The 72,089-nt window shown below is 36.0% G+C and overlaps 2 long non-coding RNA genes across 2 annotated transcripts; both read right to left on the bottom strand.

Annotated features, from left to right (window-relative positions):
* Positions 1-44,891: 44,891 nt before the first annotated feature.
* LOC134477999 (uncharacterized) lies at positions 44,892-45,581 on the bottom strand. The gene is made up of 2 exons (XR_010050337.1): positions 45,485-45,581; positions 44,892-45,090 (listed from the first exon to the last, which is right to left on the bottom strand). It is a non-coding gene; the product is annotated as an uncharacterized LOC134477999 (long non-coding RNA).
* A 3,005-nt stretch (positions 45,582-48,586) lies between these two features.
* Positions 48,587-69,126, bottom strand: LOC134478099 (uncharacterized). The gene is made up of 4 exons (XR_010050492.1): positions 68,803-69,126; positions 55,750-55,833; positions 51,951-52,034; positions 48,587-48,843 (listed from the first exon to the last, which is right to left on the bottom strand). It is a non-coding gene; the product is annotated as an uncharacterized LOC134478099 (long non-coding RNA).
* Between the last annotated feature and the right edge of the window lie 2,963 nt (positions 69,127-72,089).

The following is a 72,089-nucleotide window of genomic DNA, read 5'->3' as shown; positions in this document are numbered from 1 at the left end:
ATATATCTAAAGAAAACACAGATAAAAAATTGGAGGAACTAAACAAAAAGATAGAATCCCTAGACGAGCAATATAAGAAACAAACAGAATACATAATACAGATGCACAGAGATATACAGGAAATAAAAAACTCCACTGAAAGTTGTAAAAACCGCCTTAATGAAAGTGAAGATAGAATTTCAGACCTTGAAGACAGGATTGCAGCTAGTGAACAGGAAAGGAAAGATCTTTTGAAAATAACAAGGAACCAGGAAACAACAATTCAACAACTGCAAGACGATGCAAAGAAGAATAACATAAGAATGATAGGGATTAATGAAAGAGAGGGAGACAACATGAAGGATGTCAGGAGGATATTTAGAGAAGTAATAGCTGAAAATTTCCCAAGCATGAGATCAGAAACTGACATCAGGATCAGTGAAGCATATAGAACTCCAAACAGTCATAACCAAAATAAAACTACACCCAGACATATAATAATCACCATCCCAGAAATCCAACACAAGAATAGATTATTAAAAGCTGTCAGAGAGAAAAGACAAATCACTTATAAAGGAAAACCTATCAGAATCACAGCAGACTTCTCAGCACAAACGATAAAGTCAAGAAGAGCATGGAGTGAAGTATTCCAGATCCTAAAGCAAAATGATTTCCAACCAAGACTGATATATCCTGCAAAACTATCATTCAAAATAGATGGTGCAATACGATACTTCCATGACAAAGAACAGCTGAAGAACTTCATGAACACCAAACCAAACCTGCAAAAAATATTGAAAGACAGTTTAGATACACAAAGGAAAAAACCACTAAGCAAAGCAAATAATTAAACAGAACAGAAAGATAAAGATGCAACAGCAGAGAGATAACATTCCTACAATTAACCAGCATTTAACAGTAATAACCATTAATGTAAATGGTCTCAATGCACCAATCAAAAGAAACAGACTAGCAGAATGGATCAAGAAACAAAATCCAACCATATGCTGTTTACAGGAAACCCATCTAACCCAGAAAGATACTCACAGACTGAAAGTCAAAGGATGGAAAACAATTCTTCATGCAGCAGGAATCCAAAAAAAGGCAGGAGTAGCCATTCTGTTTGCAGACAACGTGAACTTTAAACCAACAATGACCATAAAGGACAAAGAAGGTCACTACATACTCGTAAGGGGAAAACTCCAAGAGGAAGAGATAACTACCTTAAATATATACGCACCAAACTCCAGAGCACCCAGTTATATAAAACAATTATTAACAGAAATGAAAACTCAAATTATCAGTAACACAATTGTAACAGGAGACCTTAATACACCACTGACACCAAGGGACAGATCAACCAGACAGAAAATGAGCAAAGAAATAACAGAACTGAATCACACCTGTGAACAAATGGGTTTGATAGACATATACAGAATGTTCCACCCAACAACATCAGAATACACATTCTTCTCAGCAGTACATGGATCATTTTCTAAAATAGACCATATATTAGCTCACAGAACATATTTAAGCAAATGCAAAAGAGTTGAAATCATCCCTTGCATATTATCGGATCATAGCGCTCTGAAATTAGAAATTAATGACAAAGGATACTGCAAAAATTCCGCAAACACATGGAAACTAAATAACACACTCTTGAGTAATCAGTGGGTCACAGAAGAAATTAAAGAAGAAATTAAACAATACCTAAAAGAAAATGAAAATGCAGATACAACTTACCGGAATCTGTGGGATGCAATGAAAACCGTTCTGAGAGGAAAATTTATTGCACTGAGTTCCCACATCAGGAAAACAGAACGATTACAAATAAATAACTTGATGCTACACCTCAAACAGCTAGAAAAAGAAGAGCAAGTCAAGCCCAAAGCCAAAAGAAGAGAGGAAATTATAAAAATCAGAGCAGAAATCAATGCAATAGAGACTAAGAAAACAATCCAAAGAATCAACGAATCAAAGAGTTGGTTCTTTGAAAGAATAAATAAAATCGATAAGCCCCTAGCCAACCTTATTAAAAAAAGGAAAGAAAAAGCTCAAATTCATGCAATAAGAAATGAAAAAGGAGAAATCACTACAGACCCAATAGAAATACAGAGGATCATCAACACCTATTTGGGAAACCTCTACTCTCAAAAGTTTGATAACACAGAAGAAATAGACAGATTCTTAGAAGCATATGAAGTACCAAAGCTAGATCAAGAGGATATAAAACTGTTGAATAACCCAATCTCTGCTAATGAAATTGAGAATGTAATTGGGTCCTTGCCCACCAAGAAGAGCCCAGGCCCAGATGGATTCACTGCAGAATTCTACAAGAAATATAAAGAAGACCTAATGCCGACACTCTTCAAACTATTCAATGAAATTGAAAGGGAAGCAATCCTTCCTAAGTCATTCCTGGAAGCAAATATTACTCTAGTACCAAAACCTGAGAGAGACCCAACTATAAAAGAGAACTATAGACCGATCTCCCTAATGAACACAGATGCAAAAATCCTCAATAAAATATTGGCAAATAGGATCCAGCAAATCATCAAGAAGATTATACACCATGACCAAGTGGGATTCATCCCAGGAATGCAAGGATGGTTCAACATACGCAAATCAATAAATGTAATCCACCATATCAATAAAGCCAAAAATAAGAATCACATGATCATCTCTATAGATGCAGAAAAAGCCTTCGATAAGGTCCAACACTTATTCATGATAAGAACTTTACAGAAAATTGGAATAAATGGTCTTTACCTCAATATAATAAAGGCCATTTATGACAAACCAGCAGCCAGCATCATACTAAATGGCCAAAAATTGAAAGCCTTTACTTTAAAATCGGGTACAAGACAAGGATGTCCTTTATCACCACTCCTATTTAATATAGTACTGGAAGTACTAGCCAGAGCAATTAGGCAAGAAACAGAAATAAAAGGGGTAAAGATAGGAAAAGAAGAAGTTAAATTATCATTGTTTGCAGATGACATGATACTCTACATAGAAGACCCCCTAAACTCCATTGAAATACTCTTAGATACAATAAATAAATTCAGTAATGTGGCTGGATACAAAATCAATACTCAGAAATCAATAGCATTCCTATACACGAACAACAAAATTACAGAGAGGGAAATAAGAGAAACTGGACTATTCACATTAGCAAGCAAAAAAATGAAATATTTAGGAATTACTCTTACGAAAGAAGTGAAAGACTTATACAGTGAAAATTATAATACACTGAAAAAGGAAATTGAAGATGATCTCAGAAAATGGAAAGACATCCCTTGCTCATGGATAGGAAGAACAAACATTGTGAAAATGGCCATTCTCCCAAAACTGTTATACAGATTCAATGCAATCCCAATAGAAATACCATCAACATACCTTATAGATCTAGAGAAATCACTCCTAAATTTCATCTGGAACCAGAAGAGACCTAGAATCGCAAAGGCAATTCTAAGCAGCAAAGACAAAGCAGGAGGCATCACAATCCCTGACTTGAAGTTATACTACAAAGCAACAGTAGTAAAATCAACATGGTATTGGAATCAAAACAGAGCTGAAGATCAGTGGAATAGATTAGAAGATACAACCACAACTACGAACACACTCAACCACCTTATTTTTGATAAAGGAGCCAAGCAGGTTCACTGGAAGAACGACAGTCTCTTTAATAAATGGTGCTGGAAAAACTGGCTCTCCATTTGCCGAAAACTAAAGCTAGACCCATGTCTATCACCATGTACTAAATTAAAATCTAAATGGGTCAAAGATCTGAATATTAAAACAGAAACACTAAATCTATTGGAAGACAAAATAGGTAGAAACCTTGGAGACATAGGAGTAGGTAAAGAATTCATGAACAGGACTCAAACCGCACGGGAAATACTTCCCAGAATCAATAACTGGGACCACTTCTTATTAAAAAGTTTCTGCATGTCAAAAGAAATCTCCAGCATAGTGAAAAGAAAACCCACAAACTGGGAAAAGATTTTAGTGAACTCTCTCTCAGACAAGGGCCTCTTGTCTAAAACATATAAAGAATTAAAGAAACTCAGACCTCCGAAATTCAAAGATCCAATCCAAAAATGGGCATCTGAGATGAATATGCAATTCTCAGATGAAAAAATGCAAATGGCAAATAAATACATGAAAAAATGCTCATCATCATTGGTCATTAGAGAAATGCAAATTAAAACCACACTGAGATACCATCTCACTCCTGAAAGAATGGCCAGGATCAAGAAAACCGACAACAAATGCTGGAGAGGCTGTGGGGAAAAAGGAACTCTCCTGCACTGCTGGTGGGAGTGTAGACTGGTACAGCCTTTGTGGTGATCTGTCTGGAGATTTCTCAAAAAGTTGGGACTGGAAATCCCATTTATTCCAGCTATTCCACTTCTAGGCATATTCCCAGAAGAACTGAAAGCATCTTACCACAGTGATATATGTGCACCTATGTTTATAGCAGCACAATTTGTAATCGCCAGATCTTGGAAACAACCCAAGTGCCCATCAACTGAGGAATGGATAAAAAAGTTGTGGTATTTCTATACAATGGAGTATTATTCAGCTATAAAGAAGGATCACATTGAGATATTTATCAATAAATGGGCGCAGCTTGAGACCATACTCACTAGTGAAATAAATCAATCTCGCATGTGTGAATTCCGAATAGTTTCCCTAATGTAAATAATGATTCAAATATATAAAAATATGTGGTAATCATGATTCCCCATTATGTGGCCTTGAAGCCTTATAAAGTTTTCACTCATTAATTAGAAAGGCTTTATTCTGGGCTTCTTGATATGAAAATATTTGAAGCTAGAGTATATGAAGTTTTACCCAAATATTTCAAGGAAAAAGACACTATGGTAACTACTATTAAGTCAGGTTATAAGGTGGTGAAGTACTAGGTTGTTGAAACAGTCATGCTGTGACCTCTATTGTTATATTGTTATGTCCTGTTTTATCTCAATCTCCCCCTTATTGTTTCAAAAAAAAATTATTTAGTCATTTCTTATGTTTGTCTTAATTAAAGAAAAAATTCAAAAAATTAGGATATATAAATAGTAACTCTTTTTGATTTCCTATTAACTTGTTTTGAAGTCCTGTAGTACTTCCACGATCTTGTTTTGACTGATTAGACTCTGTTCCATTCTATAGGATAGTATCAAGTTTGAAGACATAGGCAACTACTTTGAAGACAACAAGATTCACTAAGATACCCATTCTGGTTTGACTATTGTCTTCTTTGGAAGTCCTGTAATGTTTACAATGCCTAAGTTTTATTGGTCTTGTTCTCTACTGTTTTGTCCAACTTTATAATATCTAATAAGATAGACAATTCTTTTTAAGGAAACAAGGGACAACGTTGATAACCATTGTTGATAAACTTGTACTCTGTTCTACACCATGTGCTATGTCTATCCTTGGTATTGACTGACAGCTTTGTTTTGCCATATTTGACTGTATTCTTCCCCCCCAAAGAAAGTAATAAGCACTAAGGAGTAATAAAATCCAAGATGTGTAAATTTTGTTGTAAAAAAGAGAGGGAAAAAAAAAAAAGAAAAAGAGCTCTAACGGATATAACAGCAAGTGTGTTTGGGGGTGTTAAATATCTGACTTTATCAATGTTTTTGGAACATTGAACACAGCTGTTTGCAGTCTCCCTGTTTGAATGTCCACCTTGTGTTCTTTGATACTGTGATTTGAGGAACTATTTTCAAGAAAATAGTGTGTAATCTACTAGCAGGTAATTTCTTACTGTTATGTTTTTTTGTTTTGTTTTGTTTTGTTTTGTTTTGTCTTGTTTTGTTTTGTTTTGTAGTTCTGTATTGCGTGTACCCTTACGCCGCTTTGGTTTGTTTTGTGTTTTTCTCTTTTTCCTCTTAAATAAAAAAAAAAAAAAAAAAAAAGAATAAGACTGACAAAAATAAGACGAGACAACTAAGTGCAGATAAATTCACCAGTTATGCTGTCAATGAGGCACATTTCATAAAACTTTTGCTTTGTCATGGATCCAGGTTCATTTTTTTGTCTTGTTTTGCTACTGAATGTTGAACTCAGGACCTTAAGCAGGCTAAGCATGAGCTGTTATATTGAGCTAAGTCCCCAGTACTCAATAAGAGTTTTTGAGCACTGCTTGTAATCCCTTCCAGGTTCTCATATACATTTTTTTTTAATCTGATGTTCCTGTGCCTAGAATAATAAAACCATGAATGTTATAAAGTACTCAAAAAATGACCAAAGTAAAGTTGAAATGGACTGAAATAGTCTCAAGTATCATGAATGCCTTTCTAAATGTTTGATTTCCAAAACAATTCAAAGCATTTAGTCGGAAGTTTTCTATTTCTTACTTAAAGTCAGGTGGTCTTTAAAGAAAACAGAACTCAACCATTGCTTATCCTTTTACATTTGAGAAAGACAAATATGACTTGGAAAGAGCTGCATGGTATACAAAAAAATCCTTTTGCTTTTAAATGTACTTGTGCTTTATGTTTTTTCTTAAAAGAGGAAGTAAGAAATCTAATGCAAACAAACTCAGAATTCTTTACGTGTAATGCCAAACTTAAGCCACAAATATTAATCCTAGTGTGTTTCTTTATTTTGAGTAGCATGCCTTTCTGTCTTACAAATTTAAAGAGATAATTTATATCTGTAATGTAATTCTTATTCTCAGTATCCATTTTCATAACCACAGTGGAGCTCAGTTAAGCCAGTGCATAGTAAATTTTCAGTAAATATTGTTAGAAAATTCATGTAAGCATAGTTTTTACCCCAAGCCCAAAGCAGAATCAAAGTAACAGTTATAGAGCACCTAGGTTGGATTAGACAATACCCATTCATTGAAGGAAGGTCAGTAAAACAGATGGACTTAAAGGTGCAAAAGACAAAATGTCAAGAAATCTAGAAATATCAGACACAGAGAAATGACATAAAAAATGCAAATTTAAACCCAGTACAGTAGTTCGTGCCTGTAGGCTAAGTACTCATTCATAAGGCTGAGGTAAAGTTTCACTTGAGACCATTTCAAGATCAGCCTGGATAGCATAGTGAGTCTTCAGAAAAGAAAGGAAGGATAGAAGGAAAAAGAGAGGAAAGGAGGGAGGGAGTAAAAATAGGAAGGGAGGTCATGGGAGTGTAACAACTGTGCAAGGTTCTTGGGTGCTTTTCTCTGCCTCTTTGATGGAAGAAGTCTTCTGAATACCAAGTGCAAAGCACAGGCTTGAATGTAAGAGGAATCTGAGTGCCTGAGCCCATGACACAGATGCTCACTTTTAATGACTGGTAAGCATCACAGTAAAAACTAACATATATTTTTAGAAGAAAATGATGAATTTGAACACAGTGGACTCTGAAAACCTGTGTTTGACTACTACCCCTTATAAATTTTCTAGCTGAATAAGCAGAATAATTCATGGAAATGGTAAAAAACTTAATTTCTCCTTTGATTACAGTGAATAACTAATGTCTACTTTGCAAGGTAGCCTAAAACTGTATCATTCCAGAGATTGACATCACTCCAAATTTTTTAAAAAATCTGCACAATGGAACATCAAATGGAAAATCCAGTGTAAGATCTGACAGAAATACTCTTTCTCTTAGCCCTTTCATTAGCATTAACAAGAATGACCAAAAACTGCCTTTAAATTATAAAATGGCAAACAATTTTAAAAAGAAGATCATTGCAATATTGAAAGAGATCTGAATACTGAATGGGAAAATACAGTGAACACTCCTGGAAGGAAGGGACAAAGCAGAAAACATCCAAGTGAATCTGATCACTTTCCTGACTAGGTGCAAAGCACTAAGGAAAACTTTCTGTCTACCCACGTGGACAAAGGTCAGCTATGAGACTACCCAGACAGGCTTGTTCCTGAGTGGTTACAAACCCACATCTGTTGTCTTAGTTACTTTTTACTCATGGCTGAGACAAAATACCTGATGCACCAAGTTGGGAAAGGAAAGGTTTATTTCTTAAAGTTTTTGGAGGTTTCATATTCAGTTGGCTCCAAGGCAGAGTGGCATGGCAGGCCGCAGCTCAAGGCAACTGCAAACAGCAAGGCGGAAACTGGCAAGAGAGAGACACACATGCCTTCTTCCTGCCATTACATCAATCCTGGCTCCACCCCTAGGCCGGTGTAGCATTCACACCCCCAATCCAAGTGCTAGACAATAACCCAATCACAAATGCATAATGCAAAGGCATGAGGTTTGGGGGCCACCGGCATATACCATGACATCTGTCTAAACCTATCTCATCCAGATAGTCATCAGACATGTATACCTGCTTTGCTGCTGTGGCTATATGAAACATCTGAACTTTTGGATGTTTCTCAAATTAGGAATTACCCAAGAACCGCTAAGTTGCACCAAATTGTCGTATAGCTTGCCCCTGCCAAGACTTCTCTGTACCAAATTAACTCACGAACTTCTTGAAAAATAAGCCAGTCATTCAGAGTGCGAAGAGCCAGTATTCTTGTAGATAATAGGTGGACCATGTAGATAATCTGAAGTTTAATGAAGAGAGTATTTTCAAATGTATAGATATATTGTAGGGTATTGAAAGTATAGGAGAAGGAAGGCAAAAAAAACCTATTTACTTTAGCCATGCATGTTTGAAGGACAGTCTCCAGAGACAAAGAAATCTGTATAGATAGGGTCTTTTCACAGGACACAACCAGCCTGGTCTACAGCCTTCTCAGGGGGGAAAATCCTGGGAGAAAAAATGTTCCATATTCCACACAGCCCCCCTCCCTCTTTCTTCAGGAGGTCTCCTTCCATTCCTCAGTCTACCTGAAAGTCCAAGGATGTTGAAGTTAACGGTGTCTCAGGGCTTAGAGCAACATAAAGGATGCACTCAGAAGTCAAAGAGTGCAGAGATCCACTAGCTGTTTACTAATATGTGTTGAATTGTGTTCCTTCAGAAAAGAAGTGTTGAGATCCTAAGCCTCAGTACCTCAGAATGTGACCTTATTTGACATAAGGTTCCCTACAGAGGTAGTCAGCTACAAGGAAGTCATAAAGGAAGTTGCTGTCTAGTACCACTAACGTCCTTATTTTCAAAGTGGCACTTTAGTTGTAAAGACACATAAAGAAGGAAAATCATGTGAAGACACAATGAAAAATACTGTACTATGGCTTAAATGATGTATCCAGAAGCCAAAGGTCACCCTGATGTTGCTGGAAAGCAATGAATGCAGAAGAGGTCAACAAGGGTTTGCTCCTAGAGCAGACGGACCTTAGCTTTGCTGACACTGCACCTTGCTTTCAGACTTCTCTCCTCCTGAACTGTGAGAAAATCAATTTTTGTTGTTTTAAGTCACTCCATCTTTTTTGTATTTTGCTAAAACACTCTTAAAAGATACATATAAAATAGTGTTGGACTTGATTAAGCAGCCTTAGTTTCTTAGAGTTAAGTTTGAAAAGAGACACTACCGAAGATTATCTCCAACCCTTTCATTTTATAAACTGGAGACAGATGTTAGAGAGACTTGATCCCAGACATACAACTGGTAACCAAGTTTAAACAGTAGAGTACCAGGAAAGCTCTTGGACCACATGGACAAAAGTCAGGGGTATAATTTTCAAACCACTTGACCCAAAACACTGTGCAACACTTGGCCATTCCCCCTAAGCTAGTGTTCATATTATAGGACTGTTCAGAAGGAATAACAGGTCCCATTCATTCCTGACCTCCCAAATCTGCAGGACTAACAGATTTTAAAGAAGCGTAAAACTAAAGAAATGGTTTTTTCCTCTATTTTTCATTGTAAGGAAATAATATCCAAGAACCATGAAGAAAACCACCACAAACTCTAGGACAAAGTGTTTTACTTCAGTGTGATTTAGCTATCAAAAAAAAAAAAAAAAATGTTCCTCAAATGAAGCGTGTTGTTTGAAAATTGACTGCTCTAATATCCTAAAGAAATGATAAGAAACTACATTGTCAGCAGTGCAGATGTTAAAAAAGAGAGGAGTGTGTGAGCAGACAAGCCCCACCCAGAGGCAAATAGATTTCCTATAGTGCCACGATCTTTCTTATCTAGAGGAAAGCTTTATTTTCTTGTCAATCAACCATCTTAGGAGTGGCCACACCTTGAGCTTGGGACTGCTCAGGAAGGAATGTGGGAAGGAAGAGGGGAGAGGCCATTTCCTGATGGACTAGTTGCTGGCAAGTGTGTGGACCCTGGGAAAGCTGTGGTGTAAGAATTCCTGTCTTTGGAGAGCAACCAGAGCAGCAGGAACAATGCTGCGAGTGGCTAATGGTGACTCCCAGGTCATGCCTAGTGCGCCAGCCAGCAGGATATGTCACGACACATCCCAGCTCCCAGCAGTACATTGTTCACTCTCCTCTTCACGTTCTGCTGCCAATATTATTAGCGTCGTTGTCAAGTCATGTTTTCTCACAGGGAGACAATTAGTTTCATGCAGGACTAAAGCACTGGGATGACTGAAGATGTAAACCACAGCGGCAAAGGCTGGTTATCGCTGAGGCTCTTGATTAATAGTTGTTGCACTTTAACTACAAAAATGATGCCTTTAGGTGGAATTGTTCTGATTTGTCTGAAGAGATCTACGTACTTGGGATGGAAGCCTCCCACATAAAGAAACTCAGAAATTATGTAACTACATAACACATAATTATGCAATAAATATTTATATAATATAATATAATATAATATAATATAATATAATATAATATAATATAATATATAAAGGACTACGTTCCCCTGTTCCAGCCTCAATACGCCCTTGACTTCTGAGGACACTGTGTACCAGAAAGTGATAGAGACCTTTTGCCCCAGCTAGAGCATCCTTGCAAATAGCATTCCTTTAGTGGAGTCCAAGACAGCCTGTTTCTAGATCCGTTTTTCTGCTAGATAGAAAGTTTCTCCTCAAATTTCTACAATTAAACTTTTGGTGAAGCATTTAACCATTATGAGTTGCCTTCAGCTAAGTCAGTGCAGAGGAAAGCCAAGATAAATCAAGAAAATCAATTTCAAATTTTTTTTTGTAAAACAAGATTTCATCCTTCTCAAGAGACTAGCAGGAAAGCAGCCTTTAGGGTAATTTACTTGTCATCTTTTCTCTTTTACTCCATTGTACACTGGATTCTTGGCTCTAGCTGAGCCTTTTGCAAGGCTCTAGGCTTTCAACTCTGGTGCATTGGTGACCTCTAGAGGACAGAATATCAGTCAGGACTCAGTGTTAAACATCAAACAATTCCTTGCTCAGGGAAAGATGTGAATGTACTATCAATTTACAGCTGCAAAATAGCTTTTGGCTTTTAAAAGCATAAGCGATTTCAAGAAATCATTTTCCTCCAGGTAAATCTCCATGTTGCCAAATGAACTATTTTCCTTTCAATAAGAGGGCTTTGTTGTTAATGGGAATCTAAGAAAAGTTTAATTTTTTTTCTTTCAAGACACAGTCCATTTTCCGACAGATTTAAAGCTTGCATAACACATTAGAGGTCTGTTTAAGTGGATGTCCTTGTTTCCTTTGCCAATTTCCCATCCTTCAGTGTCTCACACAGTTCTCAACACAGATATTTGTGGATTCCAGGAAAAAATTTTAGAGTCGTTATTCTTAAGCCCCTTTAAACTGGCACAGCCTCACAGTTCCTGAATGTGAAGCAGCCCCTCATATCCCTCCACATTTCCCTCTGCCAGCAGAGCTTTCCAGCAAAGAGAGGGGCAAGGCATGTTCCAGGGTGGTGGAGGCTGGGCTGAGACCAGACTGCAGTGGAGCTCCTCTAAGAGGTCCTTGGATGGAGCTGCCCTTCTATTCACCACAGGGTCAGGATGTGGGAATCATCTCTGCACTTAGCCAGCAACATAGACTTCTTACCATTTAGTCATGCAGATAAAAGTCAGTCTAAAACCTCAACTTTCAAAATAAGGGCATTTAGCAGGTCATGACATCACTGAATAAAAATTAATTTTTAAATTCAAAGCCACCTATATTATGGACATTTTTCAAGGTACATACTACAAACCATTTCCCCAACTGTCTTTCTAGATAAGTGCTATTCACTTCAATTTATGGATAAGAAGCGAAGAAATCTGACATTAACAAGGTCATATGTCATTTAACAAGAAACTGTGTTCCAAAATGTGTGTCATTTCCAGTGTAATATAAAACCTCCAATATCAAATATTAGAGTACAAAAAGAGTGTTGTGCTCAATTTGCTGATTTTTAAAATGGAGTGGAGAAAGAGAACTGCTAGGCATTAGACACGCTTTAGCAGTGGAGCTGCAGCTAACGGAAGATCTTTGCGTTCTTGGGCAAATGCATGCATCATAATCCAAAGTCTATTATAATCCCTCCATGGCTCCCACCTCCAATCCCAAAGACTTCTACTGTTTCCTCTTTGGTATCATCTTATTTTCTATATCTATATGGCAAAGAAATTGGACCCTCCAGGTCACAAACAAAAACCTATCAAATTACTGGGAAGGATAGTTGGGCATTAAGAATCAGGGAGAAAAATTTCGAGAAATTTAAAAACCAGACAACTTTTGCAGAACTGTAAATTTTATTCTTCTCTTAGAACCTATCCAAATGACATTTGGAAAGCCCCAATATTTTTTCAGTGAGTCAGTTTCTTCTTCTAGTATCATGTTTAACTTCAGTAAGAAGAAATTCTTATCTGACACAGATTGTTCTGATAATGAGGGAATGGAATGGTTAAGAACACCAAACTATAAAACCCATTTGTCATAAAAGAACAGCTATTCAATACATTTTTGTTCCGTATCATCTTTCTGCTGCCCAGTGCTTGGCCCGACCCAGAAGTTAACACAAGTCAGGAAGGCTCCTAGCCCTCCTAGGTAAAATGTTGCTAGTAACACTAGTGAAGATTTCTTAAATCAAGAGGCTAAATTTTAAAAATAGTGATTTGGACATTATCTGGAAATTTCAATGATCTCCATTAGCACTGTCCCTAAATCAGCCTTGACAACTTGATGACAACTTTTAGTGACTAAACCTTCAGTCAAAGGAAGGGATTTCTGGGAACTACTCAGGTCTTCACGGCCAGTTGATAGAAAGTAAAAATCTTACCTTATTATTCACATCCAGGACTTCCTATTTGACCTTAAGAATCATACTAGTCCGACCCTCAGGAATCACTGTGGAGAACCACTTAGGAAAATTTCCATGTTGGCTGGACTTTGAGCTGGAGTTTTAGTAATCCTTATACAAGAAATCAAAGACAACTGTGCAGGGAATGGTGGCCCAGCTGTAGGACTATGAAGGTATAGGGAAGAGAATTAAATCATCCTGATGTTTTGACGCTTTTCTCTGAGTGTCAATGTCTGAGCTGATTTATTTACATTTTAACACCAGCCAGCCAAGTGACACCACAGCCAGCACTCATTACAACTCCTGATCAACCTCTTCTCTACTCCTTGGCCATAGCGGAATAGTTAATAGCCATAGGAGCAATGCTCCCAGCCAGTGGTAAATTGAGGACATTTTAAATAAGGAACCTGTGTTTTTCACCTTTTTTTTCTAGTTCTTACCTTTGCGAGATATATTGTGAGATGTTTTTCAAATATCAGCTATTATTTCTGAAGCAGTCATTTTCTGATGTATGTGTGGGTCTGAAAAAATATCTAATTCCTCAGCTGTCTCCAAGTTCTGCAGAAAAGAGGCTTTGGCACACAGAAAGCTCCCATGTTGTAGAGCAAACACATCTTTCTCAGTAAGCAGATGCCTAATAACAGTTAAAAACACAAAGAAGCATGGCTTTCAGGCTGTAAAACAAAGGAGCAGAGCTGCAGGCTATAAAACTGGGAACATACAAAAGTGCTTACAAGTTCTTAATGAAATTATTTGGATAGATATGGAAAGCAGTGTTTAACATCTATCTAACTCACTGTTGGATGAGAAGACAAAACAGTTCTTAGGGCAATAAGAGAAAAGATAAATAATGCTGGAGAAAATAAGGGTTTTCTTTTTCCTGTCTAAGAATATGCAATTGGAGATTTTCAACTGTGGTTCAGGTTTCTAGAGGCCTAGCGAACACAGGAGAAAAGGACAGAGAAATTCTGACATCAAACAGCTGGGTGATGTCGAGAGAGACACAGATGTTCTGTTGGGATAGGTGGATTTATTGACTAATTTTGCAGTGCTCTTTTAAATTTTTTAGCAGGAACAGCAGGATGAGTTGGCTTATTTTATAGCCCAGGAGGCAGAGCACAGGCACTCAAATAACAGTGACTCTATAAACAGCGACCACAGCTGTTCTCAGAGCTCAGTGTAAAGTATTTCTCAGGAACCTAGACAATCTTGTTAGTGATACCTAATCATCTTTGAAAATCAAAGCTGATTTCCTAAGCACCTTAACAGTTGTCAGAAGTTTAAAAAGGTGTCAGTTTTACTCTCTGTATCCCCAGGCAAGCCCAAAAACTTCAGCACCATGTAGAGGAACCAGGAGGCTGTGCCCTGGGAAACACTTCTCTCAGGGCCTCACTGGTCTTATGCCCACAGATCTTGTCTTTGAGACAGCCCGCTCTACTCCCCTCCTTGGTGCATTCTGGAGGCTGATTGAGTGTCAGGCACCAGATAAATACTTTATAACTAATATTGCATTTAATTTTCACAACATCTTTTGTGAGATAAGTAATTACTTTAATCAGTGCTACATTTTTCTGATAAAGAAAGAAACTATATGAGCTTAAGTTACATAAAGTCAAATAATAAGTAAATGATAGAGATGTGAATGCAAAAGATCTTGACTTTAAGGTTGGTGCTCTGCACTCTTAATGACCTTCAGAGCTGAAAGGCTGCCAGAGCCTGTGGCAAACACCAATTGTTCTGGCCACGTAACTGGGTCTTCAGTTAGTCAGAATGGCTTGACAGTATTGTATACCATGTCAGTTCTTATGAGACTGTGGACACTTTGAAGGTAGAGATCGTGCCAACACAATGATTGACCCACCAGACACATTTGAAAGCTTGTTATGAATTCTGCCTTGTCGAGACAAAACACGATGATTTAGAAACTGCTTAAACTTCAGGGTGTGACTGATGGTGGTAAAATGGCATATCAATTTGGACAATCTGCTAAATGTCTCTCTTAGTGTTCTTAGCTGTAAGATGGGTATTATCTTAGCACATCTCTTGCCCCAGACACTATCTTAAAAATGAAGTCAATTGGAAAAGCCAGGCGTGGTGGAGCACTCCTGTAATCCAAGCACTTGGGAGGCTGCGGCAGGAGAACTGTTTGCAAGTTCGAGACCAGCATGGGCTAAAAAGTAAGCCGAAGGCCAGCCTGAACTGTATGACAAGAGCCTGTCTCAAAAAAAAAAAAAAAAAAAAAAAAAAAAAAAAAAAATTGAAGTCAGTTAGAAAGGAAACCTACTCAATATATGATTCATTTCAGAGACTTAGTATGTATGTCTTTCCTTCTTGAATGAAATGGTACACAGGTACAATTACATTTAAACCTTTAATGAAGAGAAGACAATATCAAATAAATATGTAAAAATATAGACCAAAACTGTCTACACAGCTCCTGGTATAAGAAATGCTATACGAAGATAGAGAATCACCTTCAATGACATACTCAAAAATACTTTACCAGCTAACTTGGCATGTCTTAGCCAAGCTAACTATCACAGAGCTGAGTATCAGAACTCTAAATTTTGTCAAGTACATAGAATATAAGGTTAAGAAAAGAAGCTATTAAAAACTGTGCACCTGGAGGTGTGGGTAAGATTTTATAATGAGTTAATAAATAATGTATTTAAGCCATTCCATATATTTAAGGAAAAGCTTTCACATTCAGACAACTAGAAGACCATGCTAAATAGAAACTTGAAAATAGTATATTAGGACGCACAGTACATTTACATGCTCATTTTGCGAAACAAGAGCTGGCTTGTGTATAGTAAGAATTTGTTCAGCAACAAAATTTCCTACTAGAAATGATTCAACCACGTCATGAATTGTATCATTTAGCTACTTTTGGGGGTAGGGGTGGGGACTGGGAATTGAACTCAAGACCTCAAGCTTGTCAGGTAGGCCTGCACCACTGAGCTGTATCCCCAGCCTATGAATTCTAACATGTATCACATTGTGTCAAAATTCATGTAACATCAGCTATAAAAGTAATCATTAATGTGTGTTCCCAAAGGAAAAGAATGCTATCAAGTACCTATGAAAAGTGTTTCCCCAATGCTTTGAACAATATTACAGATAGATGTATTAAGCATAAATGTGTGTCGTATCATGCTGGCATACACTTTGTAATTGGACTCAATTGGTTGCCTTCAAATACACTGTTCAACTCTTTGAATCAGCTCTAACTCAAAATTGCCACTGAGCTTTTCTATTTAACATTGGGCTCCATGCTAACAAATGATAAATGATGCAGCATTTCTTAAAAATGTCTTTAAATTATTGAAGGATGGTTGTGGGAATGTTTTGAAGGCAACTGACTAACTGCTGGAAACCGAGGAGAGAGTGAGAGAAAAGGGATTGGAAATGGAGGGAGAAAGAGAGAGAAAAATTTCTAAAAATTTGACTACTTTTCTTTAAGAAAATGTCTAGTTTTAGCTAAGAAAAGCAGCAAACTAGTGGCTAATAGAGACTGAGACAATTATTAAAATAGACTTAGTGTTCCTGAACTCGTGCACAGTAATATACTACCATGTACTACTATTATAAACTTCAAACTTTAAATCACAAATATATTATTCTTCTGTGTTTTATCTACCTTTCCTATCGAATGTTGCCTATGTTCAATAAAATCTATCTACAATACATCAATAAGAATAAGCATAATTTTGTTTAATGGTTTACAAATTAAGACTAATTAGTTGATATGACAAAGGACAATATATTTAAAAGTTCTGCCTACTAAAGGATTACTTCAGTTTCTGATACGGATAATGTTATGTAGAGGCAAAAATAGGCTATTTACCAAGGAAAATTAACTCTCTAAGGCCCTGAACTTTTGTTATCTACCCAATACATGAGTACCTTTTATTGGCATATTACACCTTTATTTTCTAAATGCTCAGTAATGGAGAATTAACTCCTGTCATAGATTATTTTGTGAGGTTTATGCCAAAATTCAGTAACGTTCAATCCCTAATGAGCAGCTTATCTTGGCAGATGATGTTTCTTTGCTTGAGAGATATATTGAAGCAAGAGCATTGAACCCCATTATACTTTTAGTTAACTGTTCTTTAAGGAGTAAATCCTTACCAGGGTGGAAAAGGGATCTTTAAGGGATACTAAACATAAATCCTTTTGCCTTTCAACCTGAGCTGTCCACAATGTATGATGACTTTATGTAAAACTAATGTGAGAAAGCCATAAGCCACTGAGTGAGTTACAAGCACAGAAGGCAGGATGAGCTCTACGTCCATAAGACCAGGCTGATACTTGTGGCACCCCTACTGCTAGCTGGGTGACTGAAGCCACTTGTTTATTCTGAGTCTCTGTGAGTTTTGTATGAGTCAGCGTAGTTCCTACATTGGGTACACTCAACAAGTGGCTGACATTAATTAATACCCAGGCTCCTTCTGAACAAAGTCAAACTTAGAAGATGGGATAGATATGAGTTGAAGATTTTCCAACAAGCTCCCAACCCCAAGACACATTCCCCTGCTACAAAGCAATGTTTAGAAATCAGTGATTCATGCATTTGGTTGAGATTTATTTAGTTTTGTCATTAGAAGGGAAGATTTATTATTACCTTTATACATTAAAAATTAAATACAGAGAAAATTACATTAATTTTGTTTTCTCTTCATTTATATCTGCTATAAAGAGGGAAAAAACACTTACTACTCCTTTCTCAAAAGGGAAAGGGTTGATAAAGGTGAAAACATGTCCCAAATGGAATAAAGAATGAAATATGGCTGGTGACAGATGTGCCCAACAGAACATCAAAACAGAAACACCATTATTATTTTAGGGGTGGCTACTTTGTAGTTTTTAAAATATACAACAGTAAAAATGTAGTCATCGTTGGAAAAATCAGAACTTACTCTTTAACTTGATATATATTTTTAAGTTAATGTAATAGAAATATGTATCTTGAACCCTTTCTAGTGCATTAGAATCACCAGAGATTTTAATTTAGCCTGGGGAAGCAGTGATAAACACTGACAAATACTAGTTTACCCACATGACCAAGATTAACATCAATATCCACACTGTTAAATCATATTGAGTTTGTACCCTCAGTATAATACATGAATACCAATTTATTTCCATGATTTTTCTTCAAAAAACATGGTATATTACCCTAACATAATCATGAGAAAACTGAACAAATCACACTGGAGAACATTTTACACAATATCCTGGTCCTGGTCCTGAAACCCTCGAAGTTATCAAAACCAAGATATCTGAGAAATTGTCATGACTGGAAAGAGACAAGATTATTGAGTGAAATATGGTATTCTGAGATAGTGGGCCAAAAAGCTTGGGAAATTTGAACAAAATATGGACTGCAGTGAATAATAATGTATCAATATATGTAATGATTGTATCACACTAATGCAAGGTGTTAATAACAGGGGAGAGTGAATGGGGGTTATACAAGGTATATTATCATCTTCTCTATAATGCTCTAAACCTAAAAGTGTTCTAAAATAACTGTTTATGGCTAGATGTGGTCTTGTGCATCTGTAATTCCAGCACAGGAGAGGCTGAGGCAGAAAAATCACCATGAGTTAGAAGATAGCTTGGGCTACATAGTGAGTTCAAGGTCAGCCTGAACTACATAGCAAGACCCTATCTCAAGAAAACATCACCATTATCATCATTTATTTTTAAAAATGTTTTCCAATCCCAAGGTTGTCCTGCTAATACATTTTTGTCTTTCAAAATCTCTTTCTTCTGCCGATACAATTTCTTAGTCTTTAAAATTCTGAGCACTGAAAAGATAAGGAAGATTTATGAGCCTGCTCACCCAGTTCAATTACAAGTTTCTTTTCTCTCCTCTTGTCTCCTAGGTGCAGTTTGTATAAATGGCATCAAACTCACACCCCGGGTTACTTCTATTCTGAAATTTTCCTGTTAGTCAAAAAACTCCACACTTCCACTTTCTGTGAGAGACAAGGAATGCATCAAAGGGAACTAAAGAAAGTACAGTGCCATCACTGTCATGTGTGAGTTACAACTACTTCCTGCTTCTGTATTCACAGCCATTTGGGGGGCTCTTGGAAAACTCACAGGGGCTCGCATTCTTATGGTCTGTGCAGCATCCCCACTATAACAAAAATCTGATGAACTGGGGAATCCGTTAACAGCAATTTTTAATTCTTACCAAGGTACAAAATTTAAGGAGAACTAGAACACTAGGCTGGAAATTGGAAATTCAGGTTTCTAGTTAGAAGTTGGGCACGAAATTCAGGAAATGACCTTGGAAACCTACTTTACTGGCTCACTGCTTTAAGAGCTTTATATACTTTCATTTATAAGGTGGGAATAACTGGAAGCTATGAACGCTCAGTAACTTTCATGAACTTTTATGAAACTCCGTAGAAATTTATTTAAAATCTTTAGTTGACTGATCCTTGGTAAAAAAAAAAAACTTTAGCAATGATCAAAAAGAAGCCGCAGCAATGGTACATTTAGTAGTCACTGCTGAAAAGTTCTGTTCAGTCAACAGAAAAGTAAATGCAAAATTGCAAGTCATTTAGAGAGAAAAAGATTTCCTTTCATTCAACTGAGAAAATTGAGAATTTATACTACAGTGTCATTAGCTCTTGGTCTACCTTGATCTCAATCTTGACTGCTCTCTTCAAATCCTTATCTTTCCCTATCCTAGTCTATATTCTAAGACACTAGTCTTTAAACTAAAATACATGGAGTACTTAAAATTTTCTAAAGGATACAGAGAAAGAAGTGTTTTTAGAAAAACAAATATTTTAAAATGATTGAGAACTATTTTAGTCTGGTAAATTTTGATCAATGGTGGTAATTCTCATATTTAATTTTTTCTTAAAGTGCTCTCCCTAAGAATGAGACTATAATTTGGAGGCTTACTCTCTTTTCATGTGTCTATTACAATAGCCCTTCTCCCACAAAAGAAAAACAGAGGAAATCTATGGTGTCGTTTTAATAGAATGTTAATATTGGTGGGAAATTTGCTTTACTACACACTATACACTAGTTTGTTTTGTGTTGTACATTTGCCTATAATAAGAAATAAAACAGAGGGACACCTCCTCAGTTCACAAAATTAATTTCTTCCATGATTTGGGGGGAGATCCTGTGGTACTGCTGGTTGCCCAATGTAGAGTTCCCAAACAGAAGCAAAATTTTGCTGAACTTTTCTGTTTGGGAACTGAATTGTGGGGGAAGAAAAGTGTTGGCAAATTGAGGCGCCACTGTATTGTACCTCTTAGAAGCACTAAATCCAAACTAGTAATCAACTTTAAAGATCTGATTGACTTCCATTAGTGATTAATGAGTCAAACAACACCCAGCTATTAGAAATGTGCTTTAATAAGCTAAAAAGAAAAAGTGGAATTTCTAGGTAGACAAGTATTGAAGGAACCAAAAATAGGAACTGGAAATTGGGTTGAAAGTTTCAAAATTACTTTTCCTCTAGGGCTAAAGCAGAGGGAATTTCATTTTTCCTGCCACCTAAGGTAGAATAGGCTCCTTCTGACTAGGTAAAGTGACTCTCCTGTTTTTTTTAGCTAAAGTTCATTTTGATTACATGATGCCTAATATCAGTGACTCCATTCTGGTGTGTTTTGGTCTACTGGGGCTGAGCGCAGGAGTTCAGTTTGAAGCAGTGACCTCACACAAGTATAGTTTGACAGAAGCAAGAAACCTGTACTGTACAAGAAAGCTTCTTCATGACTTAAAATAGGTCTGGATTTTCATCAGTGTGAAAAGCAACAAATGCAGAAGGATAAAAAGGATAAAGTGAGCTATATTAAAAATTAAAAGCATATCATTTTATATTCAGTAAAATCACAAATAAAAAGAACAATAGACAGCAATAGCAATTTTATTCATTACTTATAGGTCTATAAATTGGCACAACTATTTGAGAACACTGCTTGTCAACATATAATAAAGCTGTTTTTATTGCATATTTTGTGACCCAGAAGTTGCACTTCTATAACCTCACAAATATTGATTCATAATTTCATAAAAACACATATACTAGAATGGCCACAATAGTACAATCCTCATAGCCCCCAACTATGCAACTAGCCAAATGCCCACCAACAGCAGATTGGATAATTTATGCCATGTAGTAATTAGAGTGAACAATCCACAACCATCTGCAATAATACAGCATGAATCTCATAGTCTCTCTCTCTATGATGTTAATATCTCAGTAATGTTGATGAAAAGAAAAGACAATGCATGAATTCATTCAAGTCAGTTACAAAAATAGGCAAGAATGGGGGAGTGCAGTTAGTGGAGATTAGAGGGGAATGAGGAGGGAGATTCTGGAGCACTGATGAGGTCCCTTTTGCAGTTGATTTCAGAAGTACATTCCATAATAAAAATTCATCTAGCTGCCTATTATGAAACGTGAATTTTTTGTATTCATACTTCCTGTAAAGTTAAATTCTTATGTCTCACCCCTCTGAAATTGCTCTTGGAATAAAAACTTCCAGGAAATATTTAAAAAGTTAGTGTACATGTTGACAAAGTTATGTTAAAGACTAGGTAAAAACTTTTGTAAATTAAACAGGACAATAACAAATGAAGTGAAGAGCGAACAAATTAATGTATTTTCATAATGGAATTGCATTTGCACCTATTTAATTATCAGAAGTTCATCAAAACCTGTAACTATGGGAAAAAGAATAGATTCTGAAACCTGTCTTGTTATTTCAATAAGTAATATTCATTCTCATATTCATGAACTAATTGAAAAAGACTTATTAAAAGATAAAAGTGTATTTTATGTTTAATAATTATTCATCCAATTTTATAAGTTGTATTTTTAAACAATTGTGTCTTACTAATTTTGTCTAAGTCCAAAAGGTCCATTTCTACAGAATGCTTTGAATCTTCCTTTTTGCAAAAAAGATATTAAAAAACAAGTATCACTCGTATAATATCTTAGTTACTTTATTCATTGCTGAGACAAAATACGCAGCACTCAGAGTTAAAAGAAAAAAGGTTTATTTAGCTAATAGTTTGTAGAGGTTTCAGTCCATGATCAACTGGCTCCAAGACCAGATGGTATATGGCAGACAGACATCACAGAAGAGAAGCAGTTCATGGTAGGCAGAAGGCAGCAAATCAACAAAGGGCAACCACATCTCTTTTCATTCCTTATATTTTACTCAAACCTTAATCTTAGTGCCCTTGATTCTAACATTACACCATGAAACAATTTCAGCATTACACACCTAAGATCTAGCTATCTCTGAAAAAGCCCCATCTACCACTGCATGAGACTTTGGGGGGACATCTAGACGCAAGCCATGACGTAATTATCAATATAATATTTTCAAACGCAAAATATATTACATAACACTAAATTTTGTAGAGAGATTAAATTTAATTAAAAACGCAAAGGTAAAAAGAAATGATGTAAAATTCTGCTAAAGCTTTCAAATTTTAAATATTAACAATAGTGGGAATCAGCTCTTGATGACATTTACAATCTACTGAATGCATTTAAAAGAGTAATGCATATTTTACAAGATTTCTATATTTATAATTGATGAAAATATGACCTTTGAAAATTATTTATTCAAATTTAAAGAGGCTTTTTTTCAATTTTAAAATTTATAAATGGCTATATGGTTTTATTAAATTGTATTAAAGGTGATACTAGAAAAATAGACTTAAAGACCACTATGCAAGCCATTCCTATAAAAGGGGATTCAGCCTAAAAAGCTGTTCCTTCACACTAACAAAGAGGAGAATACTGGGAACATATGGCTCACTTACACACAGAAACAGTCCATCTGATACCACAGAGGCTGGTAAACACTTTCAGGTAAAAACACCACTCTATGTCCTCTCTATGTAAGACTACCTGGGAGTTCACTTAACTTCCTCCTTTTATTCCTTCATTCTGCTAGCCCTACAGCAGTGCTGGAATTCCATTCCCTACTTCTATATAGGACATTAAAATTTCAGCATATCAGTGAAGGCTCAGAGCCACAGCAGTGATGGATAAATCCACATTCTATGGAGAAGTATTGGATACTACTACAGATTGATCAAAAGCTTCTTCTAGCCTTAGTTCATCATCTATTTTCAATAAAAATGAAAGGTTTAAGAATGCTATCATCCAAATATCTGTCTTCTCAAAATTTATGTGTGGCAGCCTAGTCCCCACAATTGTTGTATTAAAAGGTAAGAACTGGAAAGCAAATAGTGTCTTACTCTTTCCACCATGTGAGGAAAAATTGAAAAAACAGCATCCATAAACTAAACAGGAAAGCTTTCCAAACTACTGAATCTGCTAGCACCTTAATAGTGAGTTTTCTGGCCTCCAGAATAGTAAGCAAATATCTCCGTTGTGTATAAGCCTCCACTCTATGATAGTCCTGTCATAGGAACCCAAGTAGATAAAGACAAATAGATCTTTTAAATGAATGAAGATTCCTTAAGAAAATGCTACTAGAGTGCTGTACTTGCTATTTTTCCTCCTCATCTCAAACCAGATGAAAGTGATATTATAGGAATCATTCATATCCATTGAGCGTATCTATGAAAGGGGAAATTAACACCTATCACAAGCACATGTGGGCAGATGTGCGCGTGCACACACACACACACACCCCTCTTACTCTTGAACCAAAGGTCTTCTGGAATGACTCTAAGAACAGAGACAAAGAGAAAGAGGGGTTTCCTGCTGGGTGGTGGGAAGGTGAGAGAGATCACATAGCCATATTAAGATAAATGCATCAAACCATAGCTAGTTGGGCCCAATCCAAGTAGAAAAACCCCATCTCAGAGTACTGTCCTGTGGGGCATAAAGAAGCTATGTGGATGGAAGCCCCACAGTGAGTGTGAATGTAGGGCACGTCCTGCTCACAACTGCTGATAATGAGGAAAACTGAATGACTGCCTCATAGACATTCACATTCTAACCTTCAAAACCTCTCAATTCCCCTAGAGACTCCCAAAGAGATGCCTACTTGCCAGTGCCTTGACTTCAGCCCAGTGAGACCCATTTTGGACTTTTGAGCTTTAGAACTGCAAGATAATAAACTTATAATTAGTTTTGTGGCAAATTGTTAGAGCAATAGTAGGAAACCAAAATAAATAAAGCCATGTCAGTTTCACTTGAGTATTACCACATCACTAACTGGGAAGAGGGAGGTATCCATGAGGGACTGGAACAAGGAAAGTAGGAAATAATGCTTTTAGCAAAATCCTACTGATAAACTGTGATTCTGTAAATGGGTGCTGTGCTTCACCCTCCATCTCAACCCGAAGAAACTGAGAAAGAGCCACAAAATTCATTGGAAGTTTATTTCAAAGAACTCATAGTACTACTTAGATACTGAGGCAGAAGGACCATGTGATCCCAGAAGTTTGAGATCAGCATGGGAATCATAGCAAGATGCCATTTCCAGAGAGAGAGAGAGAGAGAGAGAGAGAGAGAGAGAGAGAGAGAGAGAGAGAGAGACAGAGAGAGAGAGAGACAGAGAGAGAGAGAGACAGAGAGAGAGAGAGACAGAGAGAGAAAGTTGGGAGGGGGAGGTATGACCTGGGGGAGGAGAAAGAAAAGATGGGAAGGGAGGAAAAAGGAAGGCAGAGAGGAAAGAGAAAAGGAAAAAGAGAAAAAGAAAGGAAAAGGAAGAACAGAAGGGAAAAAAAGGAAGAAACTTAGTGATAATTTAATTAGAAACTTCTCTAACCTCAAATTAAAATTCAGTTTGGATATTTTGCAAAACAATAAAACAAAAGAAAAACTATTCAGCAGTTTTTCATAGTTTCCATTTCTTAATGTAAATGCCATCGATTCCTCTAAGACTAAAATCTACAACTTCAAATAAGACAATGAAAGGAAGAAGAGGGAAGAACAGAAGGAAAAAAAGGAAGAAACTCAGTGAAAAGGAAATGCTCAGTTAAATGACCAAAATGTTATTTCTATGTGCTACAATTTTCTTTTTACTATTAAAAGCTTTATTTAAAATATGATCAATCTAGGCACTGAATTTCACATAGCAAATTATTGACTTCACAACTTCTTAAACTGTATCATAGCAAATTTCAAGTTTCTAAACTGTCAAAATATAGTTTACATTAATATTATTAGGAGCATTTACTATGAGATTAGAAAACCTGGGTTTTAGCCTTTAATGTATCATTTAACAAACTGTGAGGTTATTAACGTGTTCCATAAAACCTAGGTGCTGTGCACTCAGTCTGTGAAAAGAGGAAGCTTTGTGGGGGTGTTTGTTTTAGTAGAAGGCAATGTGGGTAGTTGTCAACAGTGAACATAAAAGATCAGGAATATCTTTCCTCCAGTATCTGATATGTAGAATTGGTAAAATAGTCTCAGTGGATTAATAAAGATTAAATGAGTTAATGCAAAGGAAGTGTTTAACACAGAACTTGGCATTCACTGTCCTTGCCAACCCGAGACCTGCCACTCAATGTCACATCATCTTACTTCAGACTACACAAACGTCTATAGTCTTTGCAACCAGTTCCTCTAGCTCACCAGCTCCAACAGTACTTTGCTTCTTTAAATTTACGTTCTCTGCCAAGTTTTTAAACTGTAGTCTCATCATTTCCTTAGGTACTATTTCAACTTTATTACCCTTGTCTTGCTTCAGTCTCACTTGACAAAACCTCAATGCTGGAAACCAGCTCTCTCCACTTTATTCCACATCTCACCAGGAAATTCAAGTTCTTGACCTTGAAATGAGACCTTTCTGCCATCCAGAAATCCTTGGTGTTGTTGCCTTACTATCCTAGGAGATGTTCCATAATTTCTATCATGTGGGAGATCTCCAGCACCCTTTCCCCTGATTTCCTCCGGGGTAACATCATGCTTCTCACTGAGAAAATAGAAGCCATCAGAAGAGAATTTCTGCAAGCTCTCACCACCATATCCATCCACTTGCCTGAATCCTACCCTAAAAATTTCACTTCTTCCTGTTAATAAGATGGTTTGCTCATGCTTCTTTTTAAGCCAACCCATTTTTGCATTACCACTTACCCCCTTCCCTCTATTCAAAGACACGAATCCCTAGTTTTTCTCACCATCAGTTTATAATTTTCTATTGGGTTAGCAGCCAACATGCAAGTAAAATGCTATTTTCCTCCACGCAAGAAAATGAACTGGCTTTTGATCCTACACACCCCTCCAAATACCACTGCATTTCCTGTTGCCCTTTGCAGCAAAATTTGAGGGCATTATCTCTACTCATTTTCTCTTTTCTGATTTTCTCTTGTGATCATGCGGGTAAGGTTTATGCTCAGGCTCCTCCATTAAAATCATTCTTATTGAGGACATTAATGACTTCCACATGTTTCAACTCAAAGGTCATTCTTAAATTCTCAAATTACTTGATCAACACACTATTTTCTTAAAATGCATAACTCAGCTAAAATAACTCAATTCTTTATTTTCTTCTCACTTTATAAATTACTTCTTTTAATTCTCCTGTAAGACTCTGGTTTTAAGTTGAACTACATGAAATTGTTTATATTTACCTTTATTGCCTGAGTTTCAGAAAACTTTAATTGAATCAACTTCTATAGTTGGACTGATTTTTGTTTTTGCTACCACGTTAGAATAAAAATTTTCTTAATTTTGTATTTGGAAATCTCTTCTTCCTAATATCCACACTGCCTTCAGACACCTTCTCTTCATTATATACAATCTTTCAGTAACCATGACATGAAATAAGAAGTGTAATTAAAATATACGGTGAATATATAAATTTTTAAAATATTGTAGTACTAAAAGATGCACTACCATTGATTCTCCCTCAAAATACTGCACCGTGCTTTGAACACACTTATTGCATCTTTGTCATTTTCTGAAGCAGTAATGCAAGTCTTCTTGAATGAATGTGATAAAAAAAAATACAGTGAATGCTCCTGCCACCTGCCATCCAACAGAAAGGCAAGCTAATCAAAACATCATCCACTTTATCCAGCAGACCTGAAAATATGTGACTTCTGGCTCTTCCTCAAAGTCAAAATGACCATGAAAGGTAAAACTTTAAAATAATTTCCGCATGTTGAGGTCGCCAAGATATAGCAACTAAAGAGACTTGAGAAAAAGACTTCCAAAACTGCTTCAAAAGTTAGCAAGAATAATGGGGTAAGTGTGCTCAGTGAGGGGGAAGATTTTAGAAAGGGTTAATGGCAAGGTGTCTTTCGGTGTTTTACAGTTTTGAAATGTCAACACTCCTGGTATTTTTTATCAAAGGTCCTCTCCTCTAACTTCAGGTCCATATAGTCAACTGCTTACTCATCCCCTATAGCTGGATACTGAATATGCATCTCCAAATTAACACACTCAAACTCAAATTCCTGATTCTTCCCCTTCACACTTGCCTCTTTGCACTTTTTACCCAACTCAGTGAACAAACCAGTCTTTCAGTTTCCTATGTAAAACATGCAGTTGCTGGGCACGGTGGCAGACATGCCTTCTAATCCCAGTTATGTAGGAGGCAGAAGCAGGAGACTTGAGACTTCAAGGCCAGTCTGCTCAATTTAGTAAGACCCTTTATGAAAATAAAAATAAAAGTGGGTGCGACTATGAGTCAGTGGTAAGACGCTTGCATGAGTACCACTACCCTAGTACCACTACCAAAAAGAAAAGAAGAAAAAATCTAGGAAATGATTCTAGAATCTTTCCTTTCACATACCGCAAAAGCAATCTGACAGGAATTTGCATGCTTCTGCCTACAGGGTATAAACTCAAAATTGCATTAGCTTTTACAGATTTCCGTGATCTAGGCCATCATAATACACCACCTGGATTTCTACAAAGCCTCCAGCAAATTGACCTCCTGCCACTATCCTTCTGCCTAATCTTTTCTCAGCAGAGTAGTTGAGGATTACTATGACATTTAAATCAGACCATACTTGTCATTCTTCCCACTGGAGAAAACCAACAAGCCCAAGTCTCCAGAGACGTACTGGCCTGCAGGTTCTGAGAAGCTCCCTCGTGCACCTTGACCCTGCCTGTGCATATCCCGTCTGCTCTCTTCGCCTTCATGGCATGCTCCAGTCACACCGATCTTGCCATTCCTGGGGAATGTTCTAGCTGAGGAAATTTTGCTTTGGTTTTGGATGTTTTTCATCAACTTTCAAGGCTCTTTTCCAGACTTTTCCACAATCCTTAGCCTGTTCAAATGTCACTTATCAATGAGTCATTGTAGACCACCTAGGAGAAATTGTAAACCCTTGCTTTAATTTTAATTTTTCATTTTTCTTCATAACATGACTTTCAGACATGACATGTACTTTTCTTCATTATTTATTGTTTTTTCTCACTAGGACATAGACTTCAAGTGGAAAATGTTTTCAAAACTGTTTTGTTCACTGCTAAACTCCTGTATGTGTGAGAATATCTGGCACCAAATAGGGTCTTAATAAATATATATTTGTTAGTTGAAGTACAATGTAAGTACTAATTATAATATAAGCTGAAGTAACACAGAAGTGTTTCTTGAAGTATTAAAGACTAAGTAAATATTAGATATTAAATTTATATTAGAAGACTGTTATGCTTTATATTAAAATAGCAGATATTTCCTCAGTTTCTTTTAGAAATAAAAAGCAAGATATTTCAATTATAGCTATTAGTTAAATTCATATTTTCCTTATTCACTATAATATGTTGAGCCATAATGAAATTAGGACAACAGTATTCAAATATAGACAATTTAAATCCATTCGAATTAATAAGAATAATGCAATTGTTATTCCCATGTTTAAGCTCAGAGTTCTCCATCTGATTTGTTCTTCACAACATAGTAAGAGCCATCTTCTGCAAGCATAAACCTTGCCATGTCAACCCTGCTGTAGCACCCTAGTAACTAGCATAAGGTCCCAATTTTTTAACATGACCTATAAGCTACCAAGGAAGTTGGAGACCCAGCATACAGATCACATTCCTTCCTTCTTCATCTGGCTTCCAAAGATACCAGCCTTCTGTCAATTCTAATAGTATATCATACCTATTCCTCACGAATGTAAATCCTTTTCCTAAAGCACTTTGAAGCCATCCCCTGCTATCTCTGTGCCAATGTGCTGTACCTTCAGCTTTCAGTGAACCACATCTTGCTTCTCGTATATACCTTAGATCAACTATCAATTCCACAAATGAGCCAAATTACTATTTCTGTTGATTTTTCTTTGTGATAAGCTTCCTAATTGTTTTACTTCTGTGTTTATTTGGTTAATGTCTATTCTCTCCATGGGATTCTAAGTTGTATAAAGGCTGGATAACACCATGTAAGTCTTTTTTTCTGCCATAAGCTTTGGCAGAGCTCCAAAAATACTTGTTCTAAAATGGTTAAAAATTAATGAATGAATGAATGGATGCATTATAACTCAATGACCTAATGTATTTTATGTTTCACTCTGCTTGGGATGCTATTTGGTATCCCTTTCATAGTAAATGTCATTGACCAAGAAGCCATGGGCTTGCTTGAAGCCCAGGAGTTCAGGCTTGTAACATCCTCACTATACTGAAATGTTTGAAAAACAATTATTCCTTTTCTTCCACTTTACCAGCCCCAGAGGAAACTTCCTCTTATTCACCAACCTCATGCTTTGACCATTTCCTTCCTTAAAGTTTAATCAAGATATTTAACACCATAGCAACTGTTGTTAATGCTCTAATCTATACTAAAATCTGTGTCAGAACTTCTACAAGAAATCACGTTTAAGCAAGGATACATACTGAGAACCAACATGCATGAAGCAGATGTTTTTGGCCATTTACCTTCTTGATAGAAGCCTATTTTTGTTCAGATATACACCTTCCTTCAGGTTTAATCAGTGGGGTTTGGTATACTCACAAAGTTATGCAAACATCATTGTTTAATTCCATTACATTTTCATCACCCCTAAAGAAACCCCACACTCATTAGCAGTTGCTTCCTATTTACTTCTTCTTGTCCCTGGCAACCAATTACTATCTCAGTATATTTGCCTACTCCAGGAATTTCATATAAATAGAATATAGCAAGTGACCTTTTCTGACAAGTTTCTTTAATTAGCGTATGTTTTCAGCTATCTATTTACATTATATGTTATATATATTTTGTGATATGTATCAATGTTTGAGTCCCTTGCATTGCTAAGTAATATTCCATTACATAGTTATACTATATTTTATTTTCCATTGCTCAGTTAGTAGACATTTAGGTTGTTTCTACTTTTTGGATTTGATTTTTTGATAATACTGAAAATTTCTCACTCAAGTTTTGTGTGGATATATGGTTTTATTTCTTTTAGGTGGATACCTAAGAAAATTTTGGTTTTCATTCTGACTAGAAAGCTTTGAGATGAGTAATGATTTACATTTTAAAAATAATTAAACTGGGTTCAACCTTGAAAATCGATAACTAGAAAAGAATAGAAAAAGAGAGAACAGTTTGAGGCAATCAAAGTGAATTGGTTGGGAATGGCTGAGACATGATAAATTCTGCAAATACACTTAAGATATAGCTTAACTAGATGCCTAGATTTGATGCAGGATATGAGAGAATTTGATATGGAATTTAAGAGAAAATGAGAAGCTAAGAAATACTAATTCTGTCCATGAACAGCTAAAATGTCAAGGAACCATTTACTGAAAAGGAAAGCACTAGGACAGAAGCAAGACTGAAAAAGAAGACCAAGAACTTGGAGCTGGTTCTTCAGTAGCAAATCAAAGAGAGGTTTATGGTATATAGTCAGCTCTGGAGTTTAAAGAAGGCTATACACTGAAGATATGTATTTTGAAGGTCTGTTTAAGTGGTAATGTAAAATAGAATCTCAGATTCTTTTAAATGGAACATTTCCATCTTCAATCCTCCAACTTTCTATGGATCCAGTTGATTGTTTCTTTGGTAAATTCCTCATCTATGTAAAGAAATACTCTCAAAATACTATCCAACGTGTTTTAGAGTATTCATGACCACTTGGGAAGCACAGAAGCTGTGGCCTCAAAGCTTCTGTTTTATCCAATGCTGAAGTATTGTACCTTTTTCATAAGGATTTTTTTTTGCTTTTTTGTTTTGTTTTGATTTTTCTAAGAGCCAGTCTTGGTCACCCCTAAATGTCACTAGCTATAACTTTACCTCACTGGTCTCATCATCTCATTGACTCGATAAGGATAAGAACTATCTTACAAACTTTGCACTAGTTTTCTATTGCCATTTTAACAAATTTTCACAAACCCGCTTGGAACAATAAAACCTCAACTTTATAGACCTAAAGGTCAGAAGCACACAGTCAATCTCACTGTGCTAAAATTCATTGTTAGCAAGACCACATCACCTTCTAGAGCCCCCCAGGGAGAATTCATGTCCTTGCCTTCCCCCAGCTTCTAGACACCGCCTGTGTTCTTTGGTTCATGGCATCACCTCCCCATTCTTAAGGCTAACAATGCTGGACTGAGTTCTTCTCACATTGCAATCTTTTTGTTTCTTCTTCTGCCTTTCTTTTTGTATAAAATGTACCCTTGTGGTTAAATCAAGGCTTCCTAAGTAATTTGCAGTAATGTCACCAATTCAGGATTGATTGGCAATCTTACTTTCATCTATAATTTAATTTTCCTTTGCTAGACAATCTAACACAGTGGTGGCAAACCTATGGTGTATGCATCTCAGCAGTCACACAGAACCGTCTCCATTGGCACATGAGCCAAGTCACCTCAGTAACCAGTTATCAGATAACAGTGCACATAGGGGCCATGCTCATGCTTGGAAAGGAGAAGCAGCACCTGGCAATGATGTCATGAACCATACACGACTCATTAACCATGACTTTTCCCAGTTTTCACATGTGGGACTGGTTATGAGTTTTAATATATTACCTTTTTATTAACACAATATTTTAAGTTTGATTTTTCTTATGAAACAACGAAATTTAATTTCAAAGATTTAACAAGGTGATGTTCTAGTTAAGAGACTGAGATTCATCTAATGTTGTGCTGTCTCCTTGGCATATTTAAGTCTGTAGCATCATATTTAGTTATTCATGAAGACTTTGTGGAAAAAAGATATATATTTGCTTGGACTGGCTATAACTGTAAGCAGTCACCCCATGGAGGTAGGAAACACACTCAGATGTCTTTTTCAGAGCAAACCAAAAACCAGTGGCCAGCAAGAACACTGCCTCTTTGTGCTGTAGTCAACAAATTTAAGAGGAACTCCAGTTGAGAAATGGTGCCATAGATGTTTGATTTAGGGAATATCCAGTTCTTTAGTGTTAACCAACAGTGCTAGCTATTGTTGGTATAGGGATAGATTTGTATCAGGTGCTTCATTTTTCAAAATTTTCTGTTCATAGATTTCAGGTCTGTAACACCAAAAATTGATTACTGGAAGAAAAAAACTGAATACAGATAAAATAAGATCATTCCAAGAGGAATGGACAGTCATTTGAAATTAATAAACACAGTGGGAAGCATTACGTATGTATTCTGCGTAGCTGAAGTGCTGTGTGTCACATGTCTATTGTCAGGTAACACTTTGACACCAACCACAAAAGTTGCTGAAATTGATGAAACTGAAAGAAAAGAGTTTGTTGAAAGGATATTGAAGAAACATCATACCCAGCATATTAGTTTCCACAACTATCTTCCTAAAACAATTCATCTGACATCTGGTAACTTTCAAATTTTGCTATACATAGTGAAACATGATAAGCCCTTCTGTGATGGAGATTTTATCAAAATGGATATTTTGTCTGAGAGTAATGACCTTTTACGTGATTTCTGGAAAAAAAAAGGATGAAATTATGCAACACATCTCTGAGGTTCTAATTTGCAGACACACTGCTACACATCAAGTCCTGTACATGGCAAGTGATATTTGCAGCAACTCATTACTGATATACAAAAGACAACATATTACTGGGTATGTTTGGATGAAAGTAGAGATATAAATAATCATAAAAGGCTAGCAACAATTTTGGATTAGTCTGTTGGTGATATCATGAGAGAAGAACTGGTGAAACTGGCATCTTTGCCTGGAAGAACACAAAAGATAGGAGAGTTTTTGTCACAAGACATAACACCAGAAAAAGTGCTTTCAGTTACTATTGATGGGGCACTGTGGTGGCTGAGACAACATGTGTTATCATACAGTTCTTCGCAAGAGAAGTGAAACATTCAGTCCCTTAGTTTCATTGTACTATACATCAAGAAACTCTTTGTGCCAGGGAAAGCAGCAAAAATTGGGTAATATCCTCAAAGATGTCACAAAAATGATGAATTACGAGCCATGTGTAATTTTGGACAGTTTCAAGTACTGCTTGATGATGTATAATGTTTAATTTATTTATAATGATGTCTAGTGGCTGAGCAGAAGACAAGTCCTGGAGAAATTTGTGGCCTGCTTACATGAAATTAAACTGTTTATGAATGAAAAAGGGCAGGGATATCAATAGCACGTTGATATATGCTGGCTTGACAACCCATATTTTTCCCAGATTTGACATTATACTTCATAACAAAAAACTACATGGGATAGGGAGATGGCAGAAAGGATGTTTTTGAAATCAAACATCTGAGAGAAAACTGCAGGTTTTTGAAAGAGACCTTGAAAGTAGGCAGCTGAAATACTTTCCAAATCTAAAAATGTATTCAGAAAGTTCTACAACATTTGCAGACAATCCTACAAATCATCAGGAAATATACAACGAATTTTCTAGTATATAGCAGCTACCAATGAGAATTTTAATAGATTTTTCAGATCCATAAGATGGAGACAATTCTGTGTTTTATTACTTCTCTGGATAAAGCTACATTTGACTAATTTGGTTCCTTCTGCTTATGCTGATTAGATTTTGGAAATTCAGAAATGGAGCTACTGGAATTTCAAGAAAAATAAATTCTATGACCTTCATGCAATACTTGAGAAGACAGAGTGTAAAGGAATGACAAAGGACAGCACGGTTGGTAGTTCTAAAAATGAAATCCCTAAAGTGTAGAGTTCTGTGCCAAATAATTTTAAGTCAAGGAAAGCATTGGGAATTGCTTTTGTTAGTTTGTTTGGATAATATGCTTGTAAGCAGCTGTTGTTGGCTTTGAATTATTGCAAATCTGATAGAAGGAACAGATTTAATAGATGACCTGAGTGCTGCATGTGTTGCAAAAGGAACAGCCAATAAGAGGGATTTAAATTGAGAAGGTGCCTGATGCATTTAAGGAGAAGCAAACGCAGGGAAGCTGGAGCAGACAGGCTAGCAGCTGCACCTGAGGTGGAGAGGTGAGTGGGCGGTAGCACATTGTGGAAGCACAGGAAGGGCAGGGGCTGTCATTGTAAGACAAAAGGGAGCACTCTGAGCAGATGACTGTCATCGCTGATTAGCATTTTAAAAGAATTACTCAGGACACAACAGGGTTGAAAATGATAGGCAGAAATCAGGGCACATCATTTAGGAAAATCTATCATTATCTAGATAAAGGAGAAAGAGCCCCCTAGAGTATGGTACCTATAACAGTGCCCTGTCTGCAGTGAACCTCTGCTGGCCACCTTCTCATCTGAGGACTCTAACCAAATGTCACCTCCTCTTGTATTCTCCCCAAATTTTCCACGTTTTCTTCATCTCCAAGATGAATACAAAATATTTTCTCTCCTCCTCTCTACTCATAACACTCTGCCTATCCCCATTATTAACAAGAAAATCTTTTATTGCGAAGTAACGTTAGACTCATGAGAAGTTGCTAAAGCAGTGCACAGAATTCCAATATTCCTACTCACCCTGCTTCTCCTCTTGACAGCTTATATAAGCATGGTTTATTACAGACCAGGAGCCTGCATTGGTAAATATCCATCAACTAAATTATAAATCTTATTGAGATTTCATTTGTTTTTACATGCACATTTGTGGTGTATATTTCTAGGTCATTTTATATCAAGTATAGTTTGCAACCATTAATGCGAGCAAGATACAGAAATTATCCATCACCACAAAGAAACCCTCCCTTGCTACCCCTTGGTAATGAGACCGTCTTCCTCAGCATGATTCTTGGCAACATCTGCTCTACTCTCCATCATTTTAATTTTGGTATTTCAAGAGAAGTGTATGAATGAACTCAAGTAGTATGCTACCTTGATTGTTTCACTCAGCATACACTTCCTAAACATCTTGGTTGTTTTATTGAGAGTTCATTCCCTTTAGTTACTGATTAGTATTCCATTATACAAGAATATGACTCTTTTTTTGGCTCTGCTCATGAAAGGACATTTTTGGATGGTTTCCAGCTTGGGAGTATTACAAATTAATACTTTTCTATGAATATCAGAGACACACTTTTGTAGAAATATGTTTTAATCGCTCTAGGATAACACTCATAAATGCAACTAACAAGTTATATGGTAAGTTTCTGTGTAACTGTGTGAAATACTACCAAATTACTTTCCAGAGTAGCTGCTATATTCTACATTGCTAACAGCTGTGTACTGATGACCTAGTCTCTCTGAGTCCTTGTCAGGGCCTGATAATTGTCAATTCTTTTTGAAGTTGTACTTTTTAAACTGGCAAATAATAATTGTATATATTTATGGGATACAGAGTAATATTTCAATAATGCATATGTGTGTAATCAGAATAGATATCATATCTATCACTTCAAATATTTATGTCTTTGTGATGGGAACTCTAAAAATATTTTTTGATTTTATTTTTATGGTACTAAGGATCAAACTCACCATCTTGCACTTGCCAGGTGGGTGCTGTGCCACTGAACTGTATCCCCAACACTTTGTGGACTATTTTTAAATGAGTAATATGTGATTATTAACTATAGTTATCTTGCTTTCCAGTATAATGTCAAAACATACTCTTCCTATGACTTGTACCTCTTAGCTGACTTTCCCCTTTTTCTGACCACTCCATCCTCAGTCCCTGGTAACCATTATTCTACTCTCTTCTTCTATGAGTTTGAATTTTTCAGTTTCCACATATATGTGAGATCATACAGTATTTGTCTCTCTGTGTGAGGCTTATTTCACTTAGCAAAATGTTGTCAATATTTTTTACTATAGCCATTTAGTCATTTTAATATGGGGTACCTCATTATGGTTTTAATTAGTTAGTTTCCTAAAGACTAAGAATGCTAAGCACATTTCATAGACTTATGGGGCCATTCTTATATCCTCTTTTGAAATATGTCTGTTCACATTTTCTAATTCTGTTATCTTATTATTGAATTTAGAAAGTTTATTTTTTTTATTCTGGGATACAAGTGTACGGCAGGTAACATGATCTGCAAATATCTTTCCTTATCTGTCCCATGTCCTTACATACTTTGAACAAGATTTTTCTCAGAATTTGAAAACTTTCTCATAAGTTTTAATTCTCATAAGATTATATTGATCAGTTTTCCTTTTCTGTATCATATTTTTTAGTGTCATGTCTAAGATTTTTCAGTTTAATTCAAGATCAGGAAGATCCTTTTTCTAAGGGTTTTATATATTTAGATGCTAAATTTAGATTACCAATCAATTTTGAGTTAATTAATATGTATTTTGTAAGTCTTAAATTGAAGTTTATCTTTGTGTTTATGAATTGTTCTAATGTCATGTTTTGACAAGACTACTCTTTCTTCATTGAATTTCTTTTGTGTCTCTTGGTCATATTTTTTCTATTTCTAGGATTTCTGTTTTGTTTCATATCATATGGTATTTTAGTTACTGAACTTTTGTCTCTCTCCCACTGGACTTGAAAGCAAGGATTGGATTTCACATAACTCTGCTCCAAATACATTTGATATAATGTCTGGTCTACAGTAAACATACTGTGAATAAGTTTATTAAATTTTTAAAAAGAAATGACTAATTTGCTTTTCACAAGAGATAATATAGCTAGTTAACTTGTATTTTTGAGAAGAAATAAGAAACATTTGCACTGAATTTTCTTTATTTGATTCAGTATTTATTATTTATCTTTTCACTTCATATCTTTTTCTAATCAATCAAGACAATACTGTAGTTTGTGTAATGTGTGCAAAAATGTATGCATGCTAAGGGGGTTGCAATATGAGATATAAATCTTTCTCTTAGAAAATTTGCTTCTTATCCTATGGCACAGTGACAACAACCAGGAACTGCATAGTTAAGCAAAACTGATGAATCCAACAGATAATGAATAGCTATAATGAAGCCAAGCACATCATATAGGAATGTTGCAAAGATATAACCCAATGATATAGTTAAAGCTATGGCTGTTTAGCATTCAGTAAATCCTTAATAAATATTAGGTGCCATTACTTATCTCCATTCAGTAATGGTCTAAGTAGAATGTTTCTCATTAGTGTCACTGTAACCAAAGTACAGTTCTTTGAGGAAGACTTGACTAGGTTTCTATAAAATGAATTATGAAAACATCTTGATCACATTTTGCCTTCCTAAGTCAAAATTATAAATTTATTTACAAAATCATTTTATGATCAGTGGTATTTCTATATCAAGGTAAATCACAAAACACCTTATAAAAATCAAAGAATATTTTCAAATCAGCAGTAGGTGCACTTTTAAGAATTATACTATTAGGGGCTGGGGACTTAGCTCAGTGGCATAAGCGCCTGCCTTGCAAGCAGGTAGTCGTGAGTTTGATCCCTGGTACCAATAAAAACGAAAAAAAAATAATTATATTATTAAATATAGAAGTATTTACCTTGCAATGAGTTATTAATATGGCAGGCTACAATTTGATCATTATGCACTGGCTATTTACAAATGTTAAATAAAACTTTCCTCTGCTCTCAGGAAATTATTTATTTATTTATTTATTTATTTATTTATTTTTGTCTTTTTCCTTTTTATCGGTACCAGGGATCGAACCCACAACTGCCTGCTTGCAAGGCAGGCGCTTATGCTGCTGAGCTAAATCCCCAGCCCCAGGAAATCATTTATGTTTGCAATTCAAGTGGTACTTAAGTGAGCATGATACTCTACATGTAGATCACATCTCTTCAAACATTCAAATGGCTCCAGTGAATTTTCGAATTGTTCTGTGCTGTCTGTGAAGACAATACTCTAATTGATGATTTGAAACAAACAAACACAAAAACATTTGATAGTTTAACACATTTTTTTCACCCTTCCTGATTACCCAACTTCTCCATGTGCCTTATACAGAGCTTTCTTCTGGAGACATTAATAGGTGAAATCACACAAATGTAGAGCTCAAATAACTGGGAATTGTTTATGATATCGTTGGAAGTGACAAGTAAACAGGAGAGGGAAACTCTCTGCTGTCTTTGAAGAACTACTCTTCCTAAAAATTGACATGTTGTCTGTTGGTGATACCACCTCTTCTAGTGGGAAGACAGACAATATCTTCAAAAACTATATTATTCAATTAGAATATTTATCATATGGAAATATCTGTTGAATGACATCCACCCACATAGAGGTGTCAATTATTGGTTTTCTGAAAGTATCATCTCAATAACCTGTGGCTAAAGCAGAAAGAAGCATATTGGTTGTTATAATAATGAAACTTCTGTTTCAATAATGTAGTATCTTGGAGGCAGAGATAAGATACAGATGAAATTTGGGAGGCTGGCTCAGCGTGAGTTTTACTGATGCAAATGAGGAAGAGCGTGCTCCATTGAACTTAGACAAAGTTACGGCAAAATTGTTGAGAGACCTGGAACAATGTGAAGTTTGGAAGGAAGGCTTGAAGTGTAGAGCTGTTAAATGAGCTTGTTCAGAAGCGATCATGAGAGTAGCTCAGCAGTGTGATGTTGAGAAAAGAATTTTCAGAAGTTCATGAAAGAAATAATAGTCATTCTTAATTTCATCTTCCTAAGCAAGAATTTCTTGGACCAGTAAAAAAAATTAATCCAACATGACAGCATCTGGTTTTGGTTCTTATAAGAGTGACGCACATGTGATTATGAAATCTGCCTCCCTGTTGCACCATTGACACCTTTTGCTTCAGAGAGCTTCTCTGTACTGATTCTTGCTTTGGTGCAAGGTATTTATGTCTCCAGGATGCAGAGCTTTAAATATGATTTCTCCTGAGTGGAGTAGAAAAACATATGTTTTTGAGAGTGTGAAACTTTAATAATAAATTATGGGATCATTCCCCTGAAAGATCCTGAAGAAAACACTTACAGGAGTAGTTTCTGAGAGAGAGGGGCTGTCGAGCTGGCTGCATGGCTGGAGCTTACACCAGTCTCCAGAGTACAGGCTTCTCTCAAAGCCCGCTGTGGACATGTGTATGAGAAAGATATATTGAAAGGAAGACTGTTTTTTTAATCTTTTTCTTCTGAAAATACTTTGTGGCTACTGTTTGATATCAGAGAGTCCTTCCCCCAGATCATCTCCTTTCTCCTTATAAAAGTATCTCCAGGCTTTTAACTTCCTCATCACAAGGCATACCTTAAGCTCCTTATTTTCTTTCTTATTTAGTGTGTTCTTTATTACATCAAATCCTTTTATTTGTTATTAGCTCTCCAGCATATATATACATACACATAACTATTTTGGCCTTAAAATTTGAGGTGAAACTTTATTTCTTGGTGGCATGAAGTTACTGAACCCAGGGGCACTTTACCATTGAGATAATTATTAGTACGCTTTTTTTTCATTTTGAGATAGGTTCTTGCTAAATTGCCCAGATATAGCAAGACCTTATGATACACCTACCTAGGGAATCCTTAAATACTTGGATGATAGACATACCCTGCCACACCAGTTTGAGGTAAAACTCTTTCATGGAAACCATTCTGAAAACTAAATACTTTGGCAAACTCTTTCTCTATTTTGCTTATATCACAACTCCACTTGCATAGTTAAAGGCTTTCACAGACACCTCCCTATCACTCTCTATCCTATATCTTCGTTAACATCATCTGAAAATTCTCTGCTTTCAAAAACAAACTATCGGGGCTGGGGATTTAGCTCAGCGGCATAAGCGCCTGCCTTGCAAGCAGGCAGTCGTGAGTTCAATCCCTGGTACCAATAAAATCGAAAAAGACCAAAAAAAAAAAAAAAAAAACTATCAAAAGAATCAATTTCCTCACTGTCAAGTTTTGCCCATCTGATTCTTATTCACTAGTATTCCTGGTTTAAAAAATTCATTAACTTGAAGAAACCAATTCCTATGAGTCAGTGAAAGCCGTGCTGGGCCTGGGAGGAGAAACAAGAAGCCAATTTGTCCTTCCTGTGAGCCAACTAGTGCACAGGGTGAGAGACAAGAACACTGCTCACACCTCTCCCTCCCAGGCAACCAGCTGATTTGGAGGGCAGGCTGAGTTGATGGCAATTAAAGTACAAAACAACTTAATGCTTTGATTGTCTGATTGACTTTGCAGGCTTACAGTCAGTAGTCTGAAAGTCTAAGATGATAACGATATGCAATATAGCAATATAGGGGATTTCCTTCTGTCTTGTTTTTGAAATCCAATATTGTTCTCACTTTTATTTTCTTCCATTTTATTGTTTTTATTCACATTTCTGGTTTTATTGGTTTTATTCTGTTCTGTTTTGCTTGATTTTCTTATGTCTGATGCTATGGACAGTGATTTTCAAGATAACAAGAGGCATTATGGTAACCATTATTGATTTCCTGTTATCCTGTTTTGAAATCTTATTTCACTTTCACTGTTTTGATTGGCTTTATTCTATTTTATTTTGTTTGGTTATATTCTCTTTAAAATATATGTTCATTCTTTTGTTATGGTTGGTTTTATTCTGTTTCCTTTTGTTTGATTTTGTTATGTCTGATGAAATGGACACCTATTTTGAAGAAAACAAGAAACATTATGGTAGCCAATGTTGATTTCCTATTATCTTGGTTTGAAGTCCTGTAACACTGTCATTGTTCTGTTCTGATTAGCTTTATTGTGTTTTGTTTGGTTTGGTTTTATTTTCTTTAAAAAAAAAACATTAACTTGCATGATAGACATTTTTCCTTAAAATGTTAATACACTTAAGTCCAAATGCATGTATAATCATTTTATGAAGCTAAAAATGGCACACAGGTAGATTAATGAATTATGTAACTATAAATAACATTTCTTGGCATTTTGTTTTATAAAAATATATGCCTAGAACATGAGATTAGAAGAAAAGTAAGATGAGGGCTGGGAATTTAGCTCAGTGGTGTAAGCGCCAGCCTGGAAAGCATGAGTTCACAAGTTAATCCCAGGTACCAAAAATTAAAAAGAAAGAAAGAAAAAGAAATATATGATGGCCAGGTCAGAACACATTGCTTGAGTACGTTCATGGTACAGGGTTTTAACCTAAAATCAGTGGGAAGCTGTTATGATATTTTAAGTTGGCTGTGGTAATTTGAAGTTTACAAATCTAAAGAGTAAGCAGTAGTTGTGGCCAAGTGGTTAAGGTGATGGACTAGAAAAGCTAAAGAATAGCAAGTTGATCGAAAGCGGTCAACAGTGATTGAAGGGAAAATAACTGGCTGTTCTAATAGTTGACGTGAAAGAAAATGGTAGCTTTGTTTTTATGCATAGCAGGAAAAATACAAAGAATCCAAAGTATTATAAAAAGTAAGTGTATATTGAACTTGTGATTAATATATATTGAGTATGAAAGAAGGGTATGTTAGAGTACACTCTTGGTTTCTGACTTACACAATGTGCAGTGAAAGACAGCACCACTCACTAAGATAGAAACTGTACTAAAATTGTGTTTTCATTTAATGTGTGTGACTGGTTCATTTAACTCAATTAGAATTAAATAAAAATTAAAATTTAGTCACTCTTATCTCATTCCAAATGCTTATTACCTCTGTAGATGTTTCTAGAAGCTCCTAAAATGGCCGGTGTGTATATAGAACATTTCCATTATTGTAACAATTTCTTTTTTTTTAATTTTAAAGAGGGTAAAATTAAACAGAATGAAACAGATCATAAAGAAACAATTTTGAGAAACACGAATTTCAAAGCAATACCACTGGAGATCTTCACTGTCTATCATATTGTCTTTTGTTTTCTTCCAAATAGTTGTCCACATCTTCACATACAGTGAATACATACTGAATATTATAGTACTAAATTAATAGGAACAGGTTGATGAAGGCTTTTTAGGTCTGCAAGACCAGACAACGGGGAAGTCAACAATGGCTGCCATAATGTCTCTCCTTCTCTTCAAAATAGTGTCCATATCTTTATGTATGTTGAAATTAAGCATAAGAGACTAGACTAATACCACTCTGAACAGTGAATTATAGTATTGCTAGATTTTATATCATAATGCTACAGAATTAGTACTGGGTACCTTAGTGTCTCTTTTTCTTCAGCGTATCTGTTCATTACATTGTGTATTATATAATCTGTTCCCATAAATTTTTTAGAAATTCTACACATATGTGAATCTCTACATGTATACCTATCCTTTCTGTACTATAGGGAAAATAGGTCAAAACAAGACAACAAAACAAAATCACAGAGAGAGAAATAAGAGAAGCCACACTCTTCACACTAGCAAGCAAAAAAATAAATTTTTAGGAATTACTCTTACAAAAGAAGTGAAAGACCTTTACAGGGAAAATTATAATACACTGAAAGAAGAAATTGAAGATGATCTCAGAAAATGAAAAGACATCCCTTGCTCGTGGATGGAAGAATAAACATTGTGAAAATAGCCATTCTCCCAAAACTGTTACACAGATTCAATGCAATCCCAATAAAAATACCATCAACATACCTTATAGATCTAGAGAAATCACTCCTAAAATTCATCTGGAACCAGAAGAGACCCAGAATATCAAAGGCAATTCTAAGCAGCAAAGGCAAGGCAGGAGGCATAACAATCCCTGACTTGAAGTTATACTACAAAGCAACAGTAGTAAAATCAACATGGTACTGGAATCAAAACAGAGCAGAGGATCAATGGAATAGATTAGAAGATACAACCACAACTACAAACACACTCAACCACCTTATCTTTGATAAAGGAGCCAAGCAGGTTCACTGGAAAAATGACAGTCTTTTTAATAAATGGTGTTGAAAAAACTGGCTCTCCATTTGCTGAAAACTAAAACTCGACCCAAGCCTATCACCATGTACTAAATTAAAATCTAAATGTATCAAAGATGTGAATATTAAAACAGGAACACTAAATCTATTGGAAGACAAATTAGGTAGAAACCTTGAAGACATAGGGGTAGGTAGAGAATTCATGAACAGGACTCAAACTGCACAGGAAATACTTCCCAGAATCAATAACTGGGACCACCTCTTATTAAAAAGTTTCTGTAAGTCAAAAAAAATCTCCAGCATAGTGAAAAGAAAACCCACAAATTGGGAAAAGATCTTAGTGAACTCCCCCTCAGACAAAGGACTTTTGTATAAAACTTATAAAGAATTAAAAAAAAACTCAGACCCCCAAAATTCAAAGACCCAATCCAAAAATGGGCATCTGATATCAATACACAATTCTCAGAGGAAGAAATACAAATGGCAAATAAATACATGAAAAAATGTTCATCATCATTGGTTATTAGGGAAATGCAAATTAAAACCACACTGAGATTCCATCTCACTCCTGAAAGAATGGCTAGGATCAAGAAAACCAACAACAAGTGCTGGAGAGGCTGTGAGGAAAAAGGAACTCTTCTACACTGTTGGTGGGAGTGTAGATTGGTACAACCTTTGTGGAGGTCAGTCTGGAGATTTCTCAAAAAGCTGGGATTGGAAGTCCCATTTATTCCATCTATTCCACTTCTAGGCATATTCCCAGAAGAACTGAAAGTATCATACCACAGTGATATATTTGCACCTATGTTTATAGCAGCACAATTTGTAATTGCCAGATCTTGGAAACAACCCAAATGTCCATCAACTGAGGAATGGATAAAAAAAGCTGTGGTATTTCTATACAATGGAGTACTACTCAGTTATAAAGAAGGATCACATTGAGGTATTTATCAATAAATGGGTGCAGCTTGAAACCATACTCATAAGTGAACTAAATCAAACTCGCATCTGTGAATTTATATAATTCTGTCTCAAGTTTTTACAATAAAAAACAAATTAGATCAAGCATGAGTCAGACAAAGAAAATAATAAACAACCAGCTAAATTCAATGAATACTGGCACAGACTAACTCTTAGATATTAAAAAAAAAAGACCATGCAGTCCTAAGCAGCCCCCACACGAGAAGATTCTAAGAGGTCTGCAAAATCAATTAGAAACAAAAGCTTTTTGTTTTTTAGAGGGTGAGTAGCACACATCATGAGATTTTTAATAAAGTGTTCCAGTCATTGACTTCCCAAGATGTCTTTGTGCTGTGTGAATCCAAGTTAAACTCCTGTATGTAGACAAGGCTCTAATTGAAATAAGTGTATGGGGGATGGGGAGTCAATGTACTAATTAACAAGAACAAGCACACCCATTACAAGTATATCTACACTACACAGCAGCTAGATATAGGAATTAGAAGCAAATAATACAGTTCCTTTTAGTAACATCAGTTCTTAAAAGGTAGAAGTTGAAACATATCCAGGAAGGAAAAGCAAATGAAAAACATATGAACATATGCAATGAAATCAGCAATGCTTGATTCTTTAGCTCATGAGATAGCCAGAGGTGGTTGATAGGACACTAATATAAAATCCAGAAGTAAAGTGTTAGAGTTTGGATTAGCTTCACACACTCTGATGTATATGCTAATCATGCAGGGATCTCTGAAAACTTGAATTGTAATCCATTAGATCTCAGGTGGTACCTGAGATCCTGATATTTAATAACTCAGTCATGCCAATGCTAATGCTCTCTGGATTATGTTTTGAGTTAAAGCCTGAGACCATATCTGGAAGAAATGGAAGTTTTATGCCAACCAGAACAAAAGGCTGTGTTATGAGTTATAAATTAGCAAAAGACTTGAAACCAATCTAGCAGGATGAGAACAAGGCAGATTCCACACATGTAGGAGCCAGAGACAGGAGTGTCTTAAGCACAGCATCAGGACTGTGGTCATGAATATCCTCTTCTCATGGAATGCAGATAGTGCTAAAAAACAAACAAACAAAAAACCATTTTGGCACTCAAGGAAATACTTGACTGCTGACCACAAGGAGTTTTTTATGTGAATGATGAAAAACACTTAATGTCCAAGTCTGTCACTGTAACATTTTAGGTCTAGTTCAGTATGCCACATCCCTCTCAGACACTGAAGGATCAACAGGGATCTGGCTCTGCTCTGAGAGAGTTCAGTGTGGAGAGTGGAGAACAGCTCAGTTCTAGGGATCCTGTTATATTTATTATCTCTGTTAGGTTTACATTTCCTTACATTTAGAAAAAGAGAGCACCGATAGGAACATAATGCTCGTCTTGACTCTGATTTAAGTAAATCCAGTCTTTCTCACTAAAGGAATGGATTGGAATTTGAGACCAAAAAACTTACAGTAATAGAGAATGCTTATTTCCTTTCCTTTCTCTTCACACATGTAAGATGAGACTTATTTTCTCAGTAAGCAGCATTAGTTGTGCTATGGAAAAAGGAAAATGTTAGGAGTCAAATACTGTCCTTAACTGGAATACTCTCCTTAACAACTTTGCAACTTTTAACAAGGAAATTTAATTCCTGTATCAATGTCTTCATTGGGCTTTTCCTTTAGGAAACTCAATGGAAGGAAGGATTTTTGCAGAACTTGATGGAGTTAAATTCTTAAGCCTTATTTCTTTTTCAAACTGAAGAGTAGAGAAATATGAGATGATCACAAAGTCTGGAAACAGATAAATGTGTCTAATGACTAGTTCATTGATAAGACATTATAGTGCCTTATACATATATACATATACATATATACATATGTATACAGAATTTATGTCCATACACTGTTCTTATAATGATGCTCTCTGCATCAAATATTTCTTTAAGAACAAATAGGCCAGAAACATCAAATAGACAAATTACTGTGGTATGAACACTTGCGTCTCTGCAGAATTCATATATTGAAACCCTAATTCCCATTATGATGGAATTAGATTGTTAGCCTTTGGAAGGTGATTCGTTCATAAGGGCAATGTCCTTATAAAAGAAAGATTATTGTCTGTATAAAAGCTATCACAATTTCCTAGATGGTTCCTTCAACCATGTGAGAACATAGACAGGAGGTACCATCTATGAACTAGAGAACAATCAACCTCACCAGACACCAAATCGACTAGAGACTTGATCTTGGACTCACTAACCTCCAGAACCAAAATAAATAATTTTTAGTTGATAATAAGTACCAATTGATGACATTTTGTGATAGAAGCCCAAACAAAGATACCGGGATTAATTTTTCACTTGCCCAATTATTGCTTCACATCCTTATGTAGAGTTCTTGAGACTAACCTTAAGGTTAGCAGGCAATCTTGAAAAGCTGCAGTGTAAGAACTGCAAGTCTCTTGCTGGAATTAGGATTTCAAAATAACATACAGGGCACTCAGTTACATTTGAATTTCAGATAACCAGGGGGTTATTTTAGTATACATATACCCCATGTTATATTGAAAAACAAAACCTCCAGTGGGCACTGTGGCAGAAGAAAGAAATATGGTGAATCATGATCTGGTTCATAAAGATTCCCTTGCAAAAATATACACATTAATTATACTGACATTTTTTGTTCTGAAACAAGCCATGTGGTCATGGCCAAGCATAAGGGAACTTCTCTGCATGACCCCACATGGAAGAAGAGAAAATGGAATATAGGAGAGCAGTCTAAATGAAAACCACATGCACATACACCATTTTCAATTTATATTATATAGTAATATTTAAGTATTAAAGGATAAACTTGAAGCACATTAGAACAGTTGCCTGAAGAGATGAAAAGAAAAAGAAAGGAAATGGAAATAATTATGGAAAAGAAGGAACAAACCACTATCCATAGGGCAAGAATTATTATTCTCATTGTACAGGTGGGTAAATTGAGAATCAGAGTGTTAATGTGGCATTGTAATTCCAATTGCAGAGAAACCCAGACTTGAATCTTCTGATTCTACGTGCCTTTCCTTGTCCCAAACTGCCCAGGTCCCAGCATTACATGCATTGACAATGAATACGAATATATGAATTGATAATAGTTTTCCTATTTATTTGATAACTTAAATAGGGTGCATAAATATTTCTAAATTTGAATTTTATACGGTTTGGTGTTTTAATAACGAGTACTTCACACATGTAAGATGAGACTTATTTTCTCAGTAAGCAGCATTAGTTGTGCTATGGAAAAAGGAAAATGTTAGGAGTCAAATACTGTCCTTAACTGGAATACTCTCCTTAACAACTTTGCAACTTTTAACAAGGAAATTTAATTCCTGTATCAATGTCTTCATTGGAAAAGAAAAAGCAATAATGCCCACCCTAAAAGGGCCACATAAAGATGGGTAAAATATTACATGGTACCATATTGATATTTTAGAATATATTGGTGATCATTAGGTCATTAGGTGATATTAATATCTACAACTCATACATTTTAATGTACCAGTTAAAATTAATTTTAAAGTATTTTAAAAGAATTTAGCAAAACCCTGGCAATTACATTTTATAATTTAACTATAGTGTTTTTTCATGTTGCAAAAGTTATAAAGTAATTCACATTCAACTGACTGCCTGTGTGTTTTCACTCACCCTACTTGCTATCCATTATTTACATCCCCTATTTTGGTCATACTACTACTATTTCTCTTAACTAGTTAACTGGTCACTATGATTATAATAAGCCAAAGAGAAAATCAGTCATTGAGATCTTTAGCTTGATGTTTTAAACTTCATAACTCTATGCCAAGGATTGTGACAAACAAAATATCCCTGGAATAGTGCTTAAATTTGACCCAATAGCCAAGTAACACGTGAATAATTGCTGATGTACCTACATTTTTGTTTAATCTTTTTGTCAGAATTCTATCCCACTCTTTCATTGAGCATAACAAATAAAGGTCTGACCTAATGATCACCAATATATTGGAAAATATCAAAGAACATTTTAAAGAAAAATATATTATCTATTCTTATTATTTTACTACATATTTATGTATCTCAAATTCACATTGTTCAATTTTATATGATTTTGAAATTCAAGCTAATATAAATGTCATATTGCATATGTTCTAACACAGATATATGAAACGAATTAATTCTTCTTTCAATATTCTATTGTCTTAGTTACCTGTTACTCATCACTGAGACAAAATACCTGAAGCCCAAAGCTGGGAAAGGAAAGGATTATTTCTTACAGTTTTTGGAGGTTTCAATCCATACTCAGTTGGCTCCAAAGTAGGGTGGCATAGCAGGGCCAGAGTTCATGGCTGCTGCAAATAGCAAGGCAGAAACCAGCAAGAGAGCAAGACACGCCTTCTTCCTGCCATTACATGACATCCTGGCTCCACCCCTAGACCAGTGTAGCACTCACACCACCAATCTAAGCCCTAGACAATGAACCAATCAAAACTGCACAGTGCAAATGCATGAGGCCTGGGGGCCACTGACATAAACCATGACATCTATGGATTTCCATATAGAAATATGCCACAATTTATTTATCCATATCCCAATTTCAGATAGTGACATCATTCATTAAGAGAAAGATGTGACCATTACTTTTACCCGTCATCTTGACTGGGTAATGATTATCTAGAGAAATGGTAAACATTGTTTCTGGGTGTGTCCATCGAGGTGTTTCCAGAGGGCTTTGGCCTGTGAATCAGTTGACTGAGTGAGAAGATCTACCCTCTTTTTGCATGCATGCTATCCAATTGACTGGGGACCTAAATAAAAAAAAAGAAAACAAAGAAAAAGTGAAATGCCTTTGTCCTTTCTGAAGCTAGGATATCATTCTTTTGCTTTTGTACATCGGAACTCCATGCTTTCTAGCCTTTGAACTCCATGAATTATACAAGCAACTCCCCATGATTCTCAGGTCTTTGGCTAAGAACTGAGAGTTAAACAATAGGCTAAGCTTGTTCTGAGGCTCTTGGACGTGACCTAAACCATGTCTAGTAACATGAGAATATGAGTCTCCAGTCTGCAGATGGCTCACTGAAGGATTTCTCAACCTCCATAATAACATAAGCCAATATCCTGATAGGTTTCCACACATCCACTTCTTATGTATCTATTATCTATCTATCTGTCTGTCTGTCTGTCTATCAATGATTCATCTATCTACTTATTTCACCTATTTTACTAGTTTTATTCCTGTGGAGAGTGCTGATATAATAGGCCAGAAGTTTAGAGTGAGAAAGAATGGAATATGTAGTAAACATTTTCCATTTGCAAGTCAAGTTGATATTCATTTTGTCACTTTTTAAACTGCAACTAGACTTCTACACTTTTCATAAGCTGACCCAATGTACAACCACTTCAACAAAGACAAAACTTCACATTAAATAATCCCCACAAATGTTACTGGGTGTTTTTCTGACCTTTGAATTTTCTTGTTTTAAAGAAATATTGAGGTATCGAGAATAAGTTTCCTTTACCTTCTTTTCCTATGTTACAACAACCAAATATGAGATCTATATGTGATAATCACCTGAAACACACTGGTATCTAAAAACCATTTGCCCCAGTAAGTTCTCAATCAGTTTACTATATTTATGGAAAATTAAAACATTGTCCACAATAAAACTCATTCATTAATTAACATAATTGATTTAAAATTAGCTGTCATCTCTCCCCTCCAAAAAAGTAATAAGAACTAAGGAGTAATAAAATCCAAAATGTGTAAATTTTGTTGTAAAAAAGAGAGGGGGAAAAAAAGAGCTCTAACGGATATAACAGCAAGTGTGTTTAGGGATGTTAAATAGCTGACTATATTAATGTTTTTGGATCATTGAACACAGCTGTTTGCAGTCTCTCTGTTTGAATGTCCACTTTGTATTCTTTGATACTGTGATTTGAGCAACTATTTCTAAGATGTTAATATGTAATCTATTAACAGGTGATTTCTTACTGTTTTTTGTTTTTGTTTTTGTTTTTTGTAGTTCTGTATTATGTGTACCCTTACACCTCTTTGTTTTGTTTTGTGTTTTTCTCTTTTTCCTTTTAAATAAAATTAAAAAATAAAATAAAATAAAATTAGCTGTCAAGACTGAAAAATTATATGCATACAAAATACTTATGAATCATCCTCACAAAGAGACACATAAAACAAGAGATAGTTGAAAATGTAAGGAAGGGAAATGTTTAATACAGGCAGACACGTAGAACATAGCATTCATTTCTTCATTAAATGTGTATCAAAAAGGCATTATGTACTAAGCCCAGGGATAAGCATTGAGATTTGACAGATAACTCTGATCTTGGTCCTACCCTCAATAAGTTTCTGTCAAATGCTTGTATGATGATAATATCTTGCAAATAATTCCACTGCAGAAGCTGTTGCAGCATATTGATTGACCTATTTATGTTAAGGCAATTGCTTTATCAGGATAGGATAAGTATCCTATTGCCCAGGACCTAGCACAGTGCTTATTTGAGGCCATTCTCAGAGAATATTTCCTGGGTGAATCATGAAAAAACACTGGATTGACCTAGAAATCTGTAAATCATAGTTATTGCGCTAGTCAGTTTTCTACTACTGTCACAAAATACCTGGGATAATTAACTTAAAAGCAGGAAAAGTTTATTTTGGTTCACCCTTTCAGAGGTTTCAGCCCTTGATCTCTTAGTGCTATTGCTTTGGACCTGTGGGAGTATGGTACATCATGGCAGGAAAGCATTGTAAAGGATACCTTTCTACATCATAGTAGCTGTGAATCAAAGATAGAGGAAGAACTTAACATTTTGGAATCTCCTTGAAGAGCATATTTCCAGTGACCTAATTTCCTCCCTCTATACCCAGTCTAGAGCCTTCACATTGAGCTACATCCACACATCTTTTTACTTTTTTTTTTTTGAGCTGGTCTCATTGAGTTTCCCAGGCTGGTATCAAACTTGTGATCCCCCTGCCTCAGCCTCCTCCACCTCCCCATTACTATATCTGGCAACCAGAACTCTAATAAAAGCCAGACCTCTGGGCTTTGAGTGACATTCAAAATCCAAATTATAGTAGGCACCTTCAGTATATTTTTTCTCCCTTTTAAGATGCCTTGTTTTTAGATTTTGCTTTCGGAGTCTAACATTTATCAAGTAAAGTCATCCCTTTACGTCCTATATTCCCAGGGTCTCTAACATGGGCCTCAACACACACCCACAATCACAAAAAAGAATTGTATAACTCCAGTAATGACCATTTAGAGTCAGTGGTGAGGAACTGAACCTTAACAATGAAATCTCAGAAAAATGCCAGGAAATTACATGTTTCACACTTATACTGTAGGAGACAGCCTACTGCCCCAGTATGGTTGAACACAGAGATTTGAGAATTAGTTAAGAGATGGTATATTTGCACACTGCACAAATCAGCATGAATTCTGTAACAGACAAATGGCTTTTGTATAGTGGACGGGATTATGGAAATTAGCAAGAGGCGCCATAGCCTAGAAAAAGCAAGGCACAGATAAGGATTTTGAGAACCAAGCTGAAATGCAGCAACCTTAGACAAAGAAGAATAACACAACTAGAAAAACTGAATGTGTTGTCTTGCTAATTAGCACAACAAACGAAAAAGAGGATAACATAAAACCCAGGGTTCCAATGGTTTAGGATCATATGGGAAATGGAGATGGTTGAAAGACAGGGAAGGAAAGGGGAAAATCTGAGGGACAGAATAGTGCCTGTGTATTTATTATGGATGTTCTTTGGGTAGCTTATATCTTGATTTATTTACTCTCATTTTTTCTTCAGGTGGAATCTGCACTGAACTAGGTGATTGATAAACAAGCTCTGGGTATAAAGACTATTTATTTTACCGTAAAAAACTTCCAGTTACCTGAAAATTCCAAGACATCTAGGATTTTCCATAGTCATCAGTCAAAGACCTTAAGAAAATGTCTTAATTCTCAGTTGGCAAGTCCTGTTGGAAAAAAACCCCAAAACTCAATCTCTGGCCTTCAATAATAAACTATCTTGACCTATCAAAATTTTGTTTATTTTTATCATTTCCATTTCAGCTACTGTCTGATGTCAGTGAATTTGGATATAATTATTAAGAAAAATTATCTTGCATCAATTTTCCTGAAAAATCAGCAAATTGTTTATCATATCTCTATTTATAGTTTATAGTTTATAGGGATGTGTAAAACCCAACACTATTGAGTTGGAGCCTAAAACTGTTTCCTCAGCCTCCTATATCTATGTGCATCTTTGAATCAGGCCGAGAGAACAATGGATGCCTAATAACTATGATATTATTGATATTTAAAGAATAGAACCTACTCTTTCAATTAGAAGGATATTTCAAAAAATTGGTTACTCTAGGAATAATTAATACTTTTAAGTGTAATATCTTTGTCTAAATCCCCCAAAAGACTCATGAGAATTTAACTAAAATGTAAATGATGAGTACGGAAGCATTGTCCTTAGCATATAGGCTGCCAAATATAGGCCAGGAATTATCATGTCCATATCATGCCAAATTAGATCAGTAAATCTGATTTGTAGGAGGAGTTGTGCACAATGATCAAATACTTGAGCAGAAACTTAGTTGTTCTTGTTTTTCTTTTTCTGAAAGTAATTTAAACACAGTGTTAAATGTCTGTCTGGAAGAAGCATAGCCCTGGTTCCAAAACTGGAGAAGGTACCCAATTTTTAAAAAAGAGAATTACAGGCCAATTTCCTTGATTAACATGAATGCAAAAATCTTCAGTAAGATACTAGCAAACAGGATACAACAAACCATGAAATTATACCCCCTGATCAGGTAGGGTTCATCCTAGGGATGTAGAGATGGTACAACATATATAGATCAATAAATGTAATATACCATATTAATACAACCAAGAACAAAAATCATATAATAATCTCAATAGACACAGAAAAAAGCTTTTGACAAGGTATGGCACCCATTCATGATAAACAACCTACAGAAATTTGTAATTGATAGTCTTTATCTCAATCTAATAAAAGCCATTGATGACAAACCAATATCACACTAAATGGACTAAAACCAAAAGTTTTCATGCTAAAATCAGGAACAAGACAAGGTTGTCCATTGTCTCCACTGTTATTCAACATATTCCTGGAAACTTTAGTCAGAGTAATTAGAAAATAGACAGAAATAAAAAGAACGATGATAGGAAAGTTAGAAATTAAGTTATCATTATTTGCAGGTGACATGATACTCTATATAGAAGATTTCAAAAACACCACTAAAAAACTAGTAGGTTTGATAAACAAATTCAGCAGCATAGCTGAATACAAAGTCAACATTCAAAAATCAGTAGCCTTCCTGTACACAAATAACAAACTCACTGAGACAGAAATTAGGAAAACAACACTTTTTACAAGTTTCCAAAGAAAGAAAGGAAGGAAGAAAGAAAGAAAGAAAGAAAGAAAGAAAGAAAGAAAGAAAGAAAGAAAGAAAGACAGACCTAGGAATCAATCTAATAAAGGATGTATAAGACCTCTACATTGAAAACTTTAGTACTCTTAAAAATGAAATTTAAATGGATATAAGAAAACGGAAAGATATCCCTTGCTCTTGGACAGGAAGAGCCAATATAGTGAAAATGACCACACTTCCATATCTGTTACATATGTTCAATGCAATTCTGAACAAAATTCCAATAGCATATCTCATATAATCAGAGAAAACAATTCTAAAATTTATTTGGAATTAGAAGAGATCTAGAATAACAAAGGCAATTCTGGGCAACAAAAGCAATGCAGGGAACATCACAATCACTGACTTTAAATTATGCTACAAAACTACTGTGATAAAAACAATGTGATATAATGTTGCAGGCAGCTGAGTTAGTTAAAAATATTATAGGCAGTGAGATAGGGTTAGGTCCTCAATGGAGCCAGTACAGACACCTGACAGCTGGGGAAAGGGGGGAAGCTGACACCTCCTGCTGTGGGCCAGACCTCAAAACAAAAGACCATACAAATGTACCCATATCCTAGATTGATACCCTACATAGTTCCCATCCCTCTAGGGAAGAGTCACTGCTCTGTAAGAATGCTTGCTTTCGGAGTTACTCGCTTCCCCATTTGTCCCTAATGTAATCAATTTTACCTGGACTATTTATCTTATTGGCTAACTATAGTGATGTCCCACCTTATATGCCCATCTGCCTTGTAAGCTCCCAGTCTTCCACCTTGAACCCATGGTTTTACTCTATAAAAGTCTCTGGAAAGAACAGAGTCCTTAGCAACCCGCTTGGGATCCCTCTTGTCTCTCTTCAGAGGGAAGCTTTCTATCAATAAATATATTCTACTCTTCACCTCCATTGTTCCTAAAATTCATTCTTTGGTTTTAGAGAACATGAACTCGTGGACATAATAGTTGAGCATTTCATTCCCTTATATCAATAAGGCAGAGTGCCTGGTACAATAGAACTGGTGTCCTTATAGTAACAGGAAGACAGGGCAGGTTCTCCCTACACCCCAAAAAAAGTAAAGGGCACAGTAAGCAGATGGTCATCTACAAGCCAGGAAGCGAGGCCTCACCAAAAACCAACCCTGCTGACACTTTCTTCTTAACTCAGACTTTCAGCTTCAAGAATTACCCAAAATTAAAGTTCTGCTGAATAAACAGACAAAAAACAAACAACAACAACAAAAAAAAAAACCAGTGTGATATTGGAAAAAAAGACCCACAGAGCAGTGGAGCAGATTAGGAGATGCAGAAACAATTCCAGACTTAATCACTTTATTTTTGACAAAGATGCCATTTATTAAAGATAGCCTCTTTAATAAGTGGTGCTGGAAAAATTAGCTCCACACATGCCAAAGATTAAAATTGTCTTTCACCATGCACTAAACTAATTTTGAAATGAATCTAAGGTTGAAACATTAAAACAGAAATATTAACTGTGCTGGAGGATAGAATAAGTAGAACTCTGGAAGATGTATGTGTAGGCAAAGACTTTATGAATAAAACTCTGAGTGCATAAGAATTATCACAAAAGAATCAACTACTGGAATCCTACTCTATTACTGAATGTCAACTGAGTGCAAGCATAATATTGCAATCCAAATATTGTATACCGTAATCCAAGTTTTGTAATCCATTTTCCAGTTACCCTCACAATACAGAAAATTATATTTGTAGTTCCTTGAAAGGTAATTAAAATTCTGGCAAGTTAATTCCAATCTACCACCTCCAATGCAATCCATGGCAAGAGTAAAGACACCAAAACATATTCAAAGTTATAGTCAGCCAAAATGTCCTCATTTTGATCCAAGTGAGGATATATGGACAATGGCCTTGATCCAAGACCTCTCTCACAATTTATTATCTCATAAAGAAGGAAGAATTTCAAGGATGAGTGACAATGAGGATGGCGGGAACTATGTGAATAATTTGAGCTGGCTAATCAGGTGGGGAGAAAAGCATCTTTGCAATATGCAGGGAGAATGATATAAAGAAGGATCAGTCTACACAACTCAATTAGGATGGTATTTGAATGGTTTTAGGTGGCTGCTTCTTTCAGTTTCTGATATGGAAACTTTAGAGCCCTGGAGAATCATAGCCTCTTTTTATCTTGTTTTGAAAATTTGGGATTTTTTCCTCTTTAAAAAAAGTCTGAATGCCTCACAAGCATCCTCCATTAGCAAAAACTTACTTTCTCATTTATCAGGTATATATGGATAGTACTGCTCAGGCCTGGCAAGCCCTGGGAAAAGATGTTCACTGATGTCATCATGGTCTAGAAAAGAAAGATAATGACCCCAGTTATTTCAGAGCAGCATAATTAAGATGACCTTATGAGAAAGCCAAAGACACAAAGGATGTGCTTAAAGGCCGCCAGCAGGAAGGGGGCATTGTGGACACCAGTGAGCAACAAAGGTCACAACAAGAGGCTGTCACAGACTACTCTGCACTGCTTCCTCAAAATATTTCAATATTTCATGTGCATTTGGAAGTAAGTGATAAAAGTATTTTTCAAAGTCATAGATGGAAGAAGGTGAAAAAGGGGTTTTGGGATGGAATGAGGCAAGCAGGTCACCACACATCTGTCCTCTTCTATTGTCAATGTGCCATACAGAATGGTTACAAAACAGTGCTATGAATCTCATGTTCTTAAGTCTATATTTGAAAGTCTTTGTAGAATCCAAGTCTAATCAAATTTGATCTCTTTGTTCTGTTACCTCTAACATAAACCAAAGAATTGATAACCTTAATATGGATCTAAAAGTGACCACAGAGACCTTGAAAAAGCATCTTTGTCTCCTCACAAATCCCTTCATTTACTATTGTGATTGCTGGCCCCGGGGCCTCATGCATTTGCATTGTGCATTTGTGATTGGTTCATTGTCTAGGGCTTGGACTGGGGCTGTGAGTGCTACACTGGCCTATGGGTGGAGCCAGGATGTAATGTAATGGCAGGAAAAGGTAAGTCTCACTTTTTTCCACTTTCTGCCCTGCTGTTTGTAGCAGCCATGGACTGTGGACCTGCCACGCCACCCTGACTTGGAGCCAACTGAATATGGACTGAAATCTCCAAAAACTGTAGGAAATAAACCTTTCCTTTACAACTTTGGGCTTCAGGTATTTTGTCTCAGCAATGAGTAAAGAGTAACTAAGACAACTATCTTCAGAGAACTATTTAGAAAAAGAAAGATTCATGCAAGGCTTGAATTTCCTTTTTCTAGGGAATTACAGAGGAGTGAACCTTGAAGAAAGGATGATCACTTGGGCTGTGGCATCAAACAGAAGAGTTAACGTTTTAAAGGAAGGTATAGAATCAAAAAGCAGAAAATATTTGAAATTTCCTAGGTACAGAAATAAGGATATAGTTAGTAACTAAAATTTGTATTTTGACTCTTAAAGTCTTTGTTGACATAGTCTGTCAGACTCAGTCTCAAATAGTTCTAATCAACCTAAAGTTGATGGTAAAATTTGGCTAAATACATCTAAGTTTCCACACCTCTAGACAAACATTCCTGACAAGAATTTATAATTGGAGTAGTCCAGAAGACACACTATTAGGGCAGAACAAGTTAGTACTTCTCTTTTGAAAACCATTATAAGTAACCAAGTATTAAAAATATTTCTAATGTTCCCACTGCCAGGGAAAGAGATGGTTACTCTTTGCCTAACAGAGAAAATATCCCTGATTCTAAGGATTCAGAGATAGTCTGACAAAAGTTGGCTGAATCATTTTCCAAAGACAATATATATAAAAGGAGAAATAATTTCCCGACATATATATGTAATCATTTCCTTTTCTGTGTGAAATAAAAGCAAACATATAATGAGGTGTCAGTTCATCTTTGTCTAGATTGCTCAGATTTCACTAGACACATTTGTTTTGTTACCTTCTCAGGTGTTTCAAGATTAAGAAGCCATTCTTACAAATTACCTCTCACTTACATAGTTTGACAATATTTCAGAAGTTGTATTCCAAGTAAGAACTATCTGGTTCTTCATGGTGTACACTGAGGACTGTTAAGGATGTTTGTGACAGAATACAATCTTCCATAAATTCAGAAATCATGAATAGTTTTCTTTCCTATAAATATCTATAGTAACAATTTACTATTTTGCATTTGACAAGATTAAAGCCTATTCAATTGAAATTTCTGAAATCACATTTTTCTTACCTTCATTTTGGCAACCACAAAAAACCCTCTTATCTCTGAAAGAAGCCAACTCAATTAGGAAATATAGACAGAGAGGACTTATACAAGATTATATAGAAGTCTGTTAAACATTAGTCTTTTCGACATTTCCTCTGAGCATGTTTCCAATAAACAAGGAAAGCTGCTCAACAAGGAGGCAAAAAGTGAGCACTGTTTTACACAGGTATTATCTTTTAAAAAAAAATATTCTTCAAATTGCTGGGAAACATCGTCTTTCCTGAGAGCCTGTTGGCAGGTTGAAATTGAGCAAGATTTTTGTCTCTTTTCAATTTAGATAACAGGTAAAATAACTTTCTTCATGCCTGGAAGGAATAATTTATCTTCATCACTGCACAAAACACACCGTACTTCCACAGCCTACAGTATGACTATATAGAAAGCAAAAGGGAAATAAATAGATAGGTAAAGCAGAAATCAAAAAGATTGTCACTTTTCCTTCAGAGACGTGTGATAGCAGATTGCCTATGACATGAAAAATATAAATGTTCTGTAAATCAGCAAACACTATCTATAATGATAAAGCTATATGAATCATCCAGGTCAGAGCAGGCAAAAACTAAATTCACTGTTGTTTGGCACTGGGGAGAAATCTGGTGGTTATGATGTAAGAAGAAATCCTTTGTCCTTGTATGCTAAGCTACTGGTCACCTAAAGAAGGCTAAGGGGGCAAATCAAATACAGGATAACTCAAGAAGTACCTCCCTGAACTAGTAGCATGCGATTTTTAAAGAAAACATATTAATTAAGTAGCAGAAGATAAACTGAATCCCAGAAAAATGGAAATGAGGAAATCTGGAAATGAGTTGAACAAAATAAGATAGACTACTCCCAAATGAACAAAAGTATCATCAATGTAGAGTACAACTTCCTGTTTGTAGATATGTTGTCTAAAATATTGATTTGAAAGCCAGTTTGGGAAAAAATGTGTATAGGGATTTCTTACAATCCTATTAGGATCTTACCATGATACTACATTTATTTTACAACTCACTCATTTAGAAAATGCCCATTAAACTGCTGCACTGGAAGAAATGAAAATACCATATGTCAGGCATTGCTCATTCCTTGAAAATCAACTCTAGATTACTTGAAAAACTTACTACAGTGTAAATGCTATGTAAATAGTTGTTACACTTTATTGTTTCAGGAACTGTAACAGAAAAAAATATGTACATATTCAGTACAAATCAGATATAAGTTCTTTTTCTGAATATTTTTTATTTTCCATTGTGGAATTCATGGATTCAGAATCCACAGGTAGTAGAAAGACAAATGTATTTATCTGACTGTCCCTTACATTACCTGGAGGTTGGAATGGGGTTCTCTGAGCCTGCAACTCTGCATACCAATTTATCAATATAAAATCATGAATAACCACTCTCTGTGACCTCTGAATAGATTAGCAAATTAATAACAGCACAAAAGCAATTTAGTGATGAGGATCTTCTTGATTAGAAACCTAGCTAAGGGTAAAAGTTAAGTTTTAAAGTCTTTTATGGTATTTCCTTACCTTATAACTCAGGGGGGAAAAGAATATACAGATTTTCACCTGTGCTGAATTGAAATAGGGATTTAACTTTTGAAAGATTCACTGGCACATAATATGTGCTTAAAATATTTTTATTTTAGTAAAAAAATAGTTGAATTTGTTAAATAAATAAGTGAACGAATTGAGTACTTTTCCTTGTTTGTCTATCTAGAAAAGCAGTGCTCTGATTCTTGAGGTAGGTAACATGAAGTTTTCCTGTTTATTGCACTTGGAAACTCATAAGAATAATGTTGCTATATGTCTTTTATTATTTTGGTGAACGTACCTTAGGTCAGAATCTGAGAACTGGATGGATCAGTACAATGGGGTGGATTTGTCTGTTTCTCAGGGGCAGTACACTCTCTAGATAAGTGCATAAAACCAGAACACCAATTAGAACAATCAACTCCTCTAGGAATTGTCTAATGTTATATCCTCCTTTAGCCCTGGGAGTCCAGTTCTGAAGAAAACCCTCAGTCCTAAGGTAAGCCATAATGGTAGGTCACCTTAATACCAATTTAGCTACTGACTTTGGTAAATAATTCTCATGGTAATAAGATTAGTTCGATTTTGTTCAGCAGTGTGATAGTTTTCTATAAACACTCCATAGGGTGCACTGACTCCTTAGAATAGTGTTTTGTGGTATGGTGTGGGATACAGTGAGAACTAGGTGAAGAAAGAGTTCAATGGCACCGAGATAAGCTAGACCACCCAACATTAGGAAATACCCTCACGACAGCAGCATTTACCGAGGCCAACCTAATGTATCTTTAACTCATTAGGTACAATAAGACTTTTCTCTCCTGAAGCTTTAGATGATAAATTGGGCTGATAAAATATTTTTTGATGTTTCTGAGACTAATCAAGCAACTACTAAATTTATACACATCTCTATAAAATGATTTAGTATAATTGCAAACTAGATTATTATGAGTTGACTTTTTAAAAATTTAATTCTCAGAGATAAAGAATCAAGATTTCCTTCATATTATTTCTAAATCAATTTTAAACTTTATTGTTATTTTCTAGACTCTTTTACCATTAGGCTGTGACTCTGCTGGGATCAGGGACATTGTCTCCCCTCTGTGCAGCCCTAATAACTTTTCAAACAAACACAGGGCTGTGCTGTTTAGTGTTTTCTGTATGACTATGTGTTTGACACTGAAAACTAATTTCTCGAGAAAATGTCCCTAGTAGCTTTTTTTCCTGAACTCCATTCACGTGTATTTATAAATACTTCTTCCATAACATGAGACCTGTAAAATCTTGAAAAGGCTTAAGGATTGTCTCATAGCATGTCACTTTTCTTGAATTTCCTAAGACACTAGCATTTGAAAATCTCTGACTATATTTCAACTGAAGAAGACGCACTGCACTATAGTAACTTAGAAACGATGTATACTTTAATCAAAGTTTCAATTTCTTTGTTAATTCAAATGTTGGGCAGCCTTTAATATGTAAAGCTATGCATGTTCCAAAAGCATGCAACATGTTAAAAAATGTGTTTCAGTTACTGAAAATTTAATAGTGACATCTCTTAAAGAAATTAAGCAAGTAAAATATAATTTCACAGTGAGTACTGCTCCGAGCAGAACAATGAGGTATCAATTTTATTTTGAATCAACACTTACACAGATTACCAGAAATCTGTTTAATTTTATTTAAACCTGAATCTAGCAAGCTTGGTTTATATACACGTATATTTCTATTGAGTGTTTTCCAAAAGTTACTGATATAAAAGTATTACCTAATCAATTACTTAAAGTTTTCTTTTTTATTTAATATGTAAAATATCATTTTATTCAGAAATAATATATGAGATATCCTTTGCTTTCTGAGTAATACATCCTGCAAACTTACTTATGTCCAACTGCCATGGGAAAAAAGTCGAATTTCAGAAGGATTTCTTGTAGGATCATTTATTATAGGTATATGAGAGATAGATGACAAAGATATGGCATGCTTACTTAGCTAAAAAAATAGTTATGGTTGAATTCATGATTGGCAGTCCAAATTGATACTATACATGTTAAATGTGATCTGAAGCATAGAAAGACTGTCTTAAGAAATTACTGCTCTTTCTTCTCCTTTCAGACATATTAACTCCATTTTTCAGCAAGGCTATTTGTTGGATTCTCACTCTCATTCTACTATTCACAATTTTTGACAATGATTTTATTTAGATTTTGTAGCTTTAACTTAGTTAAATTATCTGAAAAACACATTGATAGCATTCACGGGTTAAGTTGCAAAATTCTGAATCACTCCAATTCTCATATTTTTTGGCTTTTACATTTTAAATTAACTTTTCATCTAATTAGTCTAGTATAATTATAATTTTATTTGTCTAGTGGTAAATCAACATTATTCTGAATACAAAAACAGAGATACTACTAACATCTAAAGCTATACTTTAAGAGTCAAAAAAAATAAGCTTCCATATTATGTACTTTCTGTGGCTATGAATTAATAGTTCAGTGGCCAGTGCATTTGAGAAGTGTGTCATTTTTCAAATCATGAGTAGTACCAGGTTCATGTCTTGTAGACACTCTTCTCTCTGCTAACTCAGGAGAGTATGTTGGCAAAAGTAAATCAAGAGATTTGTAATATGCTCAATGGTTGTAATTTTGTTGATAAAAATTGCCCATATCAAGTGCCAGAAGAGAGACAATCTTCTCCAAGACTGCAGGAACCCATGTTTACAGCACCAGAGAAGGAACCCAGGTGATCCACACCAGAGGGTGGCTTTTCTTCTTGCCACTTGCATGAGTGAGATGAACGGCTTGGGAAGGCCCAGAGACCAAAAGAAATGTCAGCAACATGATAGAGTCCCAACTAAGGTGCACAAGATGAACAAGCAAAACTAGTGGTGTGAAAAGTCCTAAGTAACAATAACAATATGAGCCAACAGGTGACAGATCTCCACAGGACCAGCAACCAGCTTGGACAGAATCTAGTACTTGGTAACTGGTACTTCTCTCTCAATTTTTTTTCTCTTCTTTTCCTTTTCCATCTCTCTCTCTCCTTCTCTCTCTCTCTCTCTCTCTCTCTCTCTCTCTCTCTCTCCTTCCTTCTTTGCTCTTTATTCTTTCTTTTCTAAATGCTTGAGGAGAACTTCAAACACAGAAAACTAATCCTATCACCAAACCCAGAGATCAAGTTCAGATGCTCCTTCATTCTTTCTTTGCTGTCTCATTCTTTAGTTTCCCAAACCTTGTGAAATCATCATTTGTCCACCAGGTTTGATTCTACTTCTTTTCCATTTATTTTTGTTTTATACATTATCCTCCCTAAATTTCCACCCTACAGCGTAAAACCAGTCTATCAATGGAAAATACTTTGCATACAAACTCCTAATATATGTTCAGTTCTGTTATATAACTATAGATTCTGCTCCTATACTCTATAAACTATAGAATCTGTAGTTAATACAGCTCCCCAGTTTCTAAATTGTGCTTGATGCTATTGTTAATGTTAATTTTACTACATTAATTGTAATGTAATTTTACATTCCATAGCTAGAATGTTGTATTTGTTTTAATCAGTGGTTCTCCTTTCTGTAACAATACTTGGAAACTCAGGGATAATAACCTCACCACTGCCCTACACCAAAGAACCAGGAACTGGGCCAAACATAAAAACATCCCACTCTTAGTTAATTGGAAAAGGAGGGTCTTGTAACATATGCAAACCAAGAATCTTCTACCCTCGGAAAACGTTCCTGAAAATAGACTTTTCCTAGGGAGGCTTCTATACTAGTGAAATAGTTACCTACTTAAAAAAAACCCTCAATGATCATCATATAAGACGAAGTACAATTTTTTTGAAATACAAACTAACAAGATTAAAAGCAAAATGCAATGCCAGATTCAAGCCCATCCAGAACAAACCCAAGAGATGTAGACACACAATAAATTTCAAGACACAAATTTGAAACTTTTGAAATGACAGCAATTGAACTAAAGAAACAAATCTATGAGGCTGTAAAGGAAATCAGATAGGAAATAATCTCTGAAATAAAAGAAATGTCAACATTTATAAAGGAATTGCTCAGCAAATCTAGAACAGACATAGATAAAAAATAGATGATGATAGGATGGAAATAGTGAATGCTCAATATAAGAAAGAAATATAAATCATGAAATGAATTCAAACTGGTATCTGTGAAATTAAAAATACCATTGTAGCCAGGCGTGGTGGCTCACACCTGTAATCCAAGCACTGGGGAGGCTGAGTCAGGAGAATCATTGAGAGTTCGAAACCAGCCAAGGCTACAAAGTGAGCTCAAGACCAGCCTGAACTGCATAGTAAGATCCTGCCTTAAAAAGAAAAAAAAAATACCATTGAGAGATGGCAAAGCTGCTTGAATGAAACTGAACAGAGACTTTCATGACTAGTGATCATGAGAGGAAAGATCTAAAAATAACAAAAGATCAGGAAAAAATAATTCAATAGCTGAAAGATAATGTAAAGAAAACTAATACCATAACAACTTATGTCAATGAAAATGCAGGAGTCAACAAAACTGACAAAAATAAATAAATATAGAAGTAATAACAGAAAATTTCCCAAGCATGACAACAGAATCTGATATGCAGATAAGAGAGGCATGTAGAACTTCAACTGGCCATATCTAAAATAATTGACACCCAGATATATAATGATCAAGATCCTAGAAATTCAGCACAAGAACAGAATATTAAAATTCTTAGAGAAAAGAAACATCACATATAAGGAAATTCCATTAAAATCATGGCAGAATTCTCAACACAAACCTATAAGCTAAGAAGAACACAGAGTGAAGTCTTTAAAGTCCTGAAAGAAAACAACTTCCAAACCTAGATTGATTTACTCTGAAACTATCTTTCAAACTTAGTAGAGAAATAAGATATTTCCATGACAAAAACTAAAGAACTTTTGTGACTAAAAAACCAACACTACAAAGGGCATTTAGATAGAGCTCAAAATGACCACAATTCCAAGAACAACATCATAAGAAACCACCAAGCCACAAAAACATGATCATCTAAATAGACACAGAAAAATATTTTGATAGTGTCCAAAACTCATTCATGAAAAAACCCTACAGGAAATTGGAAAGATGATTTTTATTCCAATCTGATAAAAGCCATCTATGACAAACCAATAACCAGCATCATACTGAATGGACAAATCTGAGGGTTTTCAATATGAAATCAAGAACAAGACAAAGATGTCCACTGTCACCACTTCTATTCAATATAATTTTGAAAACATTTCTCAGCAATTAGACAAGAGAGGGAAATAAAAGGAATAAGGATAGGAAAGGAAAGATTTAAACTATCACTATTTGCAGACGACATGACACTCTACATAAAATACCCCCCAAAACTCCATCAAAAGACTTATAGAATTAATAACTAAATTGAGGAGTGTAGTTGGATACAAAGTCAGTATTCAAAAATCAATAGCATTGCTATACACAAACAACAAACTCACTGAGAGAGAAATAAGGAAAACTACACCCTTCACAGTAGCATCGAAAAACATAAAATTCTTAGGAATCAATCTAGATGTTTTTAGTGGAGTTTTGGGGGTGTTATATAACAGAGAATGTTAGAAACCAGAAACATATCCTTAAACCAACATTGTGATAACGGCCATACTCCCAAAGCTGTTATACAGATTTAATGCAGTACCAATCAAAATACCATTAGTATACTTCTCAGATCTAGAGAAAACATTCCAAATATTCACTTGAAAACAGAGGACACCTAGAATGCAAAGGCAATCCTTGGCACAAATTCAGTAGCATAGCTGGATACAAAGTCAACATTCAAAATCAATAGCCTTCCTGTACAGGAATAACAAACTCACTGAGACAGAAATTAGGAAAACAACACTTTTCACAATAGTTTCCTCCCCCCAAAAATGAAATACCTAAAGTCAGTCTAACAAAGGATGTATAAGACCTCTACACTGAAAACTACAGTACTCTGAAAGATGAGATTTAAGTGAATAAACGAGAAGGCTATCCCTTGCTCTTGGATAGGAAGAGCCAAAGTAGTGAAAATGAACATACTTCCAAAACTGTTATACATATTCAATGCAGTTCGGATCAAAATTCCAATAGCATATCTCACATAATTAGAGAAAACAGTTCTAAAATTCATTTGGAACCAGAAGAGACCCAGAATAGCAAAGGCAATTCTGGGCAACAAAGGCAGGGCAGGAGGCATCACAATCACTGACTTAAAATTGTACTGCAGAGTTACTGTGATAAAAACAGCATGGTACTGGGGAAAAAAAGCCTGACTTCAACATCAACAGAAAGACTAGAAGATATAGACACAAATAGAAAGTACATAGTCACTTTTTTTTGGTACCAGAGATTGAACTCATAACCTTGCATTTGCCAGGCAGTCACTTACAACACTGAGCTAAATTCCTGGAAACATACTTACCTTCGACAAAGAAGACGAGCTTGCTCACCCATAAAAAAAATACTCTTTAATAAATGGTACTAGAAAAATTGGCTTCCCACATGCCAAAGACTAAAACTAGACCCATGTCTATCACTGTGCACTAACCTACAGTTAAAATGGATTAAAAATATAAATATTAAAACAGACACTAAATCTATTGGAAGGGAGAGTAGTAAAAACTCTTGAAGACATAGGGGTAGGCCGAGAGTTCATGAATGCAAACTAAATTGCATAGGAAGTACGTCAAAGAATCAGAAACTGGGATTGCATCTTATTAAAAGTTTTGCACATCAAAAGAAATTGCCAAAAGAGTGAAAAGAAAACCCACAGAATGGGAAAAATTTTAGCCAACTCTCCCTCAAAGCACTTCTATCTAGAACATATAAATAATTGAAAGCAACAGGTCTCCCAAATTCAAAGACTCAACCCGAAAACGGGCATCTAAAATGAATACAAACTTCTCAGATGAAGAAATACAAATGGCAAAAAATGTTCAACATCACTGATCACTCAAGAAATGCAAATTAAAACAACCCCCAGTTTCCATCTCACCACAGAAAGAATGGTTGTCATCAAGAAATCAACCAATAACAAGTGCTGACAGGGCTACAGGAAAAAGAAACACTTCTCCACTGTTGGTGGGAGTGCAGCCTGGTACAACTACTGTGGAAATCAGTGTGGGGATTCCAAAAAAGTAGGTTTGGAGGTCACATTCAATCCACCTATTTTTCTTCTGGGTATTTTCCTAGAAGAATCAAAAACATCATACCACAGTGATATATCTGTATCAGATTTATAGCAGCACAATTTATAATACCTAATTTCCTACTGTCTTGTTTTGAAATTCTGTATCATTTTTATTGTTTTAGTTCTTTAAAATAAAATAATTATAGTAATATAAAGAAATGCAAAAAATAAAATCAAATAAAACCCAGTGCTACCAAAACTTCAACATGAATATGATATTTCATATGGTGGATCTCAGATATAATAGACTATTTCAGTTAAATAACTTTGAGATAATTGTACATTGTTCTGGCTTCAACTATAAATGTGAACATATGATAATTTTCTTGTATGTCTGTCATTTTTAGAACTAAAAGATGTGTCATATTTCCAGGTCACTTTTTAAATTTTTTTTAATTCTTTCTTTTTGTTGGGTTGTTAAATTTTATGCATATGTTTCTTGTCAGTCAGACACTAGGAGTCTTTATTTCTCCATTGGATCACTTCGTGGTTCCCTTGAAAAATGTTTCAAGCATTTTTGTTATCCCACTTGAAAGTGAGGAAGCTTAGATCATCATATTAGGTTCTACTTTTGTTTCTAGAAGTTAGGGCCTCAGTGATTTTATGCACTTGCTTTACCACTGAGCCGTACCCTAACCCCTGCTTTTTGATTTTGGCTCCTGCTTCTCCCTACCCATTTGTTAGGGGCCTGTGAAGTTCTACATCTGCTACTCTATTTTTTTTCTCAATCAACACTCAAACCCATAGTATCAAGCAGAGCAATAGGTTCATTCCATCAACTGGTGAGGGTAAAATTTAGTCTTCCTCTCTGTGCATTTTACACCTTGAGTTACCTTGAAGAGCACTGAGCTTGTTTGCAGTCTGTTTCAAAATATTGTGACATTATTACAGTCACCAATTTCTATTTCTAATATCATCCTAGCTCAGTGACCTGGCCATAAACTCTAAATCCTAGACAAAGCTCTTACATCTAGAGATTAGTTCCTGCCTGCCTTTCCCTCTGAAGAGTTGAAACCTGTCCTGTAGCTACTTGACATATTCAGTCATCAGGGGACCAACTGCATTACACCATGCTTCTCCTTGGCCTCTCTTGCAAATCTCCATAAAGTACACTCAGCATCTTTATGTATTGCAAATAAAATGTTATTGTAACAAAGCCCGATTTAAAGACAACCTTGAACACTGTATACTGGGCCACTAATTACTCATCGCAGCCATAGTTTATAGTGGACCCCATTAAATCTATTTGACTTTCAGTCCATTCTCAAAAGTGCTCAGCCTCTTCAACAATATCCAGCCTAATTCTGAGATCCTGTAACACTTTATTCTTAAGCCTTTCAGAAACATAGAGATGAGATGCAACCTCTAGTTTTAAAATTAGACATGATATATCTTGAACAATAAATAAAATCACTTACAATGCATGGTTCCAAATCTTGCTACTTTAGACTGTGCTTATGGAGAAGCTTTAGCATATGTGGTATGAATGCTTTCAGTGGAAGATACAAGTATGATTCTGCATAATAAAAAGCTGAGAAAACTGTATTTTGAGGTTCTCTTGGTTTTGGGGATAATTACTGAAAACTCTTAAAACTGCATTTTTTCTGTCTTGACTGCGAATGGAAAATATAATGATTGTAACATGATGGGGGATATAGAAATAATTCAGATGGAAAATATAAAGGTATTTCATACCCACAGTGTAAAAAGAAACCAGAAAAATCTGATGTGTTATTAGAGGAGCTATATACTTAAGAAATGAAAGTTATGGATAAAGTCAGAGAAATATTATATAAGTAATAGAGAAAGCAAATCATATCACTGATCGATAGCCATCAGTATCCACCATATGTGCTCTTTTCCCTGCTATGTCTGATTTATATTTATTTATTTCAACTAACTTTCCTTTGCTTGAAAAATTTATACTGCACATGGCAGGCAAAACTTTTCAGTTTAGTCCATAGATTACAGAAAATGGGCAGATGATCATGAAACAACCAGAGGAAGATGAGGCATCTCCCAAACACTGTGTCCTAAATAGTGGTTGTGTTCATCAAATGATAAGCATCCAGACATCCTCATTTTGAAAAGGATGTAATTTGATATGGTTTTTAAGGGCTGTTTTTAGTATGATAGGCAGGAACCAATATTTATAAATAAAACTATGTATGAAAGATAGCCAAAGGGGTAAACAACACCAAAAAATTGCATACTTTTCGACAATACATAGTCAAACCTAATTTTTATATTTCAGAAACTCTCCACTGTAAATCTTTTCAGGTTGGAAGGCCTACCTCAAGACCTGGTACTCGCAGACTGCTGGAGTCCCCCCAGGCTTCCAGGTGCAGTGAAGGGGAGAGGTGGGTTTGAGGCTTCCACATCAGCCTCCCATTCCGGTTACACTTGGAGAACTGCTGAGCTCCCGACGGGTGGGCCGGCCCACACTATCAGCCTAGCCCAGCCTGTTTAGCTGCCGTGCCTGGCCATTGGTGTGCAGAGGAGGAGCTGGGCAGATCTGGGGTGCCCTCACCGGCCTCTCTGCGTGTCTGGAGGACTCTGGATATCTGCGCCCAGACTGTTGGAGTCCCCCCAGGCTTCCAGGTGCAGTGAAGGGGAGAGGTGGGTTTGAGGCTTCCACATCAGCCTCCCCATTCCGGTTACACTTGGAGAACTGCTGAGCTCCCAACGGGTGGGCAGGCCCACACTATCACCCTAGCCCAGCCTGTTTAGCTGCCGCGCCTGGCCATTGGTGTGCAGAGGAGGAGCTGGGCAGATCTGGGGTGCCCTCACCGGCCTCTCTGCGTGTCTGGAGGACTCTGGATATCTGCGCCCAGACTGTTGGAGTCCCCCCAGGCTTCCAGGTGCAGTGAAGGGGAGAGGTGGGTTTGAGGCTTCCACATCAGCCTCCCCATTCCGGTTACACTTGGAGAACTGCTGAGCTCCCAACGGGTGGGCAGGCCCACACTATCAGCCTAGCCCAGCCTGTTTAGCTGCCGCGCCTGGCCATTGGTGTGCAGAGGAGGAGCTGGGCAGATCTGGGGTGCCCTCACCAGCCTCTCTGCGTGTCTGGAGGACTCTGGATATCTGCGCCCAGACTGTTGGAGTCCCCCCAGGCTTCCAGGTGCAGTGAAGGGGAGAGGTGGGTTTGAGGCTTCCACATCAGCCTCCCCATTCCGGTTACACTTGGAGAACTGCTGAGCTCCCAACGGGTGGGCGGGCCCACACTATCAGCCTAGCCCAGCCTGTTTTGCGGCCACGCCTAGCCATCAGTGTACAGAGGAGGAGCTGGGCGGATCTGGGGTGCCTGCATTGGCCTCTCCGTGTGTCTGGAGGACTGTGGATATCTCTGCAAGCAGGGAGGGTCCACAGGTTCCCGAGGCACCATGGCCTGTGGTGAGTCCCCTAACCCGGCTGCGATTGAAGAACTGTGGAGCTTCCAAGGGGCAGGTGGGCGCACAGTGTCCCTGAGACCCAGCTTGTCTGGAACTGCGGAGTTCTGAGCAGGCAGAGGAGGGCCACTAGTTCTGTAGGCCCAATGGCTTAGGGTAGCTCGGTGCCAGAGTCTCAGTAGCTCCAAACATAGAAGGGGATTTTCAACAGATCCTGAGGAAGCTTTCAAATAACACTTGAAACACAGAAATATAGGAAAAATGACAAAACGAAAGACCAAATTACAACCTCAAACCACCAGCCCATCTCAAGAAACCCTAGGAGCAATGTATATAGAAGAAAATATATCCCATCCACCTCATATATCGGACACAATAGCTACTGAAATTGACAAGCAACTCCAGGAAGCTTTAAAGAAATTCAAACTCGAAATAATCTCCCAGATAAAAGAAGAAATGATAAAAGAAATGAAAGAGATTCTAAATATATCTAAAGAAAACACAGATAAAAAATTGGAGGAACTAAACAAAAAGATAGAATCCCTAGACGAGCAATATAAGAAACAAACAGAATACGTAATACAGATGCACAGAGATATACAGGAAATAAAAAACTCCACTGAAAGTTGTAAAAACCACCTTAATGAAAGTGAAGATAGAATTTCAGACCTTGAAGACAGGATTGCAGCTAGTGAACAGGAAAGGAAAGATCTTTTGAAAATAACAAGGAATCAGGAAACAACAATTCAACAACTGCAAGACAATGCAAAGAAGAATAACATAAGAATGATAGGGATTAATGAAAGAGAGGGAGACAACATGAAGGATGTCAGGAGGATATTTAGAGAAGTAATAGCTGAAAATTTCCCAAGCATGAGATCAGAAACTGACATCAGGATCAGTGAAGCATATAGAACTCCAAACAGTCACAACCAAAATAAAACTACACCCAGACATATAATAATCACCATCCCAGAAATCCAACACAAGAATAGATTATTAAAAGCTGTCAGAGAGAAAAGACAGATCACTTATAAAGGAAAACCTATCAGAATTACAGCAGACTTCTCAGCACAAACGATAAAGTCAAGAAGAGCATGGAGTGAAGTATTCCAGATCCTAAAGCAAAATGATTTCCAACCAAGACTGATATATCCTGCAAAACTATCATTCAAAATAGATGGTGCAATATGATACTTCCATGACTAAGAACAGCTGAAGAACTTCATGAACACCAAACCAACCCTACAAAAAATATTGAAAGACAGTTTAGATACACAAAGGAAAAAACCACTAAGCAAAGCAAATAATTAAACAGAACAGAAAGATAAAGATGCAACAGCAGAGAGATAACATTCCTACAATTAACCAGCATTTAACAGTAATAACCATTAATGTAAATGGTCTCAATGCACCAATCAAAAGAAACAGGCTAGCAGAATGGATCAAGAAACAAAATCCAACCATATGCTGTTTACAGGAAACCCATCTAACCCAGAAGGATACTCACAGACTGAAAGTCAAAGGATGGAAAACAAGTCTTCATGCAGCAGGAATCCAAAAAAAGGCAGGAGTAGCCATTCTGTTTGCAGACAACGTGAACTTTAAACCAACAATGACCATAAAGGACAAAGAAGGTCACTACATACTCGTAAGGGGAAAACTCCAAGAGGAAGAGATAACTATCTTAAATATATACGCACCAAACTCTAGAGCACCCAGTTATATAAAACAATTATTAACAGAAATGAAAACTCAAATTATCAGTAACACAATTGTAACAGGAGACCTTAATACACCATTGACACCAAGGGACAGATCAACCAGACAGAAAATGGGCAAAGAAATAACAGAACTGAATCATACCTGTGAACAAATGGGTTTGACAGACATATACAGAATGTTTCACCCAACAACATCAGAATACACATTCTTCTCAGCAGTACATGGATCATTTTCTAAAATAGACCATATATTAGCTCACAGAACATATTTAAGCAAATGCAAAAGAGTTGAAATCATCCCTTGCATGTTATCAGATCATAGTGCTCTGAAATTAGAAATTAATGATAAAAGATACTGCAAAAATTCCGCAAACACATGGAAACTGAATAACACACTCTTGAGTAATCAGTGGGTCACAGAAGAAATTAAAGAAGAATTTAAACAATACCTAAAAGAAAATGAAAATG

This window comes from Cavia porcellus, unplaced genomic scaffold, assembly GCF_034190915.1.
Source record: "Cavia porcellus strain 051 isolate PalLab524CR breed Dunkin Hartley unplaced genomic scaffold, mCavPor4.1 scaffold_11, whole genome shotgun sequence".
Classification (NCBI taxonomy): domain Eukaryota; kingdom Metazoa; phylum Chordata; class Mammalia; order Rodentia; family Caviidae; genus Cavia; species Cavia porcellus.
The sequence above is the reverse complement of the archived record's forward strand: the minus strand, read 5'-3'. Positions and strand labels throughout refer to the sequence as shown.